Source organism: Falco punctatus (genome assembly GCF_963210335.1).
Source record: "Falco punctatus genome assembly, chromosome: 6".
Taxonomy (NCBI): Eukaryota; Metazoa; Chordata; class Aves; order Falconiformes; family Falconidae; genus Falco; species Falco punctatus.
The window spans coordinates 56,663,448-56,735,536 of NC_137585.1; the positions used below are offsets into that span (position 1 = coordinate 56,663,448).

General features: G+C 41.2%; 1 protein-coding gene across 3 annotated transcripts; it reads right to left on the bottom strand.

The window, feature by feature from the left end:
- Positions 1-24,175: 24,175 nt before the first annotated feature.
- Positions 24,176-59,851, bottom strand: IFNG (interferon gamma). Of its 3 annotated transcripts, XM_080392223.1 has the most exons (6): positions 59,482-59,851; positions 59,319-59,375; positions 29,522-57,895; positions 28,020-28,088; positions 27,499-27,678; positions 24,176-26,796 (listed from the first exon to the last, which is right to left on the bottom strand). In XM_080392223.1, exons 3-6 carry the CDS (start codon positions 29,642-29,644, stop codon positions 26,674-26,676), a joined length of 495 nt encoding a protein of 164 aa, XP_080248349.1. In that variant the 5' UTR covers positions 29,645-57,895; positions 59,319-59,375; positions 59,482-59,851; the 3' UTR covers positions 24,176-26,673. The 3 variants fall into 3 exon arrangements, with proteins under 3 accessions (XP_080248349.1, XP_080248348.1, XP_080248347.1); XM_080392222.1 differs by having other exon boundaries at positions 29,522-59,375; XM_080392221.1 differs by having other exon boundaries at positions 29,522-59,851.
- Between the last annotated feature and the right edge of the window lie 12,238 nt (positions 59,852-72,089).

Consider the following 72,089-nt stretch of genomic DNA (forward strand, 5'->3'; position numbering starts at 1 on the left):
TTAGAAGCCTCCTTTATACATCAGAAGGCGTTCCTGGAGGCTTCTCTTCTCTGGGCTGCACAAGCCCAGCTCTCGATCTTTCTTCATAGGAGAGGTATTCAGCACCTCCAAACTTTTTCATGGCCCTCCTCTGGGCCTGCTCTTACAGGTCCATGTCTGTCTTGTACTGGTGGCCCCACAGCTGGGCTCAGAACTCCAGGTGGGGTCTCATGATAGTAGAGTAGAGGGGGAGAATCACCTCCCTCAATCTGCTGTCCACGCTTCTTCTTATGCATCCCAGGGTATGACTGGTATGATTCTCAGCTGCAAGCACAGATTGCTGGCTCCTGCCCGGTTTTTTATCCACCAGTATCTCCTAAGCCCTTCTTCACCGGGCTGCTCTCAATTCATTCTTCCCCCAGTCTGTACTGATAGCTTGACCCAGGTGCAGGACCTTGCACTTGGCCTTGTTGAACTTCATGAGGTTCACAAGGGCCCCCTTCTCAAGCCTCTCAAGACCCCTCTGGATGACATCCCTTTCCTCTAGTGCAGGGGTCCTCAAACTTTTTAACCAGGGGGCCGGCGCGCGGATGCAGTGGCAGGCAGCCATCTGCGGATGCTTGGTTCCCCCTCCAACCCTTGGCTGGGGGGTCTGTAAATACCGGGGGCCGGACTGAGGACCCTGGGGGGCCGTATCGAGCCCACAGGCCATAGTTTGAGGACCCCTGCTCTAGCGTATCAGCTGTGCCACTCAGCTTGGTGTCATCTGCAAAGTTGCTGAGGGTGCATGCACTCAATCCTGCTGGCTATGTTATTCATAAAGATATTGGACAGTAGCAGCCCCAATACACAGCCCTGAGGAACACCACTTGTTATTGATTCCCATTTGGATTTTGAGCCGTTGACTGCAACTCTTTGGATGAGGCCACCCAGACGATTCCTTGTAGAAGAATGGCTGCAGAAGCATGGCCTTAGAATCTCTGAAGATCTGCACAATCCAGGCCTGGTATTACAACAGGCCTGTAATCAGAATTGTACTGAAGTTGCTGTGCTGAAGTTAACAAGAAAGGTAGCCTTGAGCTATTCTTGAATCCTGAGACCAAGTAATTATGTTGTGCCAACAGGCCGTGGTTGTAACAAGCTACAGCTGCTGGGAAAGCAGGTGCAGGGCCAGGAAAGATAGGGACCGGTATGGGAAAATAGGGACTAACAAACTACGAGGCTGAAGCACAGCAACACAATTAGCTACATGGATAGAACGCTTATTTTAGTCATGATAATTAGGGGTGTGAGAACCGCACGTGTTTAGAGACTACTAACCAATTATGTTTCTGCTTTACGAATATGCATGTGTATCGGTTCTATTTAAGTAGTGTTAGAAACTAATAAAGTTGAGCAAGATGCATAACTCATATTGAGTGTCTTCTTGACTCCGGCAAACCCTTCTTCCAACAATTCCTTATCCATCAAATAGTCCATTCCCCAGACCCATATCTCTCCGGTTTATTGACAAGAATGTTGTGTGAGACCACGCCAAAGGCTTTGCCAAAGCCCAGGTAGATGACATCAGTAGCTCTTTCCTTGTCTGCTGACACAATCACTCCACTGTAAACAGTCACTAGATTAGTCAAGCATGATTTGCCCCTGGTAAAGCCATGTTGGCTGTCTCTAATCACCTCCCTGTCACCCATATGCCTTGACATGTCTTCCAGGAGGATCTGTTCCATGATCTTAGTGGGCACAGAGATGAGGCTGACGGTTTGGTATCTCCCAGCATTCTCCTTTTCACCCTTTTGAAAAATAGGGGTGATGTTTCCCTTTTTCCAGTTACTGTGGAATTCATTTGAGTGCCATTACTTTCCAGACATGGAGGAGAGTGGCTTAGCAACTACATCTGCCAGTTTATTCAGGACCCTGGGAGCATCTCATCAGGTACTGTGGACTTGTGTATGTTCACATTCCTCCGATGGTCTCAGACCAGATTTTCTTTCAGATGAGCAGGTCTTCATTGCCCCCATTCCTTTCTTGAGATTCAGGGGCTCAAGATGTGTGGGGAAAGCAATTGCCATTGAAAACTGAGGGGAAAAAAATTCTGAGTACATGACCACCTGATTAGAAAAAAATTGTGGTTACAGATAATGCAAGTGAAAATGAAGCTTCAGGCAGGTCAAGAGAAGTTCAGACAAAGTAAGTCCTGGGGCTTTGTATACTCAGTGCAAAGCCTGTTCCTAGGACTGGCAATACTCTATATATGAGGCTGCAGGGCCACACTAAAACAGGGGTCTGTGTAACAGGGTCAGCCCAAAAATATTTCCCCATGCAATCACGTATGTCCAGAGAGCCTTTTTGCTGTTGCACCATTGCCTGAGAAGATTCAGTTCTCCCACACCTTACATATCCACTCAGAAGGCCCACTGAAGTCGGCAGGAAAAATAGCCATTAATTTCAGCTGACTAGTTTTTGATTCTTGGTGTAGAATGCCATTAGAGTCAGAAGTGAATCTTCAGGGAATGAATGTGCCTCCTGTACACGAGATGCTTCCCTGTGCCTACGGACAATAGGTTGCACAAGCAGTTAGAAAGCCATGCTGCCCACAGAGCACATCCTGCCCCAACTGAAAGGAAAGGAGAATTCAGGTACAGTCATTTTAAAATAACAACAATGGTGGTGATGATGACAACAACAGCAACTACCAGGGCATTTTCATTTTGCAGTAAACTACTCTCTTTCTGTAAAGATGAGTTTTACAGCTGCTAACCTGTGGGTAGCTTTAGTCCAAAGCCTTTGAATTTATGGTGAGTAATTTTATTATGATGATGAGGCAGGAACTCATTTTCAGTGAAACAGATGATGAGTAAGCTGAAACAAGGCAGTTTTCAAGGAAACACCTCAGCCATACATGACCTGGTGCAGCCACGGAGGTATAAATGACTTTGCTGGGCTTCTCCACAAAGAGAAATGCATAACCACAGGAAGCAAGCACCCCATTTCATGTTAAGAGTTTATTCTTTCTGCTCCTGAGTAGTACTACAAAGACAGAACACACAGGGAAAACCAAAGGTACCCTTTTCTAGCGGGTTTTATTTTACAATAAAGAATATATAAGAAATGCCAACCTGGCAGAATTGCTACGGAAAGTAAAGTCCCTGCTTTTGTGTCTTCAGCTGCTGTCACAGTTACACTTCTGGCTTATTACTCCACTTTTTTTTTAATAGAAGTGAAAGCATTTGACGATAAACAAAACAGCAACATGGGAAAGTTGCAGAAGGAAATTATTTTTAATCTATGCATTTTTGCACAAACGTTGGGTTTGTTTAGGGAAAAAAGGGGCATTGTCCATTTGAAGCCTGTGCTGCACATTTCTAGTTACATACTCAGTGTGGAGAGCTTCCAAAAATAATTTCCTTAGATCAAGACCTCACAATCACCATTTAAATCTTCAGCTCCTTTCCCCAGTGTGGGAGAACAAAACCTACCAGCAGCTGGTGTTTCAGAGGGGATGTTGTGTAGTCTGCTGAAATAAATAGTCCTTACCACCTCCCCATCCCTGCCTGCCATCCATCAGCAGACACTTTCCCTTGTGCTCACGTAACTGCAGAACCAGGCTATAATCCTGGACCAAGACTGCTCAGCCGCATCTCATCTTTCACTAACTGCCTGCTACTCAGCTTTCAATACCCCCTAAGTGGATTGCACTGACATTTCATAGCTTTTTGAGGTGGAAATTTATTGGTTGCCTTCTTTCATGCAGATGTTTGCTCTACAGCTATATAATTCTGGTTCCAAAAAGAAGGAACATCTTAAATTAAGTAGTGGGAGTCTCCTCCCATGACCTAGCTGTCACACTGGCAAAGACGAGGGATTTTTTCCACTGGGGAAATACTTGCTGAGAAAGTCTGCTATTGGTGGCCTGTGAACAGCCTTGCCAGATGGCCAGCCAAGCCTTTTGGTATAGCCAAGAGCACCTCTTCCCACTCCCAAGATCTCTTGTTTGCAATGCCACCATCTCCTGGAAAAAAGATTCCGGACAGGAAAGGCAGAGGAAGTCTTTTTGATTGATTCCTGGATCTGGGAGATACCAGGATGCTGCACCCCAGCTCTGTGTCCCAGGCTTTTCAGAGGATGCCCAGGGTGGCAGGGGAGGACCACTGTTCTGGGCACTGTTCTCAGCCCTCTCTGCACACACAGGCTCTACACTGGCAGAACACAAATCACCAGCTTTGAAGCAGGTTCCTTCAAAGCTTTTTCACATGTTTCTAGATGCATTTGCCTGTGTACTTGTCTTTAGCAGTTCAGCTTAATTGCAACTTTTAATCTGTGTTCTCCTTTTCTATGATACCCTCTGTAAAACCATGAGAAAAATCTCCCACAAAGCTTTATGAAATTTTGCAGAAGCAAAGAAATTACACCTGGCAGCAGAAAGACAACTCTTCACTCATCTTCCTTCCAGAGGAGCCAGAGAGCTTAAAATGAAAGTAGATGTAGCAGGTAGGGTACATTTTCAGCTTTCCTTTTCTCTCCTAATGAAGGAGCTAGCAAGTTGGGGGCGGGGGGCATCTGTGTTTGTTCCCCAACTAAATTCATAACTGCTGCATCCATTAATTCAATTAATTTTCTATTATTTCTTTTAAAAATAGGGGTGAAAATAATACTACTTCAATTCAGTGGTTCCTGTAATCAAGTCAGAAAAATAGCTGAGTAACAAAGTGCTAATAGCAAAAATCTAACAAATGGATGTTTGATGCATCTCCAGTCTTGGCTGAAATGTGGCATATGTGGCTTACTGTAGCCTATTTTTAATGGATTTCACATCTTAAAAATACTAAGTAGAAACAAGGGAAGCTTCCCTAAGTGCCATGCCAATCTTCCCACACTGACATTGAAGGTCAGATGTTGTATTTCCTCAGTAACATCCCTGCTCCCCCACGCTTCAATAACTCCCAGTCTGCAAGTGTTGTGGTTTAACCCTGGCTGGTGAACAAGCACCACGTAGCCACTCGCTCGCTCCCTGCCACCCAGAGGGGTTGGAGGGAGAATCAGAAAGCATCATCTTACTGCCAGAAAAATGAAAATAATAGTGTCCTCGTCTTGAACACTGTATCCAGTTCAGATCATGCAGTTCTGAGAAAGACATATTGAAATTGAAGTATGTCCAGAGAACAGTTATCTATGTACATTACATATTGTATGTGAGCACTGGGGAGGGGAAAGTACCATTTAAGGTAAGGAAAGTCCTGGCTGAAGAACAAATGGATAGCAATTTTCTTTAAATTTTTTTACATTGAAATATAACTCCTAAAAATTAGGGCAGACTTCAGCTGAACAGGAAAGACAAGAACATCATTACTTCTGAAAACAAGTATCACCATGTATAACCATTTATGAAGAAGACAGGTTTGGTTTCTGTCGAAACAGGTTCTAGATACAATTACATCAGAAATCCCTTCTATTCCCTATTCCTCAAAAGAGGGTTTTTTTTTAAAAAACAAAATTAACGCTAGCATTGGGATAAATGAAAGGTTCAGTCCCAAGAGAATCGACTACTAATTTGTGCAGATGTGTTTTAACCCTTTACGCAGAACACTGATGGAAGCAATACATGTCAGAGGTGAATGCACCTTGGCCTTCTAGGATGAAATTCTTATTTCTGCAAAAAGCTTGCTCTCTGAATTTGAAATGGAGCTTATTAAAAAAGAATATAAAGCCACTTTGTTTATTAGTCTTACACACATGTATCCTGGGGAATTAATTGAATTTTCCTCTGCTGTTCTGGTGGAGATCCTGGTTTTCATTAATATAGATATCTAACTGAAGGAGGAAGCTGAAGAAGACTAATAAAAGTATTATCAATATTTGTTTTAATGGTGGTAACATCAGCAATCCTGCTGACCTGTTCTGTGTTTTCCTCTGTGCCTTTTGCCGATTATTTTCCAATTTTCTATTTCTATTTCTCCTTCTGAAGACAGAAGTAATAGTCCTTACCATCTCCTGTAACATTCTATGAAACTCAGCAAAGCAAACTGCAGTGTCTGAATGAGAAGTTTCTCTTTCCTAGAGCATGTCTGTCTAAAGAAAATCCCATCTGCAAGGTGCTGTAAATTTAGCATCTGATAAAGAATGGCTATAAGTCTCTGGAATTTTATTGTGGTTCACCTTGAAAAAACTGAAGTGGCAGTAAAATCAACCACACTTTCAGATTTCTTGAATAAGACAGTCAAACACTTCCTCTTTCGGGGATGAACTATGAATCTATTCTACTCTCTACGAGAATCTTCACACCTTCCCCTAATGAAAGATATGTTTCAAATGTTTACCTTTCCTGTTGAAATTGCCTGAGTTATGCAAGTGTTGCTCCAGCCCACTTTTAGACAACTTCCTATTAGCCTGTTGTGGTTTTGCATGCTGCAAAATCAGCTGGGGAGTTTTAAAATGTGTTTGAAAGTAAGCTAAGGGAGTCGAATGCCTTGATGAAAGTGGAATTTGGATACTTTTTATGTTCCTTTGGAATCAAGGTGTTATGGAGAATTATTGAAAAATTATTACGGAACGCTGGGTATAATCTGAGAAATACACTTGAATACACCCGCAGCTCTGCTAGCTTCAATAATGATTTGTCTGGCAGGGTTTTTTCTCTGTAAATCTAAGGTTTGTGCTGTTAGATTTTATTTACGTTTGATTCACTGCAGAGCATATTTCTCTCAGAAAAGCAATACCCTAACATAAAAACAACACATTGCCCAAAAAGGCATTGCTTTACTTGACTGGAGAGAAGCATTTCGTAAGTCTAGGTTTATTATACCCTATGGCTGCGACACAAATAATACACCTTTTAAACTTAAAAATAAGATGTCAGTTTCCTTTCCATTTTACTATTTTAATGTCCCTGTTGCATCTTCATTCTGGCCCTGATGCAAAGTTTACAGAAGTAAAAGCTTTGCTGCCCATTGAGTTCAGGAGATATAGGATCTGTTCGTAGCAGATTTAACAGAGATACAAAAGCCTTTAAAAATGTTCAACAAACCTAAGTAGCTGCCACATCTGCCTTTTTGTGGTTAATTAGCATGCACTCTTGCTGCCACAAAGGTTGCTTGAGACAAAGTCTTGGATTTTTCTCTCTTTGACAAATGAGCTCCTGTATTGTAACTTGGAATTCTACTTGAAGATACTGGGTGAGATTTTCTTGCTGCAGTTAGCTTGCCCATCTAAAGCAGGCAAAGAACACAGGAAGGTTCCTCCTCTAGTTGAGAAATTATCCCTCGTTTGCAACTGAACTGTTTTGCTGCAATGAAGCATGAATAGTATAGTGTATCGCACTACCTCATATTAGTAAACAGCAAGAAAAAACCTTAATTGCTGATAGCACTATTTGACCATTTGAAAAAATAAAGTAATTACATTCCAATTCTTGTGAGCTGTTTCAAGAGGCTTATTTTGGACATTTAGGGTATTTTAGATATTTACATTTAGATATCTTTAGATATTTAGGTCAGGAACACTGTGATCACTTCCAAAGGAGGAGAGAGTTGTAAATGATCGAGGAAGATGCCCAAAGGCATGACCATTTGGAAAATGCCACCCTTAGCATTTCTCATCCCATTTGGCTGGCAAAGCCTGTTCCTGTGATCAAGTGGTAGTTGTGGTTAATCTCACATTTATACCATTTTTTTAAGGTTTCCCTGAGGAGTATCTTTGAATTGCACAATCTTACCCAGCTAGAAAAATTGGCACCTGCCTTTGCATGGCACACCCTTGTCTAGTGTGTTCTGACCTGCAGGCCCTATATATCTTAGTCTGTCATATGCACCATATGCTTGCTCAGCTAATCATACATCAGGTCCTTAAAGCCATCATATCATTTATCTTTGTGTTTTGCCAAGGTCAGGTCTGCTGCTGTTCCTCAGCTCCTTAAGGCTATGCTTTCCACAGGGACAGTGGAAAAATGCTTCAGAAAAGATGTCAGCCAAGTGAACTGGATTCCACTTGGAAAGGTGGAGATATAACTGTCAAGAAATCCTGTTTTCCACAGAACGCAATGGAATGGATTACTGGTACATTATGAGTAACCAAAAAAAGGCAGCTGGCGGGGGGGGGGGTGAGGGTTTGGATTCCCATAGTCCACAACGGTTTCATGAGGCGGCTGTTGACACCTTGTGGTCGCCTTTGGCTGAAGACTTCATGGTCGCTCATTCCAAAATTCCTCAGCTCTGTGCTTGCTGGTGCCATGCGGTTGGATCAGATGTCCTGGCTGACCAAGAGTCTGAGGTGGAACCTTTCATGCCCCTTCCCTCTACCATGAGCTTGGAAGTCATCTGAGGGGACTCCTATCTTGCATGACAGTGCCTGAATTTCCTGGTCTTCTCCTGGTGCACTTAGGCACCCAAATTCCTGCCTCTTCAAAGATGAGTGTAGAAAGGCAGGGACAGGGTGATCCTTGAAGGCAGCTGCCCGAGTCTGTCTTGCAACATCTATTTTATTTGGAGGTAAATTAATTATTACCAATTTTATTTGGAGATATATACAAATGTATGTACCAATAAAAAAATTATTACCAATTTTATTTGGAGGTAAATTAATCTTTTTCTCTAACATTGTTAATTGGTTTTTTGCTTGGTTTGGGTTTTTTTTTTACATTGCAAACTAAATTAGTAATCCTTGCCTTCATAAATATTTTCATCATGAAATCCTAAAATATTATTTACAGAGCTCTCAAAGGCCATCACTGGAGAAGTAAGCATGCCAGCAATTTTTAAGGATAAGTAAGAGGCAATTTGGTTTTGCACCTCACTCCTCCCAGATTTTTCCATTAGGAGACCTGTGCTCAAGGCACTTATTTTTCACTGTGCAGGCTGGTCATAGCTCTGAGGCTCAGCTTCACAAGCACACATGGCTTTTCTAACTCAGGATCAGGTCTTCAAGAACCCTGTATGGTTTGTGAGATTTGAGAAACTGTCTGTACATATCTGGTCTGCCTCCCTCCCTTTCCCTGCTCTATCAGCAAATCATATGATTCAAATAGCCAAAGCCATCACGCCAAAACAGTAAGAGGAACTCTCTGCCCCAAAGGCTTTCCTTTAGCCTAACATTGGAAAAACACATAAGGGTGGACATGGCCAAATAGGAAAGTAGGCACATATGGACAACATGACCTGAAGCACTGACAACTGCACAGGAATTATCTTTGATTACATATATGCAAGTGGGATGTTATAGCATTTGTGTCTTACAAAGGAACACTTTGAATTAACATGAGCTGATTTCCTGTTAAATTAGTCTCACAGAGGTGCTTCATCGTAGCATGTAGAAGGTCCCAGGAGTCACCTGGCTGGTGTGCAAATAGGCTTTGCTCACTGTGGGCTTCCTACACTGGTAGGGACACAGCATGAGCATGCGGTGACACAAGTGAGGGAGGGGTGAGAAGGGGATAAGAGATGGGTGAGCTAGAAGAGGGAGACATGATCAGACAGGAGGAGGTGGAGAGTAGTTATGGAGTGACTACTGACCAGCCTGTAATAAAACACCCACTTTATCCCAGGGCTGGGAACAGCATGTGTCTGGAGAGAGGCCAGAAACAAAAAACAGAAGGAAAGAAATTAATTTGAGGAACATATGGGAGGATACTGAGCACTTGGCACATATGGGACAGACCACATTAGACATAGAAGATAATATGAGGGGAAAGAGGCAGCACAAAAACATCAGAGTGGCCAAGGGCAGTATAATTAAGGCTAAAAGAGGGGATCTGTGAAAGAAGAGGCATGACGGCTTGACAGTGCTGCTTGTCCACTGCTGCTTGCGGGTGAGGAGGAGAGCAGCACAGCCACGTCACTGGCAGAAGAGTGTTTCCACAGTCGAGCAATGTGAACCTGGGATGCTCAAAGCTTATGCCTTTCCCAAAGAGCAAAGAGGAGCTCTGTGTAAATTTTGCACCCGGTTTTGGTGTCACAGACCAAAGTCAGAAAATATGTGTCTGTTTTGGGCTCAGCTGTAGGGCTCTGCTTCTTGCTTTTGGATGAGGATCGTGGGGAAGAGAACCTCTTCTCTCTGCCGGAGGAAAAGGGATGCCCCTAGCTCGGCTTTTTGCTTTGTGTGCCAGTACTATGTGCCACCGGCCCTCAGAGCAGTATACTATAAACATACATATGCTAAAAACAAAATCATTTTTCCATGCAGTTTAACTTTTCCTACCATATGTCTTTTTCCTTGTGGGAATTTCATTAGAATGCATGGTGTTCTTTGGAGGTAGAGTACATATTTTTCTGAGAGTCCCAGGCTTAAAAGCCTGTGGTAGCATCAGGCAGGTTTGTTTCCTGTCATTTATTGCCCTGCTACTATGAACATTTATTGTTTTTTCTAGAGGGTGTATCTTGTGGTCAGCTGCATCTGGTGCTACTACACAATTACGGTAAATTTACATTTTACCAGCTGAAATTTCCTGTAAGCCTTCTGTGGGCTAGCAATACAAAATGAAACTAAGAAAGCCCGTTCTAAAAAATGAGAAATATTATTGGATTTGATTTGGTTTTGTTTGGTTTTTCATAACTGTAGATGTACTGCCTGTTGTCCTACCACAGCTTGTGCCAAGCATGGAAAAAGCATATGGCAAATAATGATTTTTAAGATATTTACAGATATTTTCCTGTCACAGTAAATCTTGATACTCTGTGGGGCCTTATGGGTGAGGATGTTTCTAGCGATCAGTCAGCTCTGAAGGAGCTTGCAAAGATCTGTTTTGCTCTGTGCCTGAGAACAAAAACATCATGGTTTCCTACTTGTTATCTCACATTAATGTGTGCAGCTCCTAGGGGCATAGTCCCCAGGGCCAAAAGGGTTTGCTTTTCATGACTAAAATAGAAGTGGCTGGTGCCATTAGTTATAAGTAGTATAAGGTATGAGTGTGTATTACGTAGTGCATGTAGCCGAAACTTTATTCTGTAAGGCTTCAACTGTGACTGGAGATTCCCTACTGTCATACTTACAATGAATAATCTGGTAGTGAAAATTACATTTTTTGTCCTTTCCAAGGGAAAAAGGAATGTGATCAGAACTAGTAGCATCCGTATTAGTTGGTTGTTCCTATGTGAAATGCTTTCCTATGTCCCCACGTTCGCCATCCAGAAGAGAGGAGAATCCAGTTTGTTCAACCCTTTGCCCTCCATTGACTACAGAAGCCAGGAAATGGTAAAATCTTTTTCCTTGGCTGACAAGCTGACCTTTCATAATCAGGCAGATGAAGATCAGCACTCACTGTACTTGTCCGGGATGGAAGCAGAGACTACTGAACCCTGCAGCCATGGGTCTAGCTGAGTACTTCTCCTGCCTGGAAGGCTGAATCCAAACAGCACTGCCTCAGTTCAGTTTGTGCCCAGGCTAGCTGATGTAAAGGGATTTGAAGACTCACCATTCAACCAACCTTCCATGCTGCTTTCTGCCACACTTGGCCAAAGTGTGTAGTATGTGCTGATTTGATAATCACATGCGTGAGCTCCACCTTGGCCTTGCATAGGTGGGTAAAGAAACAAGCTTCATGGTGCTCTATAGCCCCACATCTCTGCTGAGCTGTTTCCTTTGGCTTGGAGGAAATAATTTCTGCAGTGCAAAGATATCTGGGAACACTGCACATTTTCTTTAAAGGGTGGTGCTTTGTGGCCTAGGGTAGTAGAAAGTCATGTGGTAAAGGCACTGGAGACCTTTTGAACATCCTGACAGAAAGTGGAGAACAAGAAAACATTCAAAGTACATTTTTCTTGGGTATATTTGTTCATGTTTTAGCTTTCCAACCTGACCTTTTGAAAATCATCTGTTTACACACTCACACAGAGCTAGATCAGCACTATGAAGCAGAGAGGGATGGGACTAGAAACGAAGAGCTGAGCAGGGCATAACCACCCTGCTTGCACCACACCAGCCACGGGTACCCTCCGCCCAGCTGCCTGCTGGGGATGGGCTGACTTGGGCCTGGGAGATGGTGGGGCTTCTGCACCCTCCTTGGGACTAGTGTAGAGGCTGTGACCACTTGGAAGTCTGTGGTCTTCTTACATTCTACACTTCCTAAAGAAGTGACTGTAGTCCAACCTTCATCATCTCACAGACGTTCCCAACTGCTGTGTACGACATGTCAATGTCCCATTGCCTGGGTTAGATCAATCATCAAAAAGCTCTGGCCATCAAGGGCAGCATATGGTGTGCAGCTGTGCCAGGCTGGGGGCTGCAGCGCAGCCCAGCAGCTCTCCTTCATGGTGCGTGATACTGTGAGCCTTTCTGCTCCAGAAGACCTGGAGAGTATGCTTTTTCATGTCCATTTTCTGCATCCTAACTGTACTGGAAACCATAGAACAAGCTTCACTAGCTTGATCCTTAAGAGGAATGTATGGCTGTGTGCTACTGTAGTTGTGTGTTACAGAGAACAGATTCATAAAGAGGTGTAGCCAAAGGCATGGTACTAATCGGTGCCACAGTACTTTTAATTCAGGCACCCAGATCTGGTAGTGCAGTTCCCATAGCATCTGCCTTCCTCATGCAGGGGGGAAAGCTTCCCAAGAAAACTGATTTTTTCTCTGCAATGTCACAGAAACCATATGCATCAAGGAGATTTTGCTTGTAGGAGCCATCTATAGCTTAGCTGTATGACTATATCCCAAAGACAAACTCATAGTCTGGAGAGATATATATATGTATATACATATATATATACTCATATATCTGGATATATATATATATATATATGTTCATATGGACATGTATGAATAGCCCAGACTCATCCCAGACTCTGCAAGCAGGAGGTTCTTGGATGCAATTTGAAAATTCCTGACTGTGCTTTGTTCCAGTAGTAGGAATGGTCTATAGCCATTTAAGGCTATAAGTTATCTTGGGTGAAGATAGAGATGCCTCCAAGATCTGCCTGAGCTTGCAGACTCTTTGCTTTCCTGGTTATAAGGTGCAACTTCTCAGTGTACAATTAACTCAAAAAGCAGACTTTTTTTTTTTATTTGGAAGGAGGGAGAAGACATCTTTGGCAAACTCACTGGGGAAGATAAACTAGGCAAGAGTACTTTTGGAAGGTCATACCATATGTAACAACACAATAGCAGGACCTGGCCTCAGCAGGCAAAGCAGAAGATGCATCACTATTAAAGCAGAATGGTGACCTGTAAGCAGAGCTACCCATTGGCCTCCAAAGTTGGTGCAGACCACAAAACAGCATATAGGAAGAGTTCAGTGGTCTCTTCTCTAGCATTTTGTAGACAAATGTAGAACAGTGAAGGCCGGCATGTACAAGTGATTTGCATTGCACTTTATCAAGTCTCAAAGCAAAGAACAAATGGTTTCATACCACACCAACAGCTCCCACTCAACACAATTTAGTATTTAGCATTAAATTGGAAAGCACACCTCTCTAGTTTGCATGTAGGGCTACAATTTAGAAGAACTTGATCCAAGAACTAGCAGGGTCCTTGTGCCACAGGCTAAATGTGGAATATCACACTGACCCTTAAGTGGAATTAACAAATGTGAAATCTGATTTCACCCATTCTGAAATTCACTGGCTTTATCCTTCCCCATTTAGCTTTCATTTTCACTCACCTCAGTTGATCGTTATCGTTCATTCTTAGATTCTCTTTATCTGATATCTCTTTAGTCACTCTTTTGATGTTGTTTCATGCCATTATCAGCTAAAATGCCTTGAGGGCTGATAAGCCTGGCTTCAGATTTTCATGAAAAGACATCAGAAGAGGCGATCTTATCCACACATAAAAACACTGGTTTGCTTTGAATATGTCCACCTTTCTGAGTGATATGTCCACCACACATATCTTCTGCATCTTGTACTCCACTGTAGTAGCTGTTTCCAGTCTTCTCTGATTTCTTTCTGGCCAGACCCATAGTACTCCAAACGCATCCAACAGTTAACCGCCATTTTTAGTCTCAATATCTTGGCTTTTGTGATACTTCCTTTCCCTACCTGTAGCTTCATCTGTTTGTTGAGACTGAGGATCCTCCTCTTCACCTGCTTCAGCTTGGCTGTGGCAGTTTCTCAAGCTACATTGTGCATTCCTGTTCTTGCTTTTTTGGTAGTTTATATCCTTCATTCGTTTCTTGATAATCTCATTCACAGGCAGGCATTCAGCTTTACCTCTGTGCTGAGGAAAATCCACTCCACTCCTTGAACTTGTCTTTTTCTACCCAAACTAAAATCCCTGGGGTCTCTTTATGAATGATTAACACCAGCTTCAGTTTGGTATGGTCAAATCGAGTCACACTTTTCTTCCTAAGTTGCTTCCTTCTAGATCCAGGCTAGCAATCTTTCCTCAGGCCTGCAAGTCAGGTATTTCCTTCAGGTCAGCTCACTTTGAGTCCTCACATCCCAGTTGTCACTGGATCTTACAAGTTCTACAGAATCTACAAATAAACCACCACCAAACATAACACTACTTTCATCTACAGAGTTAAAAGCTAGCAGCCAGGTTTTTATTGTCTCTTCTTTCTTGTTCTACTCCAGCACCCTTTTTCTGGTCTTGAACAATGCAGTCTTCTTGTTTACACTGGTTCAAGATGTTTCAATCTTAGTTTTCTCCATATGTCACATTAACCAGGTTGCCATCCTCACTGTATCCTTCATCAGATCTCCCTTTCTCCTTTGTGTCAAAATCTACCTGCATGCATTGACATGGCTTTTTACTTTTCCTCTCATCTTCTGTGCATTGTAGAGGTATCTCCTATCTGGAGACCATTTTTCTGCTGCTTCACACTTTGAACTATATCACGGTTATACATAATTTCTAAGAAAAGGTCCAGATTGTTTTAGAACCTGATGGTGTCCAGTTTCCAGAAGTATGAGAAAGTAGACAGGAGTGTCCTCACTCACCTACACATCTGCTGGCTTGGCATAAATTATCAGCCAAAACTGGTTTTACTTTGGAAACAAGGCTTACAGGACCATATGTCTGCTTCAGATTGGTCTTTTAAACCAGTGCTACTGTCTTTCATTCAAAAGCTGCTGAGACAAATGTGTGCACACAAGCTGGTGAGACCTACCAGGGTCCTACCAGACCTACTATTTTTCATATATTTTCTTGAATTTTTTCGTAGCAACTGCCTGGATGAAGGGTGCATTTACCTGAGGCAGTTGTGCTCCTAACACAAAGTCAGCACTGGCCTCGTGTAAGTGCCTCTGACCCCACAGCCTACTGTACATGCAAGACTCAGGAGCAGCCTGCGGTTTCACTAGGTAGTTTTTTCTAGCAGAAAAACCCCTCACAGAGCTGTAGCCTGAGCTATGGGAAATTGGTTAGCTTCATACGGCACACCCTGATCATGTTTCCCAACAGCATAAAGCTGAGGCAGAATACCAAAAGATTTAACAGCTTACAGCTGGAAAGTCCTGTGTCTGAAAGTGGAGAAAATTCCTGTTTACCTCAGGAATTAAAAAAATACTACAAGAAATTGAAATTTTCTAGCCAACAGAATTAACCAGTTCAGTAAATCTGTGATATTTTCTACAACTTTTTCATTAAGAGGAGAGTGGAGAAATGAAACATAAACCTCCCAAGGTTTCTGTTTTATCTATGAATTTCTCTTGTAAATCTACTTCACCAGCCTTGTTACCTTCACTTTAAGATATCTACCTTGCATATCTATCTCAAGAGGAATATGAGTGTAATATCAAATATCTAACCTTCCTGCAAAAGCAGCTTGGAATGAAAGAAAGAAAAGTAAAAACTCCCTTTCTATTTTCATCCTCCCGAAAAATTATCACAATGAAACATTTTATCCCAGGGCTCCAGCTAGAAAGCTCCAAATTCCACCTTATACAAAAGTAAACGAGTCTTGCCAGGTAAGCTCCAGCACAAAATTTAGCTTTTATACAAAGTAAATTAAAAAATCCTAAAATCCTGCAAAAGTAATGAAACTATTCCTACAGTTTCTGCAGTCCAGTTTGTCATCTCTTGGGAGCCCTGTTTGCTCAGCAAGTAGGTTTATTATAGGACAGTAACCCCAATGCTGCAGCAGTAACTGCTCAAGAATGTGAAAATGAGTCATTTCTAGCTGGAGTAATACATGTAATTACCACTGCAGCTTAGCAGCAAATGAGTAAACCACCCTAGAAAATAAAGAATTAATTACATTACAGTCAAAGTGCTTTATTAGTGTAAGATATTAAACATGGGTAAATCAATGTGTGCAGGTTTCCACTGATGGAAAAATGTTACCTTCATTGGAAAACAGGTGGGGGAAGGAGAGGAAGGCTTGAGAAGCTGGATGGAAATATTCAATTAATTCAGTCTCTCCTGAGGTAGCAGGTGCCAATCCTTGATTCTGTAATGCTCATCCACCCACCCTTAGTAGCAGCCCCCAAAGCTGGGTTGATTTATCCCTCAGCTGTGGAGGTGGTGATTCACCTGCAGCATTAAAGGAGATCACAGCAGTCAGCCTACATCAGAATGTGACCTCAGAGCTCTAGATCACCTTTTTCAGTGCTCCAGAGAAGGTACTACAGGCCTGTTCTCTCACAGGTGGGAGGTGGGCTCACTTAAGACATGCTCCTCTCTTCACTCATGGCTGTGAGGTGAACTCTCACAATTGCTTTGTGCCCAAACATTCTTATCTCCAGCCAATTTTTCCCTCTCATTCTTTGGCTGAGGTAACCTGTTTCCATTATGTTTGTTTTCACTGCCTTTCTGCATGTGCAATACAGTTGTGCCTGTGCAATTTTTGATTGCCATGAGTGAGCACCTTTTTAATGCATTTTTTTAAAATCTGTTTTTTTAAAGAATATAGGCTATTAATTTTTTTCTTGTGAAGTGTAACAGTCAATAAGTGATACGGTCTTTCTCTATAGCCTTGTAGTAATAATCACCCTTGACTTGACATTTAGCTATTCCTTTTTCACTGTTTTCTTTGCTATCTTAGAAAAGTAACCACAAACTGTTTTTTGTTGCCTATATTTTTATTGCTTATTGTGACTCTACTTTTATGAATCAGCCAGACAACTTGTTCAACAGCCCTGTGACTAATTTAGTGCCTTTTTTTCTACAAACAGCTACACCAAAGAGCACCAAAATAAGATCAATTAAGTGCTACTTTAAAGTGTTGCATTTGAACTCTTTGCTCCTTTGCTGCAAACCGTACTCACAACTAAGCTTTGATCAAAACCAAGTAACATCACAGTGGGATACATCCCTCTTCTTAATAAGAGCTTGTTCACCTCAAATTTGTTGCACTTGGGTAGATCATCTCTGCTTGCAAGCAGTCCAGCAACAGCAGGTATGTAAGACTATATATTAGAGGTATGCAGGGAATCTGTGGCTCCTTTGAGCCATGCCTCGCTGTGAGCTATGGTAGCAGTTACCTTCCATTTCACAAGGTCTATGGTTTGGTTTTCTGTTGTTTTACCACCTGTGTAAGCTGAAGGCACATGGAGGTCGGAGCTGAGCTGCATGCAATGTTCCTGGCAGGTCCTTTTTTGCTCAGGTTAGAGGTGAATTTCTGTTCATGCAGCTCAGCAATTCTTAAAACTGTGTGCCTAGTGGAAAGAAAATTTGGCTTGCCTCTGGCACTATTGGACAGATGTGGGGATACAAAACTGGCTATCAGACAGTGGTACTGCATTAGACCTTTTCTTCTGCATTTTGTTACAGACCTTCCTCTCACCACAGCCTTCTTGAACACAAGAAAGCTGGAATTTCCTTTCAACAACTTTATTTAATGGTTTAACTCAAGTGCATAGTCCAGGTACTAAGTATCTATTAATGAATTCTTCTGCATAAATGTTGTTTTTGGGGCAAGTTGCATGACTGTGTGCATCTCTTGGTAAAATAAAATGTGTACCTGTACTTCGGGGTGGCAAAACAGGACTACAGTGAGAAGGAAATCAATGTTTCTTCTTGAGCTAACCCTCAGGCAGACTTTTCTAAACTCCAGGCTATCTATTCCCTCTCAGTCCTTCTTGGAGGTAAAAAAACAGCCAATATATCAGAATAGCAAAAGCTACTTTGATGCTGAATTTGCTGTACATGTCTTTGCATATTCCTGTGGCTGAGGAGGTATTGTACAGGAGGACTTTTCTAACTCAGAGACAAACTTAGAATAACTACCAGCAAGAAAATAATAACAGTAAAAAGGAGCAAAAGCCACAGACTTTCCTATGAAGATAAAACTAATGAGCTACAGGTAAGAAATAGCCAAAGAAGCAGCAAAACTCCCACATGTAATTGTTAGACTTGTTATTTCTTATGTGGGTGAGTAAGAATTTCTCCAATTAATGGATACCACAAAAGATGAAGGGGAAAGAGCATAATAGTATCAGCCCAATTAAATTGGCTAACAAAATTTAATAGGAGTTCACAAGGTGCTACTAAGTTTCGTAAGCCCAGTAGGCAAGTGGGTGTGATAAAAAAAAACTAGAGAGAAGATGAGGATGATCATAATAAAGTCAAATAACTATTTTTAGAAACTGCTATAGTGCATAGCTGAATGATGTGCAGTCTTAAGATATAGGGGCTGAGGGTGGAGAAAGGGTGGTTTGGGCTTTTATGAAAACAGACATGCATGTATCAATACAAACACCCATACATTCATCCGATAGAGGTTTCCTTTGTGCTTAGCTGGCATTATCTGGGCCACATCTCATGGGATGCCATGGGTCCCGAAAAGAGATCTGTAAAAAAGGATGATTTTCGGCCCTATTCATTGCCTCAGAAAGGCTGGGCTCTGGAAAGGGTCAAGCAGGGTAAAAATCAGATAACTTTTTTGGGAGTGTGTGAAAAAGAGAGACAGGTGACCAGAGGCAAAAATATCTAGTTACAAAAGTCACAGGAAAGCCGTGGAAATCTGAAATAGAAACAAGGACTGAGGAGGAAGGTTAAAACCAGTCCAAAATCATTTTCCTATCTGAACCACTAAGCAGGTGCTCAGCTGTCATTCATTCACTCTGAGTATGAGGCCAGCAAGAGTACTGGGGAGCACAGACACCAGCAGGAGCAGAGCTTTCCATGTGGGAAGAGGGATAGGACAGATGTATTTCACATTCTGTCCCACCCAGAGGCAAGTGCTGACTCAGCTGGAGATCCTGACTCTGTACTTCCCAAGGTCCCTGCCACATCACTGTGTTGCACTTTCAGAAATGCCCTACAGAGAAATGCGCACAAGCACCTTGTCCTGGAAATGCTAGATTATGCTGACAAATAAGTAAAAAAGAAGTCTCTCCAGTACTAAAAGCATCTTCTTGAAAATTCCTCTTCTGTGCTGTCAGCCATTTTCTCACATTGTTTCAGAAAATTTATCAGAAAAGCCCTTTTGAAGTAGGAAATGGCCCAGCAAAACTGAAAACATGAACTGAGGTTATGTATGGTCTAACAAAATCAAAAGTATGGGAAATGAGTGCTGTATGGATAAAAACAGTGCCTAGAGCTATTAAACAATGGTAGGAGGACAAACCTTCGGACTAAAGCCGTTCCTTGGCTCTAGTCAGAGTCTAGAAGTCAGGCATCCCTTGCAGCACCCTCAAAGAGCACCTCTGATCTGAGACCGCTTTCAGTAGGTGGGTTCCACAGGTAGTCAAATGTCACTTCTGTAAAAAGTGCAAATTAAATTAAATTTCAGTTCACTTGTTTGTTGGGGTTTATTTAATGGCATGTGAAATGCTTATTGGGAAGCAACTTCTATCACTAGATAGAAACTACTTAGCCAAAGTGACTTTTACTTTTCATATGAGACTGTTTCATTCTGTGCAGGTTAAATAACACCTATTTTGCTTATCTGTGTATAGCTTATTTTTTGAGATATAGGCACAAATGCATGACAATTTCTTCTTTCAGTTGCTGTTCTTTCCCAACACTGTGTTCACGTAGCATTTGTGCAGTTGGTCCATACGTAATTTTAGAATTCATAAGAACTCTGAAAATGAAGAGCTGGTTTACTAAGACTAGTTCAAGGTTTTAAAATGAATAATATTTTCCATTATATCCATGTCACTAGCCACTTATGATAAATACCACCTCAGAAGTATACCAAGCTATTTTTTGCAGTCTTCAAGAAGCAAATAATTTTTACAAAGTCTATGGAAAAAAACCAGTCGCTAGATAGGCAGCATGAACTTCACCAGCTGGGGGGCACATATGGACTTTCATCACTGCTTGTTTGTTTCAGATACGAAATCTCCTGATTTTTTTAAGTTCATGCATCATTTTTCTTAAACTTCTCTTTTAATCTACAAACTAAGAGAAGCAGCACATGAATGACATAGGACAAATTACAGCATTTTTTGTATTTTCTACAAATCTCTGAAAAGTACTATATACATTTTAAATTAATTGTTTTCTAGTATTTTATGTACCTTAAGAATTTTGTAATTTATCAATTTATGGCCCTTTCATAAATTCACAACTGTTTTATTCTAAGTGTTCTTCTACTGGGCTAAATGAGGGAAAGGACTTTGCCACATTTATTTGTAATCCAAACCAAAACAGTATAGCTTTACAGTGAGAACAAAATCTTTCCTGCATTAACCCTGAGTGTCTGGAATGGCCGCAAGAGAAGCATGATTCAGGAACCAAAAGACTGCAAGGCTAGACCATTCAAATTAAATAGAGCCCATGGTATATAGTTGGTTTCTGATGATGTGAAGGAACCCACAGTCTTCATACTTCTCAAGACTGTACACCAGGTGTCGACGTGAGGAATTTTGAGACTATTTAGGGAAAATAAGAATATTCTCAGCAAATAATGTGAACACTGGTAGTTCTTTTTGATACAAAATCATGAAAGTGCAGGATCTATACTAAAGTTTCAACCTCATCTATACTTTTTTTTTATTGGAGTCATTTGTTTAGGCCCACCACTCAAGGTAAAAAAAAAAATTTCAAAAGCATTGTATCCATATTCAGGATCCAGTTACCCAATTCAAATCACTTTTAAATCAAAAAGAATCTTGCCATGGTCATTGCAATAAATCGGGTAAGATTGTGCTCTTTAGCATTTAATTAGCCTGGTAGCTAAATTTTAAACTCGGCTAGTAAATTAAACTTTAGTTGTACCACTCAATTTAGCATCATGGTTCCTTGAAACAGTGTGGTCATGTAAATACAGCTGAAGTGGGGAGGAAATATTTTATAAATCCCTGAAAATAAATGTTTAATTGATGGAAAAGCATCATTTCCATAATGCTTCTGTTCAATGGTCCTTCTAAAGGCAAAGCTAAAACAGATAGTCTAAATTTGTCCTTTAAAGAACATAAATCATTGGCACCTACAGTTTTTAAGGATGTGACCAGAAATCTGTGGAGCAGGACACAGGATGATAATGCAGGGAGACATGAAAGTGGACTGCGGACAGAGTTGTGTGTCCTACAGGGAGAGATGCCAGTAAGCAACATCTGTTAATTGACCTTCAGGAGCCTATAAGGGTGAATGGGAGGGAATTTCCCTAGTGCTGGTGACATTAACAGCCTGAGGATAACATAAAATAGTGAGTTGTGGAATGACTTTCCTTCAAAGTGTCGTTGGCTTTGGGTTCATCGTATATGATACACTTTTCAAGAACACTTTTCTGTGGAAATGATTATGCAAATAAATATATTTTACTGCATCTTGCTTAATATCATAGATCTAATCTGTGAAGAAGTACTGAGTGTCATTTACACCTGTTAATAGCTTCTTCCAGAAAATTGCCAGCTCTTTATGAGCATGATCCTACAGGCAGCACACTGGAAAGAATAGTTTATCTAGCCATGAACACAGAGAAATCCTCAGCCACCTCTGAACAATATACTCCTGTACATATATATTATTGACTAAAACCTGTATATTGTATCACATGTGCATGCCATGTATCTCCATGTACTTGGCAGACTTAAAAGGAGATCTGAATCTGTACAGGACCTGATCCTGCAAAACACTAAAAGCACGCAACCAAAAGGCACTGGAGTGGCAATAACTCACAGCCCTGGCTTGGTTTAGAGACGAGGTTTACCCAACCGGCTTGCTTTCTGTTTTGTAAGGTTAAGGTCATCTTAGACCTATGATTTAGAGGGAAATCTCATAAATGGCATGTTTACCTCTGAGATAGCCATGAGCATGGAGTGGTGCAGGAGGTTCCTACCCGCTTTGTGTGACGGGGAGCTGAGCCCTCTTTCGTTTTGATTTCACTCTGGTGTGATGTGACCACCATACAGCCACAGCTAGTTTTGCTATGGATCAAGGAATTACCCTGCTTACTACTTCAGATAAATTTTTGGCATAGACCTTCCTTATTGCTTCCCAGGAAAGTTTGCTTACTGTGAGAAGGAACCTTGGGAAGAAAAGAGTAATAGATGAAGCTGGAAGATGGGTGGCCTTATTTTGCTATCTTGCATCAGGACCAGCTGCCACATAATACACCCAGAAGTTATATATGTTACCATTACCCGACCATTATGCTGTTCCTCACCTATTTCGGCAGCCTACGTACATTCCGTGCATTGCAGAAGTTGCTGTTAGCACTTCTCTGTCCCACACAAGACAGCAGAGAGGTAAGAGTTTTTGCATGAGTGTCTATTTTGGGCTGAAAATCCCACACCCATCTGTCAGGTGTGGAGGTTTTTCCACCTCCAGACCTTTTCATATTTGTTTATTATTCCTGCTTCCCAGTGACTGAAAAAAAACTGGTCAGTAACTCCTAGACTATTGGAGGAAAGTGACCATGAGGACAGATTTGAGCTGACAGCTTTCACCCAGGAGTCCTGCAGGACTCAAGGATGAAACAGCTGAACTACAGCCTGTGGGGTGTGGGCGGTATGACCTGCTCTTGACGCTGTCCCCACACCAGGGAGGCACAGAGTGGTCTTACTGGCTATTGATTTTCTAACAGGCCTCAGTGGAATCCCAGAAAACTGCAAACCAGTAAAGCTGGTATCCCTGCCATGTAATACTGAGAGCGGGCCCATACGGTGCACAAAAGAATAGTAAACGTAACGTGTGAGAGAATATACCATGCTTCTTGGCTGTGCTGTGGTTTGCTGAAGAGCCAGCGACTACACAGACAAGGGGGAGCCGCAATAGCACCACGTTCTTACACCTTCAGAGTCTCACTGCAAAGCTACCAAAGCAGTTAAACTATGACATTACAATTCCTCATGTGAATATACAACTGGTCAAAAGATAAGAAATAAGGGATAGGAATCAGTGAATGGTTTTCGCAGTCAAGTGCGTTCAGTCATGGCAGGGCTTGCCTGGGCCCTGGGCCTTTAACGTAGCCATCAGCAATTTGGGAAATGGGGTCAGCTGTGAGTGAAGTTGGCTGATGTACTAAGTTATTCATATTGACTTATTTATTCATATTCATAATTAATTTTCCTGATGTACTAAGTTATTCAGGATATATTCTGGATGCCAGAGAGAAAGTCCAGCTGCAAAGAACTATTGAAGGTGTTCAAAATACTGAGTGACAAGGCAATAAAATGGCAGATTAAAATCAGTGCTGATAATATGCAGGAATAGAGTAAGGACAGAATCAATACACTGCAGAAGTGATGCATAAACCACAGCGACTTTCTGAGACAATGCTGTCTTTTCTTTGATTTTTCCCCTTTCTAATTTTAACTGCCAGACAATAGATAATATCTTTTCACTCCTGTGCATATGCATCTATTAACTCTCTTTCTCAGGTTGCGTAGCTGGAAAAAACTGCACTGACCTTCAGTAAAACTGTCCAATGTTTCTGCTGTGTTTCACTTTGGAAATATTTAGGGTAGCCATTAAAATTAATTTCACACTTAAATTTAGCTTAGCTGCAAATGCCTTCCTCACTTGGATATAGTGAGGAATGACATAGAAGAGGAGAACCAGAACTCCCATGAGTGTGAGAGAAGAGATGATGGGCTTTCATGTTAAGAGTGATTCACCTCATTTGTATGGTATGTAACTGAGGGGAAAAAATGTGGTCTTGTGAAGGCTGATTTTTATGATGTTCCTGTCTAACACTATTATCGCATCAACAGAGCAAAGCAAGAAATTTGTTCAGCAACTTATCTTAAGGACAGTGTAGAAATGGGTTTCACAGGCTTACAGTGGGTAGGGAAAATGCTGGGGGAGGCCAACATGAGAAACAAATTATTTGGCTTCCTTTGAGTGGTTAGGTTCACAGCACTGGTGAATCTCTGCAATGTCTGGTGTCAGATTTAACATGAAAAGTTTAAAGATGGAAATAAGGATACTTCGGGGGCGGGGGAGGAAGAAAAACCAAACCAACCAACCAACCAAAAGCTAAAGAACCCCAAACCACCAAACTACTGAAATCGGAGTGTACAAACACATTATGCCAGCAGTGCCAGCTGCTACTCCATCTCCCAGCTGCTCATTCCCTCCCTACTTCTCTGCCTTTGCTACCCAGCACCAGGATGAGAAGAACCTGGGAAATTACGTGACTGAACAATAACCTTCCCTCAAAACCCATGTTGTTTTGAACCAGATTTAACAGGGTAACAGCAGGACAGCACAGCACAGAAAATGGCACAGGCTTCAGTATATACAACTAAGGGAGGATGGATGGGTAAATATTATTCCTGCTGGATGTATAGCAATGGGCTTAACTGTTTTTCCACAGACCCCTTTGACAAGGTGTGGAAGGACTGTAGACTTCTCAAGTTTATAGTCTCATAAGGTAACTTCTAACCAGTCCTGGCTTTAAATTTGAAATTAGAGTATTTAATTAGGAGTTGGGAGACTCACTATCTCACTGCCAATGGCTAAGGAAACTTTAATCTTCCCTATTAAGTTTTTCATCTTCCCTTCCCTTCTGTCTTTTTTCTCTTCTTCTCCTTTTCTTTCTTCTTCCTTTTATTTCCTTTATTTCTTTTCTCCTTTTTTTTTTTTTTTTTTTTTTTTTTAATAGAAGTTACTACAGCTAGCTTTGCTTCCCTCGAGGACAGCTGGTCTCTTAAGTAATACCTCCTGACACAACATGTACACAGGGCACGTTGCCTATGTGAAATGCATGCTGAGGATTCTCACACTTAGTCTTGGAATGGGAGAAATACCACAGCATTATTTCATTCACATCTCACATGCATATGTATATCTGTGATGAGTACAAAGAACAACAGCGGTTTCCTTCAAAATCAGTTCAAGTATCCAGGATTACTGAGTTTCTTTGTTATGACTGTAAAATGAGGATAGAAATTAAGGTATCTTACACCAGGGGAGACATCTGGGCTCATGGGAGTAGGAGGGGCAGCAGCAATTACAACTAAACTCATTTGGCTTATTACAGCTAAACTTTGGGGTCAGTGGGGTGCTATTTCTGGAATTTGCTGATTCAGACAAAGTTCAGGGGCGGGGGGAAGCTGGAGGTCCCAAGTTGGCAGGGATCCCAAGGAAAATCTGCCCTATTTCCAGTCAGCCCAACCAGTCTGCCCCCAGATAATTTGCTTGGTAAACACTTGAGGATCTGAGAATTTGGAAGCCCCCACCAAGTCCTCTGCCCACCAAGCCTCTGAGGCTGGCCAAAACCTGATCAGTCCCAGGCCTCCAGTTTGTACCACTCACAGAGAGCCCAGCAGATGGGCTGACCCCAATCTAGGCTCTGTAAACTTGACCTGCAGGGAAATTTGGAAGTGTCTTGTATTTCAAACAAGGGTGACAACAAACTTAAAATAAATGCCTTCTTATAAGCAAAATGATGTTTCTTCATCCAGATAGAAGTAGAACTGGAAGAGGTTGGAAATTTTAGACCTTTCTGACAGATTTCTTCAAAAACATTATCCATTCCCAACTCTTAGACAGGAAGAAGGAAATAAAATATGTTTTTGTATATCTGGGCAGGGCCATCTTTTGTGACAATATAGAGCAAGATTAGCATTCTAGTTTTTGCAGAGATTCTGGTGAATAAATATGCAGGCACACTTTCTCTTTTTCTTTTTTTTTATTTAATAATATAGTTTCCATTGAGAAATCCAAAGTATTAAATAATACTCCAGTACAAAAATAAAGTCCTCAAGATAAAAACTTCCGTACTACTACCTCCAAATAAATAAAATTACATTCAGACACATTGAAATGATTCAGTACATAAAAAATATAGAATGTCTCAGAATCAATGAGTTGAAGTTAACTCAGTGCAATAGAGTTAGTCACCTTTCCTGGAGCTGCTAGTAGCTTAGCCTCCTGGTAACTTCAGTGCATAACAACAATTGTCAGCAATTAATCATCACTTCCCAGTTCATAAAAGTGCTTCAGCATTTGCTCATCTTTAAGCATGTCTAGTTGCTTGATTTGGATTTAGATATGCTTAGAAGTAAGCAGATACGAATGTATTCCTTAGTACAGAAACTTCCCCATCTTGGTGCTTGCATATCCATGCCAAACAGATGAATGATGAGACTAGTCTTCTAATATCCCTCTCTCAAGACTGCACCAGATGGAAAGCTGGGTACTGTATCATGTAATTTCAGGATTTCCATATGGGAACTGGGTAAACATTGCCTCATTCTGTATTTTCAGGTCAGCAAACATATAACAGATAGACAGGATTTTAAGACAAAGTCATTTCTTACATAGTAGTAGGAGGTATAAATACTTTGACTGGTGTTACTTTATAAATAATTATTTAAAATATTTAAATATTAATAAATAAATGTATAAAAACTAAATAAAAAGATTGAAATAAAAAATGTGCATCATAAAATTTGCACAATAACTCAGTACAGAAGGTCACATGATGTCATTAACATTTGCACTTCTTCTGAAACTGGCTCCTTTTCCTTTTGAGAGGAGCTGAAGGCTCCAGCTTTTGTAAGACACTGAAGAGCTCATTTGCAGCTTTGCGTTGAATTTTCAAGTCACTCATCTGTTATAAGAAACAAAAGGAATGAAGGTCATGCCAAGAGCTATCCTGTTTACTGATCACATCCTACAAGCCACAGTGCTACCACGGTAAACCAGATGGACAGCTGCAGTTTCCAATTACTCTACTACCTAATTCCTACAACAAAGAGCCACTTTGTCACAGATTTTTGTTTTCCACTTTCTGTGCTACTTTGCAACATGTCACAAATGAGCTATATTTTGTGAAACAGAACTACTCTGTAGTTATTGCAATGGTATATGAGATACCTGCAAGCAGCTAATACTGCTGAGGCATTGGCTGTGCACCTCTGCAGAGGTCGGTGGTTCGTGTCATTGGCACTCACTTGATAAACCTCCAAAACCCGTGGAGGCGTGCTGTAGCCGGGCACAACTTTCCCACCCAATTTCTAAACCACAAACAGGCATGTCAGTGGCAGCTCTGGTGGGCAGACAATGCGGCAGTGCTGCTAGCACCTCTGTGCCAGACTCCAGCAGGACTCGGGGAGGGCAGCCCCCACACTGACACCCCACACCACAGACCTGCAGCAGACCCTGAAGCCGGAAACATTAGGTTTTCCAGTGTGAACTAAGCTAGATGGGGGTTACCAGACAGGTTGCTGAAGCATTATCGGCTTGAGTCATATTTAAATTTCAACTGGAAAATACAGTGTCATGAGCCTTGGAGGCAGAGGAAGAGGGTTACCTGAAGCTTTGTCAGGTCCATGAGGTCTTTCATCTTCTTTAAGCCATCAGGAAGGCTATTTTTCAGAGTATAGAGCTCCTCAGATATGTGCCTGATGTGCGCCTTTGACTTGTCAGTCTTCTCAAGCATTTCCAAGTACATGGAAACAATCTGGCTCAGGATTATCCTTTTTTCATTTCTCTGTTGAAAAATAGTCAGAAAGAAAGGTCTGTGAGTGGCCATCAGTAGGAAAATGAATGAAGCTAAAAAGCAGCATGCAGGACAGGATGATAAAGGAGATACTGCAACTCATCTATGGGGCTTGGCTGTACCTCAGGATCAGTTCATGGTGCAGTATAAAGCACCCTGATCCTGTGGGAAGCCTTTTTATGAGGATTGTTTTCACATTTCCAAGCCACCAAAGTGGCCTCTGCTTGTGTTCATTTTACTCCAGCTAGTTACGCTGGCCCTAGGAGCTGCTTTGTACCAAAAGTGCCCTGCAAAGCACCTGAGATGCTTTGTCATGTCTGATTCTGACTCACCTCTGTCCAGTTTGTCAGTTTGTCCACAAAAATAGGTCCACCATCAGCTACATCTGAATTACTTGAGTTCTGTAATGAAGAACAAACATACATGTTATACAAACAATACTTATCGCAAGGCAAATTTGTGTTCTCTGGTAAGTTGAAGTCCACCAGTATGTAGTCCGTTGCCTCAGATTTACCCAGTCTTAGTAAAATCTCATATGGAACAAGAACAAAATAACTTTACTAAAAAACTACAATTCATAAAACTGGAGAATAGCCCAGTAGCCCACAGTCAGGCATGGGAATACACAAGGTTAGTGGGCTATGAGAGGCTTGCAGGGATGGAGTTTAACCATCAGATGTTAGACACACACTGTGGCAGATTCTAGGAAACAAAGAGCAATACAATTCTCCTACCAAGGAAAGGTAAACTGAATCATTTCCTCTTCTGTCTGTGTCTTTTTTTTTTTTTCTTTCTGTATACAACAGTCACTGTTTCCTTTTTCGTCTGCTCAGTAATTTAAATACAGTAAGTGCAAAGGGAAAACTTGCAGGGCAACAGAAACCTCCTAGGCTGATTGGCTCCCCATGCTGAGCGCATTGCCAAATCTTGATTTGCTGCTTTTCTGAAAGGTGGGGAGCACCTGCTGTGGACCGGAGTTTTTAATGTCAGTGCAAGAAGTTCACTACAGCTCAGGATCTCTCTGACAGGGTTATATATATTCTAGTGAGAATCTCTCTGATCTATGCTAATGGCAAATTTAGGGATATGATGCCACTTTTACAGCCAGTTTCCTATCAGTCTGCAAACACTGGAGCATCACACTAGGCTTCTTTGTGTGATACTTCAGGGTGATTCTTTGACTACTAAATTTCAACTTTCATATGTACAAAATTCTGACAAAATCAGAGTTGAAAATAGAAGCAAACTCTTGCAGTTGCTTTCATGCATTTGAGGGGAAAAAAACCCCAAAAATGTATTGAGAATAAAAGCTGTAATTAGAAGGGACTCTAGGCACCTTTGGGAAGCACACTACTACTACTACTACTACTAAATATGAGATACATTTGTTACAGCAAAAGTTCTTCTCCATTTTGTTTATATTGCTAACAAATACTAAATCCCCCATTAACATTACTAACCTAAAACTAAAAAAGTGTCAGTAAATTGCATCTAAATAAACTTAATCAAGATTCATTCCTTCATCATAAATTGCATTCAGATTTCTTGTTTTAAAACATTCCATGTAATCAAAGGCTGAATGGAGCTAGGAGAAGCTCTTGTGAAAGGAATAGTGCCCCTGAAATAAATGCATACTATATTAACTATAACTATTGAAAAACTGAGTCACATTAGTGAAGGAAGATAGCAAAACCAAAGAAATTGTCCATATTCTTGTTTAAAAGAAGGTATAACCAGAAAATTTGTTCCATTGAATATGTCAAGCACTGTTCAAGTCTGGACTGTACTAAAGCACAAGCAGAAGAAGAGAAAAGCAGTAGAAGACCATACTTACAAAGTCAGCTTTCAGTTGGTCTATATCATTTTCAAGTTGAGCAAGAATGGAACTATTTCCAAAACGTCCAAAACAAATCATGATGACAGACAGAACAAACAAGCTGTAGGTCTGGCAAGTCATTTTCTTGGCAATAGTTCAGTTAAAATGCTCAGATAGGTTCTGAGAGATGTCGGTTCTAAGAGCAGTGAGCTTCAACTTCTAATAGTTAAATCTTCTATTAGAAGAAAGTAGACGAATGAACTTCATCTGCTTGTCAGTAGTATTTATACCTGGTCTTGAAAATTTTCATTTCGTCATCACAGGCTGTGTATATTTAGACAAGATAGTGTGAGATAAGAACCCTTCATTTTTGGCTAATCAAGGGAATCCCTCGAAAGCATCTTTCTTAAATCATGGTGCTGGAAAAATTTTCAGTGGTTCATTAATGGGTAACATTTACGTGGCAGATTCTGAAATTTCTTTTACACGTGGTTGTGGAAAAGGGGGAAATTATGATACTGATTGAGGAGTATGCATTGTGGCTTAAACATATTCTTACACGCTATTTGAAAAAAAAATCATATCATGTGGTTAAAGGGTCAGTGTAACAGTCAACTCATTTCTAGTATTCTTTTAAAGTAACCACTGAGATTGCCATGACATTCTTCAGTTACTTAGAGATCTAAATGTTATCCCTACCAGTGTCCTTTTGTGAAACACTATTTGCATTCTTTCTATGGTCTAAAGTGCATTTCTGCCTCTTTCTCTTTCTTCATCTCTGGATTCAAATCAGACTCGGGGAAAATGAGGTTCAGCATGGATGCAATGATGCATCATATTAAATTCCTCTATGGCTGTCTACCATCTGCCAGAGCAGGGTATTTAGTACTCAAAACACTCATTTCTCCTTGGCAATAATTAAAGTTTCCCACCTGCCCATTCATTGGCACTTAAGTGGGTAGAATATGAAAACAGAAAAACATGGATGAAAAAAAGTCCAGCTGAGGAAGACAGACAGGAAAGTCTCCAAGTGCATACAGCCCCATGAAACAACTGTCTTGAGGATAGCTGGGGAAAGGTTTTTGTATAGGGACTGAACTCCACTTTGATAGGTCTCATGGGAAAAGAGCTTACTGTGAAAAGTCTTATGAAGAAATCAGACTAATATTATGCTGTAGTATACGAATGCAGGGTGGGCAGGACCCTACAAGGGAAAGAAAGAAGGAGCCCATAGGGAAAAAGAAAGAGAGAGGATCAGGAAGAGGGCATTTGTGGGCTCAGTTCACACAGGCTGCAGTGCAGGATGTCTATAGCTCATCAGAAATGTATGAGAAATGGTCCACAACAGGTATGATTTGAGCTCTCCAGCACAGCCCCAGATGGTTCTTTGGGTATTCTTTGCAAGAAGCTAGCCCCTTCACCAGCAGCATCTCCTATCTCAGCAAATGATCACTAACAACACCAAACATTTTTCATCTGCAGCTTGAAAAAGGATCTCCACCTGTGCAATAGATCAACTACTATGATTGCAAACAGGGAATTGTCATTTTGCAGAAGCAAGAATTAAATTTCGCCAGCAATTGCAAGCCCAAAAGCTGCATGCTGAAACTCCCTGGGAATAACAGCATAGACAGATGGCACACATCTCACAACAGGTGCAGTACTGCGCAAGAATTAGGGCTATAATCTGCTTGGGGTAGTAGCACTATGCAATGCCCATCTTGGGTTTAGTTTAGGAAATTAAAACTAGTCAAGCAATAACTTGATTGCTAGAAGTGTTGCCATGGAGGTAAGGTGCTAATGTTATTCAAGGATGCTTCAAAGCACTGTAAAACATGCAAAATTATCATGCCTGCCCATGGAAGAGGGGTTGGACTAGGCAATCTTCAAATGTCCCTTCCAACCAAACCATTCTGATTCTATGATAGAGATTGGAATCATAGAATCATTTAGGTTGGAAAAGACCATTAAGATCATCAAGGCCAACCATTAACTTAGCACTGCCATGTCCACCACTAAACCATGTTCCTAAGTGTCACATCTATACATCTTTTAAATACCTCCAGGGATGGTGGCAAAATGGAGGTCCCACCAAGATTCAAAGTGGACTCACAAATTATCAGCATGCTGAACAAACTTATTGGTAACGTTAAAACATCTGCACTGCTTTGCAAGGCAAGCACAGTCAAATGGCATGTTGTGGCACAGCTAAATGTAGTTTTAAATATACAGGAAAACCAAGCATATTTTAGAAGATGGGAGATGTGCTGAGGCACATCAACTGGCCATGAGCCTATGGAGCAATTCTTTGGCAAAGTGTTGGAAGGGAGACGTCAAGTGGTAGAAGAAAAATTATTCCTGTTACATATGGCACTCTTCATGCTGTCACAAACATAGAACTGGAAGAAGGACTGGGTCATCAAGCTCAATTTTTACCATTGCAGGTCCATATTTGAGCAGCATTTTCCTGTTGAATTATTAGAGTGCGCAAAGAAGAATGGCTAGTTAGGAGTTTGTGAAAGACTCTAACAGCTCAGTCTTTCTAACATGTTGAGGACATATCGCAACACAACTGAACACAACTAGTTGTAATTATCCAGCCAGGCAGAAGATGTAATTCCAGGAGCTGAAAGATTAAGTCAGTAACACTGCCCTCCTCTGCAGTGAACCATTCATCCAGAGTGACTGCACTGCGTTACGCTGGCTCATTAGTCCGCTCAGACACACATCTCATTCACAGCAGGCTGTACCTCTCAGGTGACCTCCCTTTGGTTTGCCATTACTTTTAAGAACAGGAGGATGAAACACCAGAAAGCAAGGATTTTCCCAGCTCACCTCTTGTAAATACTGGTTGAAGTTTAGGGGGGTTATATGACTGATTTTATCTCCTCACTTTTCAGAGGAGGCCACTGTCAAGCATCCAGTTGTGCAAGTAAGAAAACTGGACACACAGAGCAATGGGATGATTCATGATCATTCAGCATCTAAGAAAGGCAAATCTAGGAGCACAGATAGGGTCTTCAGTCCCATTGTAATCCTTTGCCCACTAAGCAGCGCTGCAAGTATTATATCATAAACTGAGGCAAGAAATTAAACAAAGATCAAAGAAGGAAGCCATGACAGAAGCATAGAATCATTTAGGTTGGAAAAGACCTTTAAGATCATCAAGTCCAACTGTTAACCTGGGACTGCCAAGCCCATCACTGAACCATGTCACTAAGTACCACATCTACACTTTTTTTTAAACACCTCCAGGGATGGGGATGCCACCACCTCTCTGGGCAGCCTGTTCCAATGCTTCACTACCCTGTCAGTGAAGAAATTTTTCCTAATACCCAACCTAAAGCTCCTCTGGTGCAACTTGAGGCCATTTCTTCTTGTCACTGGTTATCTAGGAGAAGGTACCAACCCCCACGTGCCTACAGCCTCCTGTCAGGTAGTTGTAGAAAGCAATAAGATCGCCCCTGAGCCTCCTCTTCATCAGACAACCCCAGTTCCCCCAGCCACTCCCCATAAGAGTGGTGCTCTAGACACTGCACAAGGTTTGTTGCCCCCATGACATCTGGCTCTGCCACGCTATTTTCTGAATACAGGTACCCTCTCCTGCCTGTGGAGGCTAGATTCAGTCCTTTGGCTCATCTCCGCATCCAAATTCTCATACAAAGGGTTAAATGTTCTGTGGCAAATCATCAGCTGGACAGAAACATATTCTAATACAGAAATATAAGATCCCTTTTCCAAATCCTTTATATTTGAATAAATGGTACCATGTTAATGTCGACATGCTCATCTCATAATATTCTCTTCTAATGACACACAACATCACCTCTCTCCAAATCATTTTGAATCTAGGTAACAGTCTACAGCAGATGGTTAGAAATTGGGCGTCCTTAAGTGCCAGAGGTCCTGCACCCCTCTCAGCCTTCTTCTGCTTCCCATTCCACCCAAAAGTAATGAAACAGATTGCTATTGTCCAGTGCATGTTGTGTTGCCCAAGAACAGTGAACAGACAGGTTGTGAGGAAGACTCAGGTTCAGATGGCTCCTCTCCACTGCCTTTCCTGAGCATCAACATGGTTACAAATAAAATAGGGGGTATCCTGCAGAGATCTGCCCTTTACGAGGCAGAGCCAAGGGCCTAAGAGCACCCAATTTTTTATCCATGTTCCTTAGTAGATATCTAAGATATCTAGTGCATGCTGGAGGGGACTGAACACTCAGCACTAACAAGCTCTTCACCTGAGCACTAGTTGTAATCTAGCTGAAAGAGATGCCAGAATAGTACTGAAAAGCCTTGTGCTGCATAGAATTGAAGTGGTCCTTCTGTGTGGGTCCATAGTCACAGCTGGACTGTCATCTGTTCCAAACACAGTAGGAAATGAAACCAAGGCTTTTTTTTTTTTTTTGCTTTTTTTTTTTTTTTCATTTTGCTGCCTGGAAGTCATCTGACTCTTCATGCAAAGCAGAGGTTTCACACCCTTGTGTTCATACAACACCTTACACCAATTACCCGATGATGTCTTTGCAAAGTCATGTCAGATTTCGCTATGACCACTGATTAAAGGTTTTCCCCTTTCATTTTTTTGTTTTATGCATACTTCTCAGCGTGCTGGCTGGGTGGTTAGTAAGGAACTGCCCTTACCAGCCTGGCACATCTCCGCCAGACTTTCATTTCTCTAAAACTCAGTGGCTTCCTCTGTTACCACTGCCCAAGGAAAGCAGCTCAGGGTTGGAAAACCCTGTCTGAGTTGTCATTCTGGCCTTACATCACACTTTACCTCTTAGCCTGCCTTTCTTATAAAGCAGCAATAATTCCTTTATTTCCTTCTTCACAATGCTGGGGGATGGTTTAAAGAGTTGAAGTGACTAAAGTTTGCATATACATTGTACCAGCGCTATGCAATTACTAAATATTGTCATGCATGTTACCACTACCTGCAAAATAGATGTCTTGATCATCAAGCTTAATGACTTTGCAACTGACCCTTATGAATGCACTGGAAGACTAACATTTTTCCCTAGCACAAAAATACCCCACCACTCTCCTACAGACATGGGTATGTTTCATTGGCACTACACATTGTGGAAGACGTAGTTGTGTACTCCTTGTGATCACCAGACCTCTGTAGTGTAGAGGATCTTTCCGAATTATCATTAGGGCTAATGTTGGTGACACAAAAAAGTTACTTTGTTTTACAAGAAAAAAATTCTGGGGGAGGGGGAAGTTCTAAAATTCTCAAAATGAACTGATTTGACAAGAGGGAACAGCCTCGTGTTGTGGCAGGGGAGGTTTAGATTAGATATTAAGAAAAATTTCTTCAACAAATGGGTTGTTAAAACATTGGAACAGGCTGCTCAGACAGGTGGTGGCATCACCATCCCGGGAGGTATTTAAAAGACGTGTAGCTGTGGACTTATGGACTTAGGGACATGGTTTAGTGGTGGACCTGGATGTACTCAGTTAAAGGTTGGACTCAATGATTTTAAAGGTCCTTTCCAACCTAAATGATCCATGATTCTGTGACATTTTTCTAAACAAATTACTCTACCCTGCCCATTCCAAGCACTTTTTGGAAATGCTGTAGTTTGCGAGAACTGGAAAACCAGCTTGTACCATCTGAAATACGACACAAGGAAAACCCTTTAGCCTCTATTACAAACTCCTGTCTGCATGCAGCTAGCAATGGGAAAATGTATAGTATTGATCCTTCTTTCCACTCACAAAATTTCTCACACACATTAGCTGCTGAGTCTTCCAAAGAAAGGGAAGGAAGAGAAAACTAAGACCCAGTGGGGTTAGACATCTAGAGAGACAGATGTCCAGGTAGGTAATGAGCTGATGAGTACAACTTTAAGTGATTAGAATGTAAGTACAAAATTATTACAAACATGGTATCTTGACTGACACAAGATATCTGTTTCATACTTCCCTTCAGAATTTGAATTTGATAACCCCATGCAGGACAGAAAAAAAAAAAAAGTTTATAGGCTGGGAAAACCTTTCCCCACAAAACAGTAATGATTACTTTCTGAATTAGCGAGAGGAAATAACTGCCCCCTCATGGTCTGAGAACTCATCCATCCTGTAAGTAGGAGTTCCCGCTTTGCCCAGGAAGAAGAGGATAGCTGTGAAAGCTCTTCTGGGCTGGCCTTTCTCACACAGTATTGTGGACTCTTTGGCCACTCCTAACTGTATGACCATCACTTCTGTATCATCTGGAGACTCCAGTAATACCATAATATGAATATTCAGGACTCCTTTTAAAAAAAAATATTCTGGAGTATATGGAAAAAGTAACAAATACTTTTCTCAGAACATCTGTCCCAATTGAGAGCAGTTATTGTCCCTATTCATGAAAATGACCATAAGGCTGTCCCCCTTCCCTTTCCTTGATATGGGGAATTCTGAGACGGGAAAGAAGGACCTATGTCATCTGTTTTCTCGTTGCTGATTGTGCATGGACAGCAATATGTAACAGACACTAAAGGGTCCTCCTTGTCTCTTGTGCCATATTTCGCGTTGATATAAACCAGTTTTCCACCTCTCAAAAAAACAGTCTGCATGTACAATTTTTTAAGAAACTATGAGGTACCAGAGGGAGTTAACCATGAGAAAGGTGCAATTCTAAAATGTTATTTTTCTTGTATTTTTCTATTGAAAAAATGATGGCATTGTAGTAGACAGTGATGGAGAAATATGGTGTGCGTTTTTACTCCATGCTTCTACTGTTTGGAGTCTTTTCACATATCTAACTCCTGATTGAAATCTATTACCCATAAAATAGAATAAAATGTCAAATCTTTTTCAATTTTAGTTTAAGCCCATATACACAGAAAAGCAGCACAACTGTTGGCACAGCAGCAGCCCAAAGTATGGCTGGTGTTACATAAAATACCTCCTGTACTGTGATCACAGAGTGTTTATGGGTTTTTCCACATAAAACTTTCTTGTTTTCACCAGCTCTTCTTCATTCTTCCAAGAAGAATAAAACACTTACTCTTGAAAGTTTTCTGTTTTCAGCACCACAATATCCTTTGGACGTACTGCCAGTTCTGAGCATTATTTCATGAATCTTACAATATTTATTTCCTTTCTAAAGCCTGAGCTTCTTGTCCTATGTGATTTTGTGAATCTCAGGGTTTATTTTAGAGTTTTGGGGTTGGAATTTTTTTCTAATCACTTTTTAATCACCATGGTTGCACAGAAAAGTTTGAAAACAAGAACTTCTAAAAGCATAATAAGGCAAATAGAAAAAAAAACCATTTAAACGTAGTTGTTTCAAGATTCTTCCTAAAAGGCCTTTGAAATACTTCTGCCCAGGCTTTAGAGGCACTAGCAGCACCTACGATGTTCATATTGCTGATTTTAAATGTTAAAGATGCAATGTTAGCAATTTAATGCTATCAGTATAACATATTGTCTTCAGATAAGGCTCTTTGTGCCTTGGTGGGTGTAAAGTCTTCTACAAAATAAAGATATATTTTATTAAAATAGTTCTCCCCAAAGTGATCTTCCAAGGTTTTCTAATTCTTCTCTAATAGCACTGCTTTTTGTAAGACCAGCACACTAGTATTTCTGTTTCCATTTTCCACGAATATTTCCACTAGTTTTAAGGTTACATTTTAATTCACTCTAAGAAAACTAATTCACTAAGAAAATAATTCAATTGTAATTTGGCCTGACTGTGTTCTGCGGTTCTGACTTGATGCTGTTTCCTGTGAATATACGTGCATATGTCTACCTTCGCCGTACACTGATAGAAAAAACATCACGTTTTGCTCACAATGTCTTTCCCCAATTCCCAGTAAATGAGAGTATGTTTTCCTCTATATATTAACTCTCCATTCAGAGACCTCTGCTATTTTCAGTCTACTATCAAGTTTCATTTTCACAGGATCAGATCCACCTTCAAAAGAAGCCAAAAAGACATTTGAACTTCTGCATCCAGGTATCTGAAATAATACTTCCTGGTGCCTTTTCAAAAGGAGAAAAGACAAAAGGATGCTCATCTTGGATCAGCTGTCAGTTTCTGCGTGTGCTGGGTGAACCCAGTTAGGGATCTTCATTGACTTTATCAGAGGCTAGCTTGCAAACTCCCCAAATAACATGGAATCTGCTGAAAATTCTTTGCAGGTTGATAACACTGGAAATCATAGGCCCCTGATCAACCTAATACTTTCCATAAATTCTCAATACTATATCCAAATGGTACTTTTCAGAGTTTCAACCTGTCAGTGAGCCAAGCCCACTCATCTTCCTCCCATTATGCTTACGGAGTTTTCTCCACATGTTGTGTTTTGTCATTCATTCCTTCTCCTTATGTTGATTTTCTGCATTGTGGGCTTTTATTTGCATTGGAGGTTTTTGGTCCAATTTTTAGCAAGGAATTCAAGTGCCATTCAAGTTTTCGTTGTACAGATGCATTTCTTTTCACAGTTTAAGTACCTTTATCCTACAAGACACATTTATTGTTGGAAATTAGTACTCATATTTAAATTTGGAGGAAAATTCTAGTGAAAGCAATCCTGTAAAGCTTTAATTTCTTCTTGGGTATTCTAAGTTGAAATGTGAGTATTTGGGGGGAAAATCCGGTCATTTTCACATGTTATCCCTTATGCAATCTATAATAGTTAAATATGTATGTACATGCAAACACCAGTGTGTAGGTGTGCACATATGTTGGAGGCTAACTCAATGATCTGTTTCAAGCATCAGTAAGAAAATACTCATTAAATGTTTCAAACCAGCCTACAGTGTGGGCATTTTTTGTCATAACCATTTAGAGACATCCACAGGAGGTTTCCTAGCAGAAATCTGCTGCGAGGTGCAATCCTTTCTTCTAAAATGATCCAGGAGACAGTTTGGTGGGGATTCCCCTTGCCTGTCATTCTCTTTAGTGCCATTCATAATTGTGTGACTAAACAACCCAGTCATCTTTACTCACAGAAAAAAGCAAATCGGTATGTAGATTTGGTCCTACCTGTTACTGACATGCCTCCAGAACACTTATGAGCACACCAGAAATCACGCGTACAAGCAATTTATCCACAGATGACATTTTACTTAGAGCTGGACTTCCTGAGAGCAATTTGCTTGCAAAGACTTTCCAGTTTGATTCAGAATTTAAAGTGAAAGGAGAAATATGCAAGACCTTTGCTTTTTACTAGTTAAAAAATGAAGAAGTGCTTCACACCCTAAGTACATTTCCTCTTCATCTCCACAGGAAATAAGGCTGCCTATACAAGAGCTACTGTGGGTCGAGTGTAGATGCGCTTTATTTTAAAGTCACATATCTTCTTTTTTCAAAGCCCTGGACTAACAATTATGAAGTACTCTGAATGGACACCCTTCAATCCGCTTTAGGTGACTTAAAGATTTAATTAGCTAGTAATAAATACTTAAAAGACCAAGAAATGAAAGAACTAAGTTTCCGTTGCTTTTTTGAAGAGGCTAGTGAGTCTCTGCCCCCGAACTAAAATAAAGCAAGTTTCTAAAAAGGCAACGAAAATGTTGGAGAAGAACAAACTACAATCTCAAATAGCATCCTTTAAAGTTATTAAAACATAAGTACCATGGCAGATTAGGTTGCTAACCTTTTTTCCTAAGGAAACGAAACATGCAGTTTCTCTAGCTGTCAGTTCCTTCCTTAGAAGTAACTTTTGAAGAGTCAGTAATTTAATCCAAATTTGTGAGACTCAAAAGCATCACAGCTAACTTAGCCCCTGCCACTTTCATTAAAATTGACAGCTAAGCAACAGCAAGATTGTTCTACTAATCATGGACTATGTGTTGATACTGTAAAGTGTCTATATGAGTTAGTTACCGTAAGGAGGGGAATAGCTTTCCTCACATACCTATTTGATTTTTTGAAAGCATGTTCATTCCATCAATTACTCAAGAGTTAGTTAATATCTAGGAAAGTCTATATAGCAATTATGAAAATTTTCCAAAACTTATGAAAAAGAGTTATGAAAGGAGCCTTACCCTCCCACTTAAACTAATCCTATTGTTTCATATTAATGTGTACAGGGCTCTGGGTTCTTACTTCATACTTGTTCAATACCTCTGGTTTGCTATATGTCAGCCTATTCTGTGCATATCTTTGCAGCAAAATTGAGGGAGAAACTGTAGCATGTGCTACCACAGCTAAGGCTGCTTTATTTTAATCTAGCTAGTGTGGGTGTCAGTAACAGAGGAGCTATGATACACCAATCTTTAGCTGTGGTGTACTATCTCTATCTCCACATACACAGACAAAGAGCAACAGTCCTTTCGAAGCTTTGCAAAAGCAGATATACAAGATTTTCAATTGCAAAGGGCTCAGAGTTCAGCCATACCAACTCTTGTTTCCATCAGCGCGCTTGAAATGCTCTCACCTATCCATAAGAGATTTTTCTTTTGGAAAACCTGCAATTCTGGTTCAATAACTGCTAAAAAAAAATCCAAAGAAATTTTAGATCAGCAAATTTTTTTTCCCTCCCTTATACGGTGAAATGGCATATCAGTGAGCTCTTCTACATTAGTGCTCTACTCATGGCAACTTAAAACCAGTTTCCTAATAATCCCCACCCACCATACTTTGGGTTTCATATGGAGCACTCTTGGAGCCTGCAAAAATGAGTTATTTTCAGATAAAGTAAAACTGGAAGATGTTTTCAGAAACTCACTTGATGTTCTCCAATCGTTAACAGGAGCTCAGGCCACAGGACCACAACTGCAGCTAGTTCAAAATAAACTCAAAACAAATGCCATGTGGAAGTTGGGTCCTCAGTGCCAGTTTTTTTAACTTAATTCCTGGCGTTGCATCTTGAATTACACTGAACACTCTGTGATGGAATGCATCAGTTCATCCTCTGCTTCCAAGGAAGTCTTTGCAGGAACAGTATGTCAAGGAGTCAGCAATAATGAAGTGCTGATTAGCTGAAGAAAGAATGGCTTCACATTGTTTTTCTAGTTGCCTCAAATCACAAGGTTATGCTTTGTTGGTATTCACAGGCTTCGGAAGTCTGTAGGTTTTAAAGTAACCCCAGAAGTGCGGCAGAAATAATGAAAATTAAGTAGTGAATTAGCAGACATGCCCAGAGCACTGGCAACAAAATTTAGAAAAAGCAGAAGTAAAGGCAGGGGTAATGAAGAATTTTTTTATTTCACAGGAGGAACCAATAGTCAAAATGTCTGAAGAAATAACTTGGAGAAAACAAAATGGGACTGGGTAAAATATCATAATAAAACACATTCCTCTGGAGTCATGTAAGTTGTTTACCACCCTGGTTGGATAAAGAAAAAATATAATGAAATACAGTATGATTGAGAAGGTTAGTACTACAGGGAAAGGTTCTGTTATGGTAGATGTTAATTCTCTGAATAAGACTGGATGTTGTTACATGAGTTGTAAATTTTCAGGTAAACAATGATCTTTTCATTTCAAAAAGAAACACTTTGAGAAGTTAGAGGAACTAATCGCTGGGTCTGAAGGTAGAGGTAAACATGAAGCAGGATTGGAGTTTCTGCAAGTCAGAAGTTCTTTAGGACTTGCCTTAAAAGTAAAGAAGAAAAATATGACAGACAGGACTGTAGGGCTGCTGAAGAGGAGCTAAAAGTGCTAGTGGACAGCTGAACATAAGTGGATTTCACCTTTTCAGCAGCAAAGGCATATGGTATCCTGGGCTGTGTCAACAAAACTATGGCCAGCAGGTCACAAGATGTTCACTTTCCCATTCTGCCTGGCACTTGCCAAGCCATACCCAGTATATTGCACCCAGCTTTGGTCCCCACAGCTCAGGACAGACACTGAAAAATGGGAGAAGGTTCCTCCAATGGCCTCCAACGTGATCAGCAGGTTGAAGACCTCTACTTGTGAAGAAAGACTGAAGGAATTGAGTTTGTCCAGCCACAAGGTGAGAAGGCTCCCGAGTACCCAGCCACAGTTATCCACTATCCAAAAGGTACTTACAGAGAAGGTGAAGGTATTCTTTTCACACAGATGCACGGTGAAAGGACAAGGTGCAACAGGCTCAAGTTGCTTCAGGGGGATCTTCAGCATGAGAAGCTTATCAGAGTAGGTTGCTCAAAGAAGTGGTGGAACCTACTACCTTCAAGTATTCAACACTGTGCTTGACAGGGTCCTAGATAACTTAACCCAAGGCCCCACTTAGAGCAGCAGGTTGGATCAGGTATCTCCAGGGCTCCCTTTCAACCTGGGCTTTTGTGTGACCCTGTTCTAATGAAAGCAGCCAACACAACCACCTCCTCAAGAACAGCAGAAACATAGCAGGGCCCTGAGGGACAGAAAGAACTGATCAGCAGTGACAACTGCATCTTGGATGTCAAAAAGAGGTGTGAAAGAACTTCCCAAACTCACACCAAATCAGTCCACATAAAAACAGACGTAGAAAGACAGCAAATCATGTCATCATCATGTAAACAAGAGAAGCATAGGGAAGGAAGTGAGTGTGTTACAGGCTAAGACTGGGCTGGATGATTGTATACATTGTAGCCCAAAAAAATAGACAATTCATATCAATTTTTAATATGGACAGGGACATTAAGAGGCATTGTTGAATGTAGCAGGTGAGCAAGATCGTTTTGAGAGTTACTGACACAGAACAAGGAAGCAAAGTCAAGACAACTGATAGCGACAGGAATGAAAATGATCTCTAGGGCAAGAGCACAAGTGAGAAAGTAGAGTTAAAGGTTCTCCCATCAAGGAAAAAACCGAATAAATGGGCACATAAAAATGCAGTTGCAGTAGGGAGAAATTTTAATCAGTCTACCAAATTAATGGTAGCACTTTCATACTGGAGAACAGCAAATGCAATAGCTGTCATTAAGAAAGGAAGAAATAACAAGCAAGGGAGAAAGAGATATGTTATCTGACAAGACTGGTGTACAAAACTTTAAAACAAGTTATAAAATAATTTGTTATTTCAACCACTAAAGACAAGGAAGGGAAAGCATGAAATGCAGCCTGGGTTCAATCAAAGGCAGACTGAATTGAGAAGGTATTGATTTACTTGAGGATGGAATTAATAAAACAGGGAGAAATGTGACTGTGCAAGTGCCAGTCCGGGTGTGTGGCTTCTAGTCAGAAGCAGCTGGACGGGCACCCTTTGGAGGAGGAGAATGATACCGTGGTGCCACTGCTCATCACAGGAGGCATCGAGGTAATGTTGCAATGGAAATGGACACTGAAGGTTCACTGGGCAAGGTATTTCCAGAAGATGGAGGAATGGAATAATGGACAATGTACAATTGTGGGTTAACCCTGTGCTATATAGATGAGTTCAAACTAGAAATGGTCCAGACAACAAGTAGAGGGCTTCTGTATAAAAGAAGTCTAGAAGAATATGGCTTGTTCAGCTTCAGAAAAACAAAAGCTGAGAGAAAACGTAATTGTTATCTGAACTACATTAGAGTGGGAAAACAGCAAATTCAGTAAGTCATGTAAGCTAACAGAATAAACTGATACTAGATGAAACGGCTATAAACTAGCCATGAGTAAATTTAGACCAGAAGTAGGAAGACTTCAGGCAATCACAGGGTGAGATTCTGGAACAGACTTCCCAAAAGAACAGGAAAGGGTTCATAGTTACAAAACTTCTTCAAAGCACTTCATTCCACCCCTGAGCACAGTGTCTGGGGGATGCAACTTATAAAAAACTGTGCAGCTTCCATCTGCCATCTTAAAAGTGATCATTTATACCAGTTGGTCTGGTGGGGGGCTGTCATATTGCTATTTCCAGGTAAACTGGATTTCCTGGTTTTAGTACCAAAATGTAAAACCTTGCTGTGCTTTCTTCTGCCTGACTGAAGAAACCTGGTATTTCTTAAGAAGTCACTTCTGTAGATGAACTGCAATCTGGTTGATTTTTTTATCTTCTCTGTCATAGGTGGGATTGAACTGTTATCTTTAATGTCTTGATTTTACCAGAGGGCACATTTTCTTATAACTCTCCTTTAAATCCTTTGCAATATTCTAATGTTTCAAAGAAATGGAAAGTTGGAGCAGACTCAGAAAATCAATAGTGAAACCACATGCAGAAATTACATCTTTCTGCTTCCTCTCGGTAGTCCTCATTCATGGATGAGTTGAGCACCTATATTCACTCTTTTTGCCATATTACAACACAGGCAGTTTGTAACAATTCTTAAGTCTTTCTATAGTCACCAAAATATTTGTCCTAGAATTTAGGTCTGGGAAGTGTTCTTTACTGGACTGTAGCCACCAGCACGTCAATGTGGCCTTTTCTCTTCATCTATAAAACCTCTTCTAAAGATTCACTTGTTTTTTCTGTATACAGAGGAACAAGCACCAGGATCTCGCTTTCTATGGTCTGAAATCGGATTGTGCTTCACACATCTAGCAGCTGTGCACAGTTCATATCAGTGAGATACTTGCCTCAGTCATCCTTTGGTATCAGCAGACCTTTTGGGGAGTACAGGGCATGCAAGCCCACATTGCTGGTCTTGAAGAGGCCAGTCCACTAACTCAAACTGCAGCTCTGAGCCCAGTGCTGCACCACCTTTTTGTAACCATTTGCAACCCTGCAATTTCCTCCAGACTTTGAATGTCCTTGGCTTTGCTCAAGTGGAATGAGAAATTTTTCTAAAAACTCCCCAACATTTCATACGGTGAGAAACCCACTCCCATTCCTACGCTGACGTCAAGGTCGCCCCAAAACACCAGAAATAGCCTGAAACCGAGAAGCGGCACAGCCACCTCGTCACCATCCACATTGCGGCTCCCCTCTGTGCAGGGGAGGAAAGAGAGAGCGGGGGAGCTTCCCAGGAGTGGGGGCGATGCCTGATACCCGCCCAAGAAACTCTGAATTGGCAGCTGGCGTGGGCTGCCCTTCTCCAGCTGCTGCTGCCGCAGTTGTCCGCTGGCTTGGGATTCACGTCTGCAAGCCCTTGCAGGGCATCATTGTACATGAAACACTCTTTCCCCTACTGCGGCTAGAAAAACAGACTGCCTTTTCCACTGACAGCCTGTGGTTTCTCATTCACAAAAAAAAAATTTTCCTCACATCTAGGAGGCTCGATTGTAAATAGTTTTATCAAGTGACTAATTTACCGCGCCTGTGGTTTATCTCTGCGAACTTTCTTCATCACTTGGAAAGTGCTACCAGTTATTCCCTAATCGTTACACAGGAACAGAGAAAACATTTATACTGACACGGCAAAATTAATCTACGGGATGTCAGTGGGTTCTTCACTCATGGTTAGGGACAATGAGTTGGGCTGGCACAAATCACTTAATTCTTCCATGCAGGAGGGAGAAAACAGGAAATAATTGATGATGCTTTATTAAGAACAGGCACCAGCTACAGAGCTTCGCCTGCGATGATAAAACTACCATGGTGTATTCTGATGTTAACTACTGCTCATTTAATCTTTAGGAGAAACAAGCAAAGAAAAACCCTCTCTGCACCATTGCATCTTTAAGGAAGTTATTTCCTTCTCATCATCTCTGTCAAAAGCATGGCTGCACCATGAGTACCGAAACAAGTTAAACAAGCAGCACTGGGGGAAACTGGAAGGAAAAGCACCAACCAGTTAACGTTAAGAAGTGATGCATGCAAATAACCCAAAACTCTGTTATTATGTGTGTAAAGGTCTTTTTGAGGCCTTAAATGGAAGAAAAATATGATAATTTATTAAAAGGCTGTTTGAAAAGCAAAACCAATTCCACCCACACCTCAGTATCTTAGTACCTATAGTACCTATATACACACCTTAGTATCTATACATAACCTCATTCATAATCTCTGATTGAATTTCATTCTTTTCTCTGCAACTCCAGCTGCTGGAAGCTCCACTCCCTGCTGTCTTTAAATAGATTTTTTTAATTTACAAATACAGCAACCCACTGAGGCTATGGCTGAGAGTCGAACACCACAGGTTCCTCTATTCACCCATCATCACTCTTCTTCCACACTCCCATGCCAGCTTCCTCTGGTTCCCCCTTGCTTTACACACCCTCTTTCATTAAGCCATATTAAACTTAGATTTTCTTAAGTTTTTATGTCTGACTACTCAAAAATCAGGGGATGTAATCAGATAGCTCTTATTACTTAAATATTGTAGCATGACATGTTCTTCCACTGTTTTGCCAGCTTTCTGAGCCAGAAAGATGGTTTCCCCCCTCCAGGAGGTGACACATCTCTGAAAAAGGGCATCATGACCTCAGGCCAGGAGGGGAGTCACTCTGGGGCCAGCCAGAGTCAATGGCCAAGGAGCAGGGAGGTCTGCATGACCCTTTTACGGTCTGCAAAAGAAAAACCTCTCTGGCAGTGCCCATGCTGTAAGGCGAGGAGCAGGATCAAGAGCAGGAGCAGGCTGGTTTCCATCCCCAGGGCCTTGGACCAAAAGCCTCAGCATCACTTGCAAGGGACCTGCAATCTTCATCAGAAATAACTTACCGAAAGAGAAATGTCTGTGTCTCCTCATCTGTCTTAATTCTATTTCAAAATTCATTCTACTCTTTACTCTTGCAATACCTGGTGCTTGCCTGCAGTTTGTCATTCACCTCGCACAAACACTTTGTGGCCACACAGCTTCTCGCAGTTTTCCTTTCTACTATGGAAACAAAGTCCCTGGTCCTTCAAAAGCCCTTTTCAGAGAGGGACAGATATGGCCAGCAGTCACTATGGGACTGTATTTGATTTAGTTACATTTAGTTACAAGGTGGGCTTGGCAGGGTGAACAAGGGGGCTACTGGGTGAGTTGTGCATGGTTTGGTGATGGGAGAGCGTCTCTGCACAGTCCCACTGCTCACACTGTGGCTGGCTGCATCCAGCTCTGTAACACTTCGTGCTGTGCAGAAATGATGCCATGGCCTTTCGAAGTTAGCCTTCTGTGGCTTCTACTGGAGATTTTCAAGATCCAACTGGATAAAACCCTGGGCAGCCTGGTCTGACCTCCTGGTGCCTTCTGCTTCAAGCAGGAGGCCAGACCAGAAGGCTTCCAGAGGCCCCTGCCAGACTCATTTACCATGTGGCCATGTGGCTTTATGGTTATTGCTGCCTTTCAGAGATGCAACCCCATCCACAGGACTGGAAAAACTTTATCTGTAATGTTTTGCAGTTTAGCATTCAAACCTACTCCTGACATATGTCACCAGCACCTTTATTCCATGACAGTCGCCACCCTCACTCGATGGCATTACATTTCCATTACCTCCCTTTTCCCTCTGGCAATGCTCCTCATAGACCTACCGACTGCCTTTACATTTCCGATTTTCTCTTCCACAGGAGCCAACAGAACAGGAATGCCAAGTGAAAACTGAATTAAGGTAAGAACCATTCTCCACACGTGTTCATGAAGAGTGAGTCTCCCACAGCTCAGCAGGTCCTGTCAGTTTTGAGGAGCAGGTAACCCCGTGGCAGTCATTTACAATACGAAGCAGCTTGGCTGGAGATGGGGGAAGCTGCAGGGTGAGCACAGCACAGCTGTGCGAGCATCACTGTAACCTTTCTGTTCCCGTAACAACACTGCCTGCCCAGGCACCCTTTCTCTTCACATCCCTCTCCCATCAAACACCCCACCGTGGCCGAGGGGGAAGATGACTTGAGCAGTACCAGGGCTCGTTGGCTACAGGAGGCTATTTTGGGAAGCATCTTATTAATAACTAGACCAAAAGTTCATGCGTTTCACCTTTGGCCACATGTCTTCGTAGCACAAAGGCTGCTAGTGCAATCTCTAGAAACTGGTGTAAGTTGTGGTCATGAAGAAACTGACCAAACGACCAAATCCATCACAAGTTACATCGTTGCCCAAATCCCGTTCTTGTTCCCATATTTCAGGAAAAATTTTATTCCTTCTAATGCTCTCTGAGGGAAACTACCCCAGTGTTTGCTAAGGACTATGTCATAACACCACCTGAGGGCTCCAGCTGAGATCTGCAGTTTGCTATAGATGGTTCTGGTTACAGCAGAAATTACATATTAAGGGACCGTTTGCTCTGAAGATTTTGCATTTCAGAGAAAAAAGCACTTCAGGGAAAACCGAGAAAATGATACATAGACTTGTCTGTGATGGAAATTGTTGTCTTTGCTGACTGTTGCTGTATTTTTTACATAATGCCAAAACTGCATATGCAGCTGTCACTTTCCACTAGATCAGTGTTTTTCAAGAAGTTGTGAGCTAGTGACAATTTTAATACACAGCCACATATTTTTCTTTCTTCCTTTTGCAGTGAGAGTCACAAAATACTGTTTTTTCCATGTAACGAGAGTCACTTCTCTAAAGACCAAAACACTGATAAGACAAGCCATGCTAAGCAATGGTGACAAGAATTAATGCCACACGGGGATTAACTGCCTTCTGAGGATTTCTGTACACAAAGAAAAGATAAATTAACTTAGGCAAATAATTGATAGACATTTTTTCCATTTGCCAAGGGAGAACAGTACCTTGATGAAACAACTTGCCTACAGTCACATAGGGAAGTCTAGAAAAACTAGGGAGTGAATTCATATCTGATTTACAACCCTAGCCTTTGGCTATATGCCCATCTTTCTTCTCTGGCGTTTTTAATTTCAATACTAATTTTGTGGCAACTGAATTTTAAAAAACGTTTCTAATGCAGCTGCACATCTATCTCAGCTTTCTATCCAAGGAAACTACTTACAGAACATGCTGCATCAACTGAAGAGTCAAAAGTAAACCGAGACCAACATGAGTCTCGTTTTCTAAGGGTGACACCTAGAGTCTGATCTGAAAAATTCAAAAGCTTTGTTTTACCCGTCCAGTTTTAAAAGCTTTTGTCCATACTTACTACTTTGAATTGTCAGTTAGACACGTGTAATACTAATTACTTTGCTATGCTTTTGTGAAGATGTAACACAATATTTGTTGCTAAGTGGCCTCAATATAACATGTGTCACATTGCAGCACTTCTCTGTTAAACACTGACTTTTATTTTGCAGCTGCCGTATATTGCCTTTCATTTAGGAGTGTTTGATTGGTTTGAGAATGTGATTTACATTACTGCATGAAAGGATGAGCCATGCCCAGAGGTGTTACTGCTTTCATTTTATAACTAAGGCAACTAAGAGTCTGCAAAGTGTTCTAAGCCATATACAAAATGAGGGCAAGAACCCCAAGTCCTGAGTTTTTGTACAGTAAGATAATTTGATTTTCCTGTCAGATGGATGAAGGCAGTGGAGCTTAGCCCTTCCCCACCGCTTTGCTGCAGGGCATCACACTGATCACCGGGGAAGAACATGATACTTGCGCGTTGATTAATAATTAAACAAATTGCTTAAATCTAGCTGGAATCTGAAAATTAGTTATCTGAATCATTCAGGCCCCTTTCAAAGTTCATCTGTCTCTTTGTGTGTCACCTGTGTACCTCTACACCCCTTTGAAAAACAGGTGGCAGTGTTCATTTTTGTGAAATTACTTTTAGCCACAGAGCTCGTATCCACCTTTGCACCTTAGCATAGCAGAAAACACAAACAATCCACACGCCATCATTGTAGACCACTTCTGATATTTTTCATTTTCAACACTGAGCATTCATAATGGGAGAAAAAGAAAAAAAATATCTCACTGACTGGATCTGGTAGCTCAGCAAAATTTCTACAAGAAAAATCTTTGGCAACCTGAATCACATGAAATCATTGCCCATGGATCCTCCAGTTAAGCATGGAAGTTTTTCTGTTTACAGGGTCACTGGCTCCCTTCTGCAGTAAAGAAGCAGCAGACCCTCCTGCTCCTGTAACCATGGGGGTCCCTGCACTGAGTCCCCAGATCCTGGTTACTGGTCCCTGCCAGCAGTGAGGACCAGACGGTGACATCTGATGAAGGCTGGTGAGGCCATGCCCATCGTCAGTTTTCTATTCCATACACCAGATTTTGGACAGAAACCATTAAAACAGAAAGCAAACCTAGATCTCACAATCAAATGGATGAGCTGTGTGAACAAATCCATGAACAAGGACACCACGTTAAATGAAAATTAAATTACATGCTCGGAAAAGACCATGATGTTAAATGTACCACTTTCGCCGCTATCCCTCTAATTAACCATTTTGGTTCTACTTGAAAAAAATGCATTTTGAATTGCAGCCCTCTTGTATTAGTTAGACATTTGCCCTGACCATGCAAGCTGATGTTGAATGTTGACTTCACAGGATGGTGGGACTTCAACACAGTTGTTTGTCTGCAGGGCGAACATTTGAAACTACAGAGTTACGCTCTCAGGGATGAGCTAATGGACGTACTCTCAGCCATTACCCCTCCTTTCCTTGGGTCCCCCTGCTGCCCAGCTCACCCTGGAATGAGCACTGCACCCCAGGAAACCTTCAGGCTCCTGCTCCAGCCAGGTTCAGCCAGGATGGGTCCTGCCCTTTCAGGTGGGGCGGGGGCTGTGTCAGCCCTGTTCTGTCTCTGCAGCCTCCAGTTCGTTAAAGCACTGGGCCAGCTTTCCCTGCTTCTTCTCCCTGAATGTGCTATTTTGGCAACAACCTGCTTCATGAAATCTAAAAGAGAGAGTTCAGACTGTGGTTTGGTCTCATTAGCTTCCTAGGTGTCATCTTACTAAGTCATCTTACTTACATCTCCTAATGTAAGGAGAGCATTCCAAAACAGCCAAAAAAAGGAAATTCAGTAAGATCTAAATAATTTGAAGGTGATTCGTCAGAGCCAGGAATGTTATGTTCAGACTTCATTTGTTTTATAATAAAGTTTGTTTAAATAAAGCACAGTTGCCTGGTAAGGTACTGCAACAAAACCTGGTGCATTGTATACTGTGACTACTTCTACTAATAAAATAGCAAATAATGAAATAATATAACATAACACTACTAATAAAATAGAGGATTAAATCCATGTCTCATTGCTAAATGTGCAAGGCATTCAGCTGGAGCTGGTATTCCTCTGGCATAAGGGATATAAAGCAGCTTTCTTGCCCTCGCCTGCACCTTTTATATATTACTCCCTATTTGTTCTGGATTAGCAGGTCCCTGTCAAATTTAAAATCACTGTGTAGGATGGCACATTAGGTTTGCTGTCTCCCAGAGTAAGAAAGTGTATGCATAAGAGCACTTTTTGTCAGGCATATCTGTTATCCTTCACAAAGAACTGGTTTAAATTTGTAGTGCTAAAGTATTAGGAATAATTTTAGCATATGATACAGTCCTCACCAGTTGAGTCCTTTGTGTTATTTTGTTGTTTTTATGGTTTTTTGAAAATTGCTTACTGACTAGTTTTATAGGACAGTTTTCTACTGAATTTATCTTACAAAATATTCTTACTCTTCTCTTTTACTCCTACCATGGTCACCTAGGCAGTCTGTTTCCAAGCTCTGTCCTTTCATGTCAGTGGCTGAGGAAGCTGGAGATCAAAGATGATGTGAAAATGATACAGGTCAAAAAAATATGAACTCTGCATAGGGAAGCTTTCAGTCACCATCTGACTAGTTATGTGAGAAGTAACATTGGTTTATCATATCATGTATATCATGTTTATCATGTATCATATTTCCTTTTGTCTGCATAATTGATTTCCCATTTTCAGAAGAGTAACAAGAAATAGAATTTACCTGAGAATTGTCCATGGCAGATAGTGTTGGATTTTTTCCTCCTTTTAGAGTTCTTCAAGTCAGCCCTTCTTTTTACAAAACCTGTGGGACATACATCATCAGGTGAAATCATGGTAAGAGAAGAAAATGCTCAGCAAACAGAAACCACCACATATGAACATTTCTTTACATATTCGAATAAAACATCTCCATGTTTATCCTAATATGTTAACAGGCATGCCTAGCAATCTCCTCTGAACGGGGATGTTCAATATGTGATGACTAAAGTCAACACAGGAATATCAAGTGGCCCCTGGAAAAGATGTGTACCGGTGCCGTGGCACTGACTGCTGAACTCCAGAATACACTGGGCACACGAAGTGCACACTGTCGTTGCTGTCCTGGTACCACAGTCAGTGGTATTTCCCAAGAGCATCCACCATTGTGGAAATGATACATTATCAGAATCCATCTTAATTTAACAGAATTTAACAGAGAACAGAATAATGTCCTATATTTCAACATGTAACTAATACAGTTCCTCAATGTTAATTGCTAGAATACAAAGCTAGAAAGTCAATGATATGGCAGGTCACTGTTTGTGCTGAAAGCTCATGTCTTTATTCCCTTCTTCACATTAAACATAAGTATAAAGGAATTGCCTTGTGTTCTTATTGAAGATAAGCCTTTGCATTTGTCTGAGAGCATTTGTTATATAAAGTGTATTGTCATCAGAAGCCACTGTCACTGAGATCTGCTGAATGCTTTGGCAGGTTCCCAAAATGATGGCATCCTTCCTTTTTTTTAACGAAGTAAAGGGTACTAATGAGTAACTTCCACACTGCAGTTTACTGCATTGCAATGCTTTTCTTTGGCTTCTGCCACAAATGACTAGTGGGAATGAGGTGTGTTGCAAAGCTATGGAAGAAGCTGGGAGAAAAAGCCAGCCACACTCCAAGTTTCTGAGGCATCAGTAACGACAGGTCACACACAGTTTGCAGGCAGGGAGAAGGAGGTGGGGTTGTAAGGAGCTGCTGGAGTAGGGGCTAGCATGTAGCTCTGATCACAACAGAAGCATGTCATAAGCTGGATTCACTCACAGCTTCATGCTTTCTCCTTCTGAGGATGCTGGGTGGTGATTTGCAAGTTTAAGGAAAAGATGATGATTTTCTCTCTCCTCAACACTCACCAGCCACTAACAACTCACCTGGATGAAGATCAACAGCCTGCTAGCAGCAGTGGTGGCTCCTTCAATGACTTCAGGAGTGGGAGCAGCGAGGCTGCCTCCTACTGCTCTGGCTACCACCTGCATGGGGATCCCAGAGAGTTTCTGAGTGCTCCCTGAAGGAATAAAAATGAAGGTGCACTGACTATAGCCTGTTCAGAGAGCATATGTAGTTGCACCCTGGAATCAAAAGATTCCCATCAATCAAAGACCAACCATTGCCCCTGGGCTGCAGAAGGTCATAGTGAAGAGGAGGAACTGGCTCAGGTTCTTCCGTGTCAGCACCATCGATGTATTCAATGCCCTTGACATACCAGCACTGAGATCTGAAATTTTGCAGAACCTCACCCCTGTGGAAGTGCAAACATACAGATTGGGAATATTTTCATCACCTAGATGGTTTCTTCTGGTAAATATTTAAAAATGTGAGAAAACTAGAAATTCATCTTTATTCTCTACTGTATGAAAGATACTTTGGAAACCACTACCACTATTTAAGTAACAACTTCTCATAACCTCTCCCAAACCATTTTCGCAATCCTAGTTCAAGATAATCCATTCATTGTGTTTTCTGCATCGTGTGATCTCCTGTAGAGCATATGACACCTGAAGGTCATGCATGAGTCACAGACCAAAGTTTTGACATGAATTGGAGTATATTTATTAGGGATCAATTATTACCTTAAATTAATAATACTGATAAACAATATATAATTAATTTTCTTATTTATATGTAGAATGGCTTGTGTATACTGCTATATAGTTATAACAAAAAAAACCCATAGTATCGCTTAGAAGAGGGATTTTCAAAAGTGGCTCTTGATGCTTTGAATTGTAATCCCACAGGGTGGTGCAAGGCATGGCTAGCTCACGCCCATGGCAATGGGGCATTGTGACTGATCCACATGGCAGCAGATTTCAAGTTACGCTCATGCCACATGTCCAGGGGCTGCCTGTGAGGCAGGTGGCAGGTCAGCAGCACGAGAGGTCCATCAGCATGCTGTAAGTGCTCCAGAGGCTGCCCTCATACTGCAGGACAGGTGTAGCTGCTATGCCAGGCCAACCGTGAAAGCTCTTGAAAATCCCTCTTGATGCTGCTGTATCACAGAGGCTCTCCTTCAGCTGGTCAGGGTTACTGCCAGTCCTGCTACATGTCCGGTACTCAGCTGATTTTCAGGCCTTTTGGGTAAGGGTCTGTTCTTAGCAGGGAAGTGGCGTGCTGTCTGTCGCTTCCTTGTTCTTCATACAACGGTCTGTATGTAGGCTTGAATCCAGGGAAGGAGAATATCCAGCTCATGGATGGCCTTGTAGATTCCCTTCTCTCCAAGCTGTGAAGAAGATAAAGGCATTAGAAAAGCAACCACCCGCAGCGCCTGAACAGTGCAGCTGCAGCTGAGAGCCAGCGCCTCCTGCTCTTACCTTAAGAAACGTTTTCTTTAATTTTTTGATCGCAGAAGTTAACCTTGTAGATGGAGCACATGGAAGCTGAAGGGATGAAAAACCGAAAGAGCTTGTTGCAGCAAAGGTGCTGATGTAAAGGCATAGTGACGATGATGAGTCCAACCCACAGTGTGGCACCATAGGACTACCGGTAAAATGTGTGAACTCCACATGGCTTTGGCATCTCCTGCTACTACAAATGTGTTATTTCACCTGTGTGCTTCCTGGCAAGCTGAGTTCACAGCACAAAAAAGTGTATATCTATACATACAGATAAGAAGAGCACTAAGTCTTTTTAAACATTTTCTATTTATCTCAGTGATCTTTACATCAGTTTCAGTTACAGCTTGTGCACAGTGCATACTAGCTCTAAGATTCAAGGCCCTTTCACTCCCAGCCTTCGGAGAAGGCGATGCCAAGGGCCAAAGGCCTTTACAAAGTACCGAGGCCATTTTGCACATTGTTGAAAACGCTTCAAATCTGTTTATAAAGTTAATTTATTCTTCCCCTATTTTCCTGCCCATTCCTCCACTGTCTGGCTAATTGCAGACTAATCCTGCACCCTTTTGTCAAGCTACATTTTCCAGTAAGATCACTGGGAGTTTTGCAAGACCCTACCCAGCCCCCGGCCATCCCACCCACACTACCCAGCAGTGTCAAGCTCTGGCATCCCACTGCCCGCACTGTGATGCCGGAGATGCAGGGCTGCAGTATCACTGCCAGATTTGAACAGAAGAAATCTGGGTTTAGGAAGGAAAGAATCCATCAGCCCATCCCACAGGACCTGAAGGCTGCAGCCCGGGCTGAACCCAGCCAGCAGGGCCAGGGCTGCCAGCAGTGGGAGCACTGGGGACACCCCGCCATGCCTGGGGCCTCTCCTCACCACCCGGCTGTGAGGGACCGGTGCTGGCTGGCCAAAACTGTGCTGGGATGGGTTTTTTGGGGGGTGATGCCTGGCTGAGCTCTTGGAGCAACTAGGCTTGCTGACTGCCCGGGTCTCCAGGCTTTCCAAGGGGAAGAATCATTCTTTCAGGGAAAAAAGGGAAAAATCTGATCTTCTCCAGTGTATGAACAATGACAATGTGTTTGCAAAGGAAAAAGGCAAAGGCCCTCAACTCATATGAAAAGGGGTGACTCCACTGGAAAGGTTGGTTAGTCCTTTCTTGCTCCCACAGAGTAAGAAGGAGCAGAAACATTTTCAAGTTGTGCTTCTTGAAGTCACGTCACAGGATGGAAGTGTAAATAAAAGCAACTCTAATTTGTAAACCTTTAAAAGCTTTCTAACTAGGGCAGTTCTTTCTGACTTGGGGCTTTTTTGTTTTTTAAGGTCAGCTTGAATGATGCAGATTTCCACAGAAATCATTCGGTAGCAGCACTGACCTTAAATTACTATGCCGGCTTGAATGGTAGTACACATGGCAAACTCTGTCCTTTCTGCATAAACAAGCAAACAAATGAGCAAGCAAACAGTCTTGTTCATTGTGAGTGGCACTGCAATCTCTGCTTGAGGTCTGCAAGCTCTACTGATGATGACAGAGCAATGATTAAAAGTCCTGCAGTGAGTATATTGCTTTTCTGCACTCCACTCAAATACAAGAAAACTTCCATAGTCTACGAATGTAAGAGCACGGGTCTGACCTCAGAAACAACATCATACTGTCCTCAGCAATGTTGCCAACTAGGGCACGTGAACAAGTTAATAGGTCAGTGATGCTGCAGGTGGATGCTCCCGGTATCCAAGGAAAAATGTCTGCTCCCTTTACTGTGCAGTCATACTCCAAATGAAAGAGCCTGCTTTCACTGCAGAAAAGGGATTTAGAGATTTTAGAGCTTAAGTGTTTTTGAAAAACAGGGCTCAGGCTCCTAAAACGTTTTAAAATATTAATGTTCCCTTGTTTGGACAAAACCAAGAACCAGTAGGGTGAGAATCATTAATAATGTAGTACAAAGTCTTTGAAAGCAGTTTGGAGACAAATATTGTTAGGATTTTTAAATAGCACACATGCTTCTAGCTGGCTGAATTAGAGCCTGAATTTATGAAAGAATATAGAGTGGGTATGTATATAAAGGTATCACTGTTTCCCTCAATTGTATAAAGAACTTTATCCTTGAAAGGTAACAAATTCATTGCAGAAGTATGTGGCCACGGTGAAAATCCCTTCTGATAAACACCTTGTAACTCAACCAGGTCATAAAAACTAAAGAGCTTATGTAGATGGATGAATTAGTTTTATAATTTATTGAGGAATAACATGATGGAGAAATCTCAAACTTGGAATTAGCAAAGGATCCATTACTTTCATTCTGTTCACAGTTCCTATTATTCTTTCACATGGCTTTGTATTTTTGGCTTTGAATTAATACAAAAACTTTAAAAATGTTAGTTTCCAGAAATGAAACATCTCATAGAAAATCATGACAAGCCATCATTTCTTAAAGAACTATTTTTTTTCTAATACCAGAGGAAGTCTTTTCTCTCCTACCAGTATTTTTTAAGATCCAGAAAAGTAAATTGTTGTGTTTAGACTTGTGTTTAATATCAGCATTAATTATGAAAAAGAATGCAGGAGCTCTGAGAAACCTGCAACATTTTGTCTCCATACAGCACAGAAGCCAATGTATTACTAAGTTATATAGCCATCTCCAGTCACGATGGTATTTCAAAATAACTGATATTCCGAGTTCAGTCGCAGTTGACAATCTGACCTCCTCGGTGTGTACAGGCACTTATATAGGGTGTAATTGCTTTTCCAGACAAGAATGAAATCTCTGTAAAGTATATTATAGCATACAATATCTGGAATTTTGACAAACACAGGTAACCACAGCAGTGTGCTGAATGCTGGGAATAATGACTGTAAATCGTGGCTGTTTAGCATGGTTTTAAATGCAGAACCTGAAAGCTGGTGCAGTTTTCTCCCTTTGAGATTTGAATCTTTTTACAGCATGCAAATATTCCAGTTGTGTTCTGAGCTACAACTCTGCAAGGAGATCTCTGAAGCTGCTTATTTTTGCATTGCAAATATTTGCGTACATGTAGAACCAATGTCCTTTTCTTTCATGCTACCACACAATTCAGATTAGACAAAGTTTTAATTCGTTAACATTTGATTGACTTCTCATCCTGCCACCACTTTTTAAAATTACTATGGACATTTATCTGGATATGCATGGCTATGTTTCACCCTAAGTCATGCTCCACTTTTTGGGACACTGTGACTTGTGAGGACTGCAGGTTTAGGGGAGAAAAAAAAATAGCCATAGGACAAAGTTTTAAGGCACGCCCTGTTGTTATTCATCTGCCCTTAAAAACAGGTAAGAGAAATGACCCACAAGTGACAGTGTCATCGTAGCATCATAGTGTCTTTGTATGCATCTTGCATGGGCAAAAGTGTGCTTTAACTGCTGTCCTGTTGTTATTTATAGGGTGGGATGCTGACATGCCACTGGCAAAAGCGCCTCTTCCCTGGGACACCTGGATCCACTCTAGGGACATTCTGCCAGTGGGCAGCATCACTCCCTGACAACTTGCTCTGACTGCAGGTACAGCCGGCACATGGAAACTGCTCCAATGTGCTTCATAACTGCAGTCCCCACTTACTCATGAGACACCACCAGCCCTTTCAAAATTCAGTATGGAGGAACAGAGGTGACATGTGAGTAAAGGTTGCGCATGTCCAGTGGGTATGCTGTTGAAGAAGGAAAGCATAACCAGTGTTATATGGCAGAAACTTGAGGAGCCACATTTCTCCCTGTGACTACCCTGCTTCTTTGCAGCTTTGGTGCTGAGAGGGCAGCACAAGGCAACATCAGCAGCAGGGAAGTGGTTTGTCTCCATGGTGTCCCCACCACCTTGCCCACACCCCCTGGGCTCACTCTGGGAAGAAACGAGTGGTGTTAAACTTCTCTGGCCCCAGCGAGGAAGCCCTCAGGAAGCTGAGTCCTCTGTGGTGTGGGGCACGCAATAACTGAATCACCCTTTCTTTCTATCTGCTGAAAAACTGTGACGGAGCCCTTTCCTAACCTTTCGGCTGAACAAAGTTAGTTTGGCTCTCAGGAATATACTTACACAGGCATTCATGTTTGCTTGCAGGACCTGGAAGGCATTAATAACATACAACTTGTCACTTCCTACTCCAAGATGACTGAAAACATTTTTCATATAGAAGGAGAGGAGCTGATCTCGAACACTGCAGTTTGTCTGGAAACAAAGCAGGTAAAGAGTTGCCAAATGAAAATCTCACAAGTCAACTTTAGCCTAAAACTTCATCCTCATAAAAATATGGGTCTTTAGAAAGCATACAATTAATAAAAACATTTTCATGAGGTTTGCTATCCCATTGGATTGCTTCCTTTTTTTTTAAGCAACTCAACGTGTGCCTGTGGTTGCTGGAGGAAAGGCAGGAGGATGTTGTGCTGGCAGCCAAAGGACTATGGGTAAGAGCAAACATGAATAGAAGCGACACCAACAAATCTATTGAACACTCAAAGAAGAAATGGAAGATACACTGAGGAGTTAAGCCAGACCATCTTGCCCAAACGGCAGGAGTCATTGTGGGTGTCATTGTTCCATTCCTCCACATCAGTGTCCATACCATTCAAGATGCTGTAGGGTATCCTAGCAATCCCCAGCTGCTGCTCCAGAAGAGACCAGTCATCCTGTATACCCTGTGTCCTATCTGCCTGGCCTGTGGGATCTCTTGGATACCCAAAGGTATTTCAAACAGCTATTTTTAGGCAACGGAGCCAAGTATCAGGTGTGAAATTCCCACCAGCAGGGTAATGCAACTGCAGATTAAGCCACCCAAATGCAAGTGTCGTTGTGTAGGTCCCACAGGCAGGCAGGGAGCCTTCACTCCCAAGGTAATCAATGGGGAAATTCAAAGGCCAGTGGGTCTCTGTTTAAGGATAAACTGACTCAGTTGGCCCTGCTGACTAGATCTCTGTGTTAAGGAAGCTAAAATACCTCACACACTTTGACTCACTTAAAAATGTGCACCCCAAGTTTAGTGTCTCGCTGCCATGCTGAATCACACGCTGGGGAACTCTGATTTTCCTTTTCCAGTGCATCTGCAAATGTCAAAGCCCAGAGCAGCATCCCTGGGCTCTCAGTAGTACCAGACACACTCAGCAGAAGGTGCCTAAGCTGGCGGGACAGTGGCTGTGGCCCTGACCCTTATGTGAATGGACTTGTACCTGAAAGTGTTGCTGGGGAGGGTCGCATATAGCCAGGCGCTCGCAGGAGGAGCAAATCCTACCAAGAACACACTCCCCCTGACACGGCAAACACCATCACCCCAACCCCCCTGGCAAAGCACCACTGCAACCACCTAGAGAGAAGTCCCTCCAGCCAGGCTTTCCGAATCCACCTTTCTCCCCATACCACACCCAACTCTCCCCTCATGTCCCAGGGGAATGTCCCTTTCTATGGGGCAGAGGTAACACTCTTCCTCTAAGTGGAGGACTTCATTAAATGTATGGCTTTCATAAATACAACATCCTTCCTAATTAAATACAAGTGATTTTTGTGTTGGCTGTCATTCCTTTAGATCATGCACTCCTACCTCTACTGACAAAAGGAAAGTTGAAGTAATAAAATGGAAAAACAATAGCATAAATCTTACCATAAACAGCATTTTTGTTGTCTTTTTAAGCAGCCTTGTGTTCTTGATGAGATCCTTCTGCAAAATATAATGTTCTAGTATTAATTAACCTAAGCAGAGGAAAGGAGACAGAGTCTTGAGTCTGGTTTGTACAAAACTTAATAGTAATAATAATAATCAGCACCTGTATTCAGATGTAGGATGAGAACTCAGCAAATCTGTGTTCCAATCCCAGCCTAGCTACAAACTTCTTTCATGGCAAACTCCTCGGCAAACTCATCTCACCTCTCTGCATCTTCTTTTTTCCCATCTTTACAAAAGGAGTAGCGGCATTACCTTGCCTCTCAGGACTGTAGAGATCATTTGGCTTATTACAGTTTCCAGGTGCTCAGTAACGAAGCCAGTAAAGAAGCATCTATAAATAAAATAAACTTTTCAACCAGTGGGATCCACTTACAGGAACAGATGATTTTAAACTAGTTGCCTTGGTATACAGGTTCTCCGTCACTTGGGAGAGGAGTCCTTTTCGGCAGGTATATTTTCCTGTAGGTGACTTTTTGCCTTCCACAGTGAAAAGACAAAGCAGAACTAAAAAACGCCCGGATCTGAAAATAGAATATGCTTTCATCTTCGCTCCCAAATCTTCGTGCCTCTACAGTCACAGCAGCACATGTGATACAGCAAGACTGGTTAGATGACAGAGGTTAACCTAATTTTGTTAACCCTCAAAGCAGCTTCTGCACTGAGATGCTCACACAGATAACCTATTGCTCGTGTGCTGGCTGATCAGTATTGTTGCTATGCTTTTTTATACATCTTGCTCCACTTTCAACAGATTTGACCACAATCATCTGTGACGTTTTTCTAAATGGTATCTCCATATTTACTGGTAGCAGGGTCAAGGTTTCCAAGAAAGAAGAACTTCCCTCTCATATGAGAAGTCTTCTTTCATTTCAGTGGTGGTCAAGCCAGGAAAAAGTAGTTGAGCTGGTTAGTTTGGTTTCATAACAAAGTATACCAAATGTGTGATTTTTTTTTTTATTATTATTTCCCCACAAAACCTTATGGCAGCAGTTTTCTGAAAGGTAATGGCCCAGAAAGGAAAAAATCTTTGCTAATTTACTCTTAGAAGCATTAGAAAATCCGTTATCTATAAGGAAGTTGGACTGTGCTGCCTTTAAAACTTCACTGTCCAGTCTTTCAGAAGTGTACAGGAGTAAAGAAGCTAGCAGCAAAGCAGCTTGCTGCCTATTTTAATCTCTGTAATTAGTCTTTTTCCAGGGCAGGATTTGCCCCAGTAGAAGCAGCAGGTAGTTTAGCATGAAAGGGAGGGCTCCAGGGAGGGCTCTGTTCAAGGTCCAGAGCATGCTTGGCTATGAAGTTGCCTTAAGAGCTCACCGAGAGCCACAGGCACTGGGAAATAATATACAAAGTTCTAACGTACCCACCACAGAGATGTTTAAAGCAAAACCAAAGAGTCAGATGGCCACTCTTCTACAGAGGTGCTCAGAGATTGGGCGATCTGTGGCTCTGGCCTGCTTCTGAGATAGCCAAATGCTGAGGGTTTCTCAGGTACCACTCCAGACATGCAAGGAACACAAGAATAGCCTTGGAAATCCTGAAGTGACAGAAGCACTGAGATGCTGTTAAGCCAAGGATGGGTGTAAGCCAAATGTCAAAGTCCCTAGAACTGGCTGAGGTGTGTGAGAAAGGGGAGAAAGCAGGTTTTGGTCTAGCACAGCAAGACTTCAGCCTACTGCAATACCATTTTTGTTGGAAGTAAAAGCAAGCTCTTGAAATGTTCACCCAGGACAGAGGGTTTTGCTCCTTTGATGTTTAAAAGTGACACAGAAGGGCTTAAACAGATCAGAGAAAATTACTTGAGCTACAACTCAGAGGGACCTTGAGTTGCCAGAGCCAGCAGCAGAGCTGTGCCCCTCTATGGCACCACCAGCGAGCCTGCGCCAGGGGCATGAGCCAGCTCTGGGAGGAAGAAGGGCGAGACAGGCTGGATAATAAACTCACCCCAGCCTTGATCCCACTGACTGTTCACACAAACATGCATGCAGCCTCCAGGCCAAGCTGGACTTGCATCCAACTTCAAGGATCCCACCTGTACCAGCTCTGGGAAATGCATTTTACTGCAGGACTATGCATACATTGCAGTAACTTCACCAGCACTGAAATGCTGATGGGGTCCATCCAAAAGGGAGACCAACAAGGGGAGGAGAGCTTACACTTTTGGAAGGTGGAGATGATGGAGACATGAGGCTCTATGTCCATTTTCGTGCTTACTTGAACTGTAGTCCGTACTTGAGCTCTCTAAATGCTGTTAGATTTGCCAGATGAGGTGCACCAAACCTCAGCAAACAAGGTATGTGGACAGCAGATTAGCCACTTACTCCTGGTTTGTTCCTAGAAGAGGATCTCAGGCGACAGCAAGAGTAGAGTCAGAATGCAAAACCGCCTTGGGTTCCCCAAGGTGTGGTACCCCCTCACTGGTCAACAGTCATTCCAACCTATAAATGGAATAAATGGGTCATGTAGCCAGTCTGTAATTGCTTTTCACAAGAAAATAATTTTCAGCATCTCTGAAACTTCTGATGTTTCTGGAAAACCCTTGAGCCCACAAGTTTCATTTTGTCTGTTCTGTGAGCTCCTATCACCGAGCTTAGAGGGCTGTAGCAGTGACACTGTTGCATTGGACTCAAGCCCTTCACATGTGAACCAGCAAACACCTTATTGAATCGGCTAACTTTTCAACTGGGTCGTCTAAAAGGATGCAGATGGATGCAAATGCATGGTGACCATGTTTTAATAAAATAAAATAAAATAATAAAATAAAATAAAATAAATAGGGCTTTCCTATTTTTGTCATAGAAGGATGGTGGGTACCATTTAATACCTGATCCTGTAAAATCGGTTACACTTCCACCTTTTTGGATATGCTAAGTTAATTACTAGTCGTACAATAGCCAATATTCTTTAATCAGAGCAAAGGGGGTATTGGGGGGGGGTCTGATGTAGCACTTTGTACTCCGGATTTTAGTGCCACTTTGGCACTCAGACATGATTATGGTCCAAATAATAAAGACAGAATACCAAAGAATCAGTATTACTCAGTATTTAAAGTTATATGAAGCAGAGGAAGAAACGAATTCAGGGACTCCGACTCTTCTAGCAATAAAGACAGAGAAGATCTGCAAAGCTTTGTATAGGCAGTGGAACCGTTATATCCACAGCTAGTCTGAGGACAACAACAGAACACACCACCGAGCACGCCGATTTCCAGACCTAGGCTGGGAACCACAGGAGCCGAAGGAGCCTGCCCTAAAGGAAATGGGCTCTCTCTATATGGGAAAATTTTACATGTAGAGTGTCGATGAATACTTAAGGAACAATACAATACTGATAACACGCGTGAAGTTCATGTGTTACATTAACACAAACTGTGTAAAGTTTATGATCATGAGAATGAAAGAGAAGGAAAATAACTAAGAAAGAAAGAATAAGAAAAACTAAAAGAGCATCCAGCTTATTAGAGAAGAAAATCTTGCCTGATTTACCCTGGCTAGGGACTAAATTTCAAAGGCGGCTGTGTGTGATCTGTGCTCCACGTGAGTATATGAGACCACTAGCCTGGAGGATCCTTTCTGCACTGTCTTATTGTGAATCGTGGAATTACTTGATCTATATGAGTTCAGTAGATATTATTAATATTAAATTACCTTGCTCTATATAGAATGAACAGATACATCTACCACTGCTGCAAGCTTCTGATAGTCTATTTAAGGTAACAATCATATCTACTGGTCCTTTTGCAGCTTAATTGGTTTTTTGATCTCCATCCATAAAAAGCCTCATCTAGTTTTTTACTTCTTAATCTTCTCACTTTTCACATTTTCAGTTTATTTCCTGTTAGTATAACTAGAACTAAATTAGTCGTGTATTTCCTATAAACATTACTCATATTTGCTTAGTTGCTGTTAATGTTATACTGCCTCTTAAGTCTATTCTCTAGTATTGCTTTTGTTCCCTTATTCTGTTTAATTTGGTCTTCTGAAAAATAACAGGTCTATGAAGAGGTGCAGTATTTGTGCCCCGAAATGTGATTTGATGAGTAGCAATGAAGTCTAGTGAGATCTTCCAGAAACTGAGGGTGACAATACTACTGTAGGACATAAAAAATTGAGATACCCTAGTGCCTCTGTTGGAGAGAGAAGTTTGGAATGCAGCAGCTCCTAGTGTCAAAAACCGATTCTGCAATGTTCTGAACATGATTGTAATGAGCACAGGCACATAGGTAAGCACAAAATACCCACCAGTGTTTAAACACTGTTTCTTGTAACCTCCTACTATTATAATAGGGAACTTTGGAACTGCCATAGATTTCATACAATTACTGAACAATTATGAATCTATTTTTTTGGACACAGATACCTAAATTACCCATGCAAACTCAGCACATAGTCACCCAATGATTCACTGCCATTGGCTTCAATAGTCATAAAAGGCAGAGTAACAACAGAATAACGTGAACAGATGACACCAGGAGCTCCTGCCTAAATATTGTACATACACAGCTCTGGTTAGGAAAAATCCCTACATAACTGAAATTGGGACAGTGTAAATAAAGTTAAAACCGTGGCTGCCTAGGGTTGGATGTCAGTCTGGTGCCTTTCTCATTCCTAAACACAAAATCACTGCACTTGCTCCCATGACACACGCACACTACATGGTACCTGTCCAGGAGCTCCTCAACTGCTTTTGTTGAGGAGCAACAAATGTTGAGGTTGGAAGGGGCCTCTGGAGGTCATCTTGTCTAACCCTCCTGCTCAAGCAGGAACAGCTAGAGGCAGCTGCCCAGGGTTGTGCCCAGTCTGGTTTTGAATATCTCCAAAGGTGGGACTCCACAACCTCTCTGGGCAACCTGTGCCAATGTTTGGTCACTCTCACAGTAAAAAATTGTCTTCCTGTGTGCAGATGGAATTTCAGGCATTTTAATTTGTGCCTATTGCCTCTTATTCTGTCACTGGGGACCACTGAGATGAGCCTGGCTCTCTTCTTTACTCCCCCTCCCACCTCAGGTATTTATACAGATTGATAAGATCTCCCTGACCATTCTCTTCTCCAGGCTGAACAGTCCCAAATCTCACTGCCTCTCCTCAGAGGAAAGGTGCTCCGGTGCCTTAATAATCTCCGCAGCCCTCCACCACCAGGGCCACATATCCACCACACTCAGAATTTTTTCACTCTATGCTTTAGACAAACTTCATAAAATTTTAAGGTGTTGAGTAAAGCAGAAATCCCTCAAGCTTAGATGAAGAAGACAAACAAAACCAAACCAAACACACAAACAAACAAAAAAACCCCAAAAAAAACCCCTACAAAACCCCAATTACTTTTCCTCTGGGCATTTGCATCTCTTTGCACTTTATGAGTAACATCTTTTGAGTAAGACTTAAATGTGAATTGCTATAAAACATATTGTTAATCTGCTCTCATTCTCAAGAAATGGCACAGGCTGATTCAAGTGGTGCTGCTGTCCTGGTTCTGTGTTTTACTTCGGTGGCAGATGGCCAACAATTGTCTGTCAAGCTAGTTTTACTTCAGCCATCTGACTGGAAGGTTTCAGCACATTCCATCTTTTCAGAGACAGATTACAGAGTATATTCAGGGTCCAGTTTGAAATCACCAAGGTACTAAAATTAAAATTTTGCCTCTGTGCACAGAACAAAGACAGCAGTTTGAGTTTTCAAAGCAGTAGTAATTTTTATAGCCAACAATTAGCCGCTTTGAAAGAATGCTCAGCACTCCCTGAATATCTCAAGATGCCTTTCAAATGTCTCCAGCTGTGTAATTAAAAATCAATAATCAACTCATGGCTAGACGAGGAGCTGAATTTGACATAAAACTTTCATGTATATAGACTTTACTAGTCACATTCTTGTAGTCTTGAGATTATGAAAGAAAGAGCTGTGAAAAAGTGCTCAAGCATGTTCACATTGTTCCCATCAACCAGTCTAGTGATCTCACTTAATGACAGAGATTCAGTCCCTGAACTCTTTAGAAAACATTTGTCTACTACCACCAAACTCGCCCTAGGAAACCCCTGTACAGCGCTATTACTGCAGCGTACAGATGTGCTCGGCAGTAGCAGACAGCTCAGCTTGCCCACGTAGGCAGGCAGCCATTCCAGACTCTTCGCGTTCTCTTGCGACATAGAGGAGTGTTCAAGAGTCTGTGACCTGCTTTCTCTTGTAATTTCATCACGGCTTTTCAAAAAGGTTGTGCTAAAATCATGAAAGCAAAAAGCCAACTACATGGAAACCTGGGCCCGGTTCTGGGGGAGGAGGATGCTCCCCCAGAGCAGCTGTTAGGCTGATAGAAGTGGGTCAGTTTGTACGGCACCACTCTTATACTGAAAAGCTTCTCTTTCCTTCTACCTTTGTGCACCATTTTTCAGTTTTCTCTCTCCCCTTGTTTGTTTTTTTTTTACCTTTCTTGATTGCTTCTCTTTTCAAATTTAATTTTTAAAGGTTTTCCCCATCTGTTCTTTTAAACCAGGACATCCCTGAGCATCTTGGCAATGCCAGCACAGGGTGCCCATACTGCTCTATGAGTAATGTCAACTGGGAGCTGAGCAAGAAGATTGTGAAGCTGCAGAAACTACACCCTCCATCCTGGAAAAATTTCTGCGTGTTGGAAAAGAACATTATTTAAGATGTGAATTGACCAGACTGCTCAGAGGTGGCCGTGTCCTGTGAGAAATAAATTTTGAGGTGCAATTTAAAATAGCAGTGAAATAGAATTTCTGGACAATATTCAGACACTACAATGATAAGTTAGGACGTACAGAGGTATAAGTAACCTAACCAGACACTGGTGAACGATACTGGCATTAAATCTTCCAGCTGGCTTGGCCATGGTAATGGCAGGAAGCAAAACAAACCACATTAAGAAAAATAATTACAGTTGATACTTATTCGCAAGAATAGTCTTTTATTAAAAAAAAAAAAAAAAAAAACAAAAAAAACAAAAAAAAAAACAACACACAACCTATTTAAATGTTTGTTTGCAGTGTATTTCCAGAGTTTCAGTAGAGAACTGAAGTCACACACTTTGTTTGAAACTAAAGGTTTTCTGTTTGCCGAAAGCTGAATCCGTTTTAGCCTGCCACTTTTAAACACCAGTTAAACCTCCAGCAAATACTTGCCAAGCCATCCCTCAGGACACTTTTCTCTCTCAAGCGAGATTTGTGCCAAAATCCTGGTTGCTGTTGGACCAACTGCCGCAGAATGGCCGCGACCTTCATTCTCCAGTAGTAGCACCAGAGAACAAAAGCAAGGGAGGCATCAGCGCGTGGGCAACACAATGATACAATGATGTTCCAGAGCATCGTTCCATTGGAGATGTCATTCTCCCTCCAGCCAACTTAAACCTATTGGGGTTAAATATGCTTCCCTCTGTTACCTTTCCCTCAGTAGTAGTCCTCAAGCCCTGAGAAGTCTGTGACCTTCAGTCCGATATTGCTGCCATGGTGCCATGTCCCCAGCTTTCATTCAACAACCCCTTCATGTCTCCAGACTTCTCCACTTTCCACTGTGTAGTACCTCTTTTGTAAAGTGGTGTTTTCAATGAATCTCATCAGTAGGGGCATTTTCTGTGGAAAGTTTACTTACTTATCAGATTTGATCACATCTGGCACGTTTTTGCTAGGGAAGATAAAGCAGCCAAACAATTAATTACTCACGAAAGGTTCATTTTCCAAAGTATGTAAAATCCTGTGGCACAGGCCACTAGAGAAGTACTTGAGGGTGCAGTAAAATCTGAGTTTCTTGTTGGCAGTACTTATAAAAAAGAGATTGTATTGTAAAGACTCCTAAAAGTTATAGAAAAAATAAAATATTACAAAATATCTGTGGCATTTCAAGAGAAAGAGCAGATGCCACGTGTCAAAATATGCATTGAGATTTTCGCTTTAGATCAAGGAAGGTTTGATGGTTTTTTTCCAATTAAAATGATGGGGCAGCTTTGTTACCATCTAAGAGAAAGCATTGCTTATTGCAATTAATATAAATAAGTCTAATTCAGCAGATATTAATTACGACAGTGGTTAGTTCTAGAAACCAAGAAGATAATAATGAAGTTGATATTGCCTACATTATCTATATTTTATTTTAGAAACTTATAAAAAAGTAAAATACTAGTTATATCTACCTTTGGATAGCTTGCTTGTCTGCAGTTTCACTCTTCAGCCTATGTTTAGGCTTTACTCTTAGTCTTTAGCACAGTATGTAAAATCATGTGCAATGTGATAAGTTATGGAAGACATGTTTTAACAAACACCTTCTTTAAGAGCTTCTTAAACAAATCAGAAATAATCCATCTTTTATCATTTGTAGATTTAGTAAAGTTTTTAGGGAATCCTTATGTGCAAAATTATAATTAGAGACCTAAGCATTGACCTTACAAATTCCCATACAGCCAATTAATTTTGTAACTCTGAGAGAAGTTTAAATCATCTAATATGCTTGTGGGAGTGAAGTGAAACTAAACAGAAAATTGTTGATGTTCTCCATATGAAAATAGCTACTTTTCATTTTTTAAAATATGGATCTATAGTTTCCAGTGAACAACCAAAGAAAACTCTTTTTCTTTTTTTCTCTTTTTTTTTTTTTTTTTTTGCAAATTAATATCAGTACTGGGCTTTTCAGTTCTTGAGTTTCCAGAAGAAAATCATCACTTATGTAGAAAAGCAGCAAAAGCACCAATTTCTTCACAAAACCAATTTTCTACCAGAAGAAAAAAGAAAAAATTCTAATGGAAAAAGGCTTCCAGTCTTAATCAAAGCTTCAGAGCTACCATTTGCTACAAAAAAAAGGAAAAATATTTCCTTTGCCATGATTCTTCTGATTATTTGTTGTTGTTGTTGTTGCATCAGCAGAAAGAGGTTACATCTACAGCCCTCTGCATGGGCTGGGAAAATCACATGGCAGCCTTGATTTTAATTACTTGTTTCCCATCTCTAATAAAAACTTCCAGTACCTGTATCCATTTGGGAAGAAGCTTTTATGAGTCTCATTGCAAACTTTAGTGAATTTTGATCACCAAATAAGCTTTTCAGGGACTATAAAATGTTTCCTCTCATTTCCAGGTTCAGATTAGATTATGTGAAACCAAATTTTTGCACATGAGAATTCCTTTGCTCAGGAAGGAGCATTTTTCTAGCAGATTTCCCTTCATTCAGCTTAGCAGTTCCACAAAAATCAGATTTATTGACTTGATAATCAGCCAACCTCTTTCAAAACTTGCAGGCAAGTCCTGAAAAGTATCCTCTGTCTGAAATGTTTGCCCAAGCCTCTGAACACACCGAGGTTTATTTTTACTAATCTATCACTTTTGAAAATCAAACATTTTATTTATCGTATACTTCTGTAACCACACAGCAAAGAAGAGGAGACAATTTACCAATCTGCAACCTCTCTTTTTATCTCGGTTCTGATAATGAGGTTACGGCACAAACCCAACCCTCCCAGCCAAAACTTTGTACTGCGGCTCTAAGAAATTCTCTGGTTTACTTTTCAGAAGTATAGAAAAGATGAGTTGTTCCCTTCTTCCTATTTTCAGAGAAACCTCACATTTGTCTCACCTAAAACACATTCTTTATTATGTATTAATTTCCATTGTCACTTGATTACCAACATAAATCGAAGTTCCTAACTGCTAGTGTAAAAAGTACCAACAGAACACAGTTAAGAAAAGAAAATCGAAATCTAAATTCACATTCTTATTGCCAAAAGGTTTCCAAAGTAAAATGGCATTGAAAAAGCTGTTTGTTCCTGCTTCTTTCTCTTGCCAGGAGCTTGGCCCACAAGCAACGTAACACCCTGAAGTCTATGCCTGGGATTTGTCACACCCAACCATAGACCACTGGAGGTTGGATGTCTTAGTCTGACGGAGAGGACCAGGGCTCAGAGGACACCTCCCCTCACATGCCTAACACCCTTGCTGCTGATGGAGCCAGAGGTGGGCTCTGCAGGTGCCTGTGGGAGCACCTCAGAGTCTGCTGGCTCGCTTTCTGGCACCAAAGCTAGGGCAGACGACTCATACAAGGCTGTTATCAAAATGAGGGAAAATTGTGGTGGTTTACCAATTCACAGCATCAGAGTTGGTCACTGATTTGTTTTGCTCTCCCAGTCACTGCCCAGAAGTCCTTGTCATGTAACAACTGAATCTCTGGCAGATTAAAAATGAGAGCACAATGCTAAGGCTGAGCAGCTCCCTGTTTTGGAGGCTTTGACCTCATGTGTCATGTTAAACCAGACATTTCATGTGCAAGTAATCGTCTTGCATTTTCTGGTACACACGTGTTCCTTCAAAACAAGATGCTTTCATAAACTTAATGGAATCTGTTACATACAGGAGCAATGATCACCATGTTGAAGTTGACATGTTAATGCCTACAAAACAATCATATTGTTTGCCAAATGCTGTGCTTGACAAAAAAGTATTCTCCATTTTTGAGTTAGCAGAGTGAAAAAGAGCATCAGAGTTTATAACCCCTGACTCTGGGATTACCTACCTAAAATTTCTGTTATCCTTTTTTTTTTTTTTTTATAAAATATAAAAAGAAAAAAGACAGAATCTGAATTTTCTTCTATTCAAGACTGGTAGGAGTCACATTATAAACTGCTAAAGGAGAAAGGTTGTTCAAACCAGAAATTTTAAATTTTAGAGACATGTTTGATAAGAAGTATTAACCTAAGGCAAAGCCTGGATAGTTTTAAAACAACAACAACAACAACAACAAAGTTAATGCAATGATAAGCATTGTCCAATGTTTATTTTGGAACTTCTGCTTCCCAAGTAAGTGTCAATATATTGGACTTTCTGGAATAAGCCTTTTATCGGAGCAGTCCAATTCATCACTTCCACCTTAACACCTGTGTTGAAATTTTTCATCTTTTCTTTGTAACATAATTAACTTGATACACTCACGAACTACAAGCCTGGTCTTACATGCTTTGAAGTCAGTAGGAGTATTATTTCTGCCTTCTGCAGAGCAGGACGAGAAACATGATGGGCTAAACCATTGCGGAGCTCTTACCTCTCAAGGCCTAATGCAAAAGACAAATCAGAAAGTCAGTCTTCACGACTGCACAGCTTTTAGGCTTTACCACAGATACCTGATTTCCCCTATCCCTTTCACAGCATAATGAACATCATCTCCACTCCTTACATGTGCTGCAGGCACCAGGAGCAACCCACTTTTGGAAAACTATCAGGCAAAATAGACTTAAAATCAGTGCAACTTTGTAGTTTTTGGAAAACCGTATCATTTTGAATGCCATCGCTTGAAACTAGGGCTACAGTTTCCATTGAAGAACCTTAGTGGTTCTTGCAGAAACAACCATACAATGGTTTCAAGTCAGTTAGTCAAAGGCACGATTTTCAGTCTGTGTTTTTCAAAATATTTTGATTCATGTTGCCCTGAGCAAAACAGAAGATGTTTCTCGTTTAGAAGATTTGTCCTTTCTCTTTATCAGTCCTAGGGAAGAAAAATGGGCTGATCTTGGGATTATGTAATGCTGTGCCTTAATCCTTCATACTCAAAAAATGCTTACAGTTGGGTTTCATGAGTTAAGTTGCTGAAGATAAACAGACAGTTCTCCTCAAAATTATTTTTTTCTCCCTTTAAAGGAGGAAAGATGTAGGAATATCTTCTTTTCTAAACCATACATCAGTGAATTCCACATTAAATTATAGCAAATGGTATCTGTGAATTTGGCCAGGGATTTGGAATTTAAAAGTTAAACAGAAAGAGTGATTTCCTGGACTTCAGAAGAAATTTTTTCACTTGCATTGTTGTTTAACACTTTTGCTAGCGATGGTATTCATACAGTTCATCTGATAAGGTCTGCAGCTGCATGTTAACCAAGAAAAAGGTGTTACAAATGGAAATATGTTAAGAAGCATGAGTAGCTCCAGAAATGTCATCAGCTTTAGCATAGTTTGTGTTTTGTAATTTACCTCACAAATAAAACTTCCTAACAAATTCTTGAAAGGCACAGCATCCTGGTCTGGATCCCCTGAGAGGCTGCATTACTTTCCATCCTAAATATGTTATTTTATGTAACATCGGATTGGGTAGTAGCCTGGCAAAAATACCCTGGGTCCCATGGAACTGCATTGTGTGTTTTCCTTCTTTCCACGGTCATTACCTTCTCTCTGGCAGCATCATTCATAAGCCTGAAATGGACTGTAATGCCTCTGCCAGTCCTGCTTTGCATCAGCAGGCCAGTTCTGCTCCAGGTTACACCAATTTTACAAACATCCATCCAGTACTGATGACGGCTGTGACTGAAAAGGTTATCAGGCATTTGCTGTTGTTCAGTTGCAGCCCATACCTTCTTCAAAGCAGCTAATTGTTTAGCTAATTGTGCTTCAAAACACAGACTGACTTAATCCCATGCCTCTGGCTTACCATCAGGATAGCTTCAGTTCTTTTTGTATTGTCTAGGATACACTTCCAGCAGCAAATTGGAAATATCAACCTTCTATTATTCTAGGTCACTTAAGGAGTATATATTCGGGCATTAAATATGTAAATCTCGTAACTGAGTAACTCTCCATGCAATGTATTTAAGAGAAGTTTCTTAAACTGTCACCAGTACTTACTCAGCAGGATGTGGAAACTTCTATTCATGCTTTGGGTTCCTTTATCTTCAAAATATGAAGTTTCAGAGGTAGTTTAAATGTTTTATAATTATCTATGCAGGAAAAAAAATG

What these genes read in the sequence shown, in the direction of transcription:
- IFNG (XM_080392223.1), bottom strand. Translation starts at nt 29,644, where the DNA reads ATGACTTGCCAGACCTACAGCTTGTTTGTTCTGTCTGTCATCATGATT. An exon ending in ACCAACTGAAAGCTGACTTT is followed by an intron (nt 28,089 to 29,521) that starts GTAAGTATGGTC and finishes TCTTCATTACAG; the next exon opens with AACTCAAGTAATTCAGATGT. An exon ending in TGGACCTGACAAAGCTTCAG is followed by an intron (nt 26,797 to 27,498) that starts GTAACCCTCTTC and finishes TTCTTATAACAG; the next exon opens with ATGAGTGACTTGAAAATTCA.